At 30.1% G+C, this 60,258-nt stretch overlaps 4 protein-coding genes and 1 pseudogene across 5 annotated transcripts; 2 read left to right on the top strand and 3 right to left on the bottom strand.

The window, feature by feature from the left end:
• Window positions 1–6,538: 6,538 nt before the first annotated feature.
• Window positions 6,539–7,389, bottom strand: LOC100813111 (aquaporin NIP6-1-like; annotated as a pseudogene).
• A 10,179-nt stretch (window positions 7,390–17,568) lies between these two features.
• On the top strand, window positions 17,569–19,318 carry LOC100499723 (uncharacterized). The gene is made up of 5 exons (NM_001248189.2): window positions 17,569–17,589; window positions 17,734–17,781; window positions 18,520–18,811; window positions 18,973–19,038; window positions 19,115–19,318. Exons 2-5 carry the CDS (start codon window positions 17,774–17,776, stop codon window positions 19,172–19,174), a joined length of 426 nt encoding a protein of 141 aa, NP_001235118.1. The 5' UTR covers window positions 17,569–17,589; window positions 17,734–17,773; the 3' UTR covers window positions 19,175–19,318.
• A 3,209-nt stretch (window positions 19,319–22,527) lies between these two features.
• On the top strand, window positions 22,528–25,113 carry CCR (cinnamoyl-CoA reductase). Its single transcript, NM_001367057.1, has 5 exons — window positions 22,528–22,756; window positions 22,837–22,991; window positions 23,087–23,272; window positions 23,357–23,709; window positions 24,687–25,113. The coding sequence occupies exons 1-5, from the start codon at window positions 22,621–22,623 to the stop codon at window positions 24,871–24,873; spliced, it is 1,017 nt and encodes a 338-aa protein (NP_001353986.1). The 5' UTR covers window positions 22,528–22,620; the 3' UTR covers window positions 24,874–25,113.
• Window positions 25,114–25,968: 855 nt separating this feature from the next.
• Window positions 25,969–32,616, bottom strand: NRAMP6A (metal transporter Nramp6a). 2 transcript variants are annotated; one of them, XM_003543653.5, is made up of 14 exons: window positions 32,483–32,616; window positions 32,277–32,406; window positions 30,892–30,970; window positions 30,761–30,801; window positions 30,607–30,685; window positions 30,395–30,499; window positions 29,837–29,946; window positions 29,546–29,727; window positions 29,386–29,455; window positions 28,587–28,760; window positions 28,315–28,419; window positions 27,748–27,879; window positions 27,239–27,334; window positions 25,969–26,489 (listed from the first exon to the last, which is right to left on the bottom strand). In XM_003543653.5, exons 2-14 carry the CDS (start codon window positions 32,394–32,396, stop codon window positions 26,148–26,150), a joined length of 1,635 nt encoding a protein of 544 aa, XP_003543701.1. In that variant the 5' UTR covers window positions 32,397–32,406; window positions 32,483–32,616; the 3' UTR covers window positions 25,969–26,147. The 2 variants fall into 2 exon arrangements, with proteins under 2 accessions (XP_003543701.1, XP_014621632.1); XM_014766146.3 differs by having other exon boundaries at window positions 32,510–32,541.
• Window positions 32,617–38,541: 5,925 nt separating this feature from the next.
• LOC100797846 (CBL-interacting serine/threonine-protein kinase 5) lies at window positions 38,542–41,188 on the bottom strand. Its single transcript, XM_041008577.1, has one exon. The coding sequence runs from the start codon at window positions 40,299–40,301 to the stop codon at window positions 38,928–38,930; it is 1,374 nt and encodes a 457-aa protein (XP_040864511.1). The 5' UTR covers window positions 40,302–41,188; the 3' UTR covers window positions 38,542–38,927.
• Window positions 41,189–60,258: the final 19,070 nt, after the last annotated feature.

Below are 60,258 nucleotides of genomic sequence, written 5' to 3' on the forward strand. Positions count from 1 at the left end.
GGAGAGTTCTTTTTTCCGAAGCTTATGTCTAATAAGCTTGTATGTGCATGGGCTTCGTTTAAGATTTTGATATGTATTTTAATTTCTTAAATTGTAGGATTTGATTCCTCTCTCCTATTTAACTATATAGCTAGCTTGTTGTAAGAAGAAAAAAACGTTGGGTTTCACTGGAATGTGTATACAGTCAAGTATTCAAATCAGAAAAAAAAATGTATTTCGTTTATTAGATTGCTATTGAATTGATCACTCAAAATATTGTTTTTGGACAGTTCTTACTTTGCAAATTTTCCTTATTCAGTTGCACTATCATTATATCTCATTATATATCTAAACTACGTACGGAATCACAAATACATATGAGGACTTTTAAATTAATTATTACTTACGTGCTTTCTAAATGCAATGTCATTCACTAATAATATATCCACCGAGCTGCATTGGACATAGGTTAATTAAGAGAATTGAGTCTTATAATAATAATAATAGTAATAATAAAAGGATCGAATAAAGGGGACGACGAAACTCCCAACAGAAGAAAGAAAGCGAAACTGCAATGCAGGGATGAGTTCACAGTAAGTAAAAAGCAAGTGATGAGGAAGAGTCAAGTGTGACGCTATATTTACGACAGATATTCACATCCCAGGCTTGTGTCACCGGCCTCTTTGATTATGTTCTTATTTTTGCTTTATAACAAGCTAATAAATAAAAAGAATACTCCATGTCTGGATTTAAAAGTCACCTATACATGTAATTGGATTTAATTTATTTTAAAAATTATAACGGTTGTTAGAAGTTAAAATAAAATTTTATAATAATTTATAATAATTGATGATAAAATCAATGTTCAAGATAACACAAAATAAAATTATTTCATTTATAATAGTTATTGATCATAAAAACATATTTTTGAAAAAAAAATGCTTTTTAGAATAAAATAGAAATTTTGTTTCATCGATAAGTATTAGTTTAAAAATAGCTTTAAAGTTGAGAAAATAAAATGTTTGATAGGCTTATTTTGAGAATATGTTCTCTTATTTCTTTATCTATACATTTCTTTGTTTTCAAGATTAAAAAAATGGAAACATAAATAATTTAGTTATTTTTGTTTTTCAATATTAATAACTTTTTTAATAAATGGTCAATAACGTTTTTTATCTTTTTATCATGATATTAATATGAAATAGTCTTTATGAAAATAATAACTAATATTTATTGAGAATTATTAGTGCATACAAAATAAATATTTCTACACAAACATAATTTATTTCATAAAAAAAATCAATGAGATTGAATGACCACTTGCTTCATTCTTCTTATTCTTAAACAAAGCACTAAACCCCAACTACTTGATTCTAGTAATGACCCCTGCATCGATCACTATTAGTTAACCGCAAATGTGACTGAAATTATTGTTGACATTTCAATTGCGGGATGTGATTTAGACGATGAGTGCTATATACCTATCCGTCAAAGATGTTGTCCTAAGCTTATTATTATAAGTATTTGAATTTAGATCTCACTAATCACTATCGGCTCTGTTTTAAAGAAAACGAAACTGGTTGTATATGTTTAGGCCCCCACCACATAATCATATTACCCAAACCTAAACCTAATTACCAAGCAAGCAAGCAATCTAAATATTGAACGTAAACATCCCCACGTAGTTTGTGTAGGACGTGAGTCTGTCACTCCAACCATATTTTAATCTCTGCTTGTCGGCGGAAGAAGTATTTTTGTCGTGTTCCACTTAGGATTGTGACATGTCGCCTATTTGCAGATGCAGAGTTTGGTGTGAACTAAATATAACCAAAGAAATTGCAACTGCGATGCTGTGCTGTTTTTCTAACCTCTATGCTTAAAAGTATCACGTGTTCCTAATCCATTAAATTATACACTTTTTTATTTTAAACGGTAGGGTATAGACCATACAAATCCATGAAATACATTTTTAAATCAGCTACTCTTGTATCCTTGTGCATCGAGTCACTCTACTTTCTCGTTGTTTTTCGCCCTCTAGATTGGATTATAACAAGTACAGATTAACAAATTAATGGGTACACGTTTCTAGAAGTAAATATAGCAATCGGCAACTTCAATTCCTGACTGAAGATAATGCCAACTATAGTTTGAATATAATCGTTGGAAGACAACAATCACAAGATAATGCATCAATAGATCAGCAGAGCTTTTCCTCTCTCCAATTCCAATCCAAAGCAATTACAAGTTACAGGCCAACTTGAGGTTTCGAGTTTTTTTCTCTCTTTCTTTTCTTAAGGTCAGTAAGAATAAATTATTCTATATTATCAATTAAGGATATGTTTAAGGTAATCAACTCAATTAAATTTTACTGGGAAAGTTACTAAAAGTATGTAATAAACAAAAAAGAATTAAATTTCACAGCAGAACTTATTAAATTAAGTTTAAAAAGTATCTAGAAAAATTGTAAATTGTTTTTATAAAACACTTTGAATTATCCCCAAAGTCACTAAAAGGATTATCCCATTCAGGCTGATCTTCCGTGGTAAAGGATAAGCATGTCCAAAAGGGGATCCAAGCAAGGATTTTGAAAAGGAATAACCAGATTGTCCAAAATTCTTAATATTTAATAATAATTAAATTGAAAATATAAGTTTATAATCAATTCAAAATCCAATATACTAAAAATTAATTTAATTAGTATGTTCATTAATTTAAAAATTATAAAAGTTTAATGCAAAGAAGTTTTTAAGGTTTTTATTATTAATGTTTTTTAAATTAACCAAATTGAATCAACATAATTAATTATTTATTTTTATTATTTTTTATTAGCAAAAGATAACAACCTCTTTCCCTTGCTCCAACCTCAAAAAATACTTATTGAAAACTTATATTAGTAGCACATTAACTTAATTGATCACAACTACCTTTTTCTCGTCACATACTTTGCACGTCTGCCTTTTTCATAGTAAACCTCTTTCGTAATTGAGAACGAAAGGAGAAGAGAAAATAAAAGAAAAAGGAGAGATTGAGAAGAGGGGTTGAAATGATTTGAACATGAATAGTAAAAATTGAGGATCTATAGGATTCAAAGAATCTAATTTGCAAGTGTGAGATTTGAGGGCATAAATTTTGATAGTAAATAATTTACAAGATAGAGAGGAAGAGAGACATGAATTTGAGGTAAATTTTGAAACTCACATAAATTGAGTTTTTATTCATTTGACGCGAGAGAGAACTTGGAAAGTAAGTAGACATTGCTACACTGTCTAACTGTATAAAAATAAAAAAGATGTTTACTCCTTATTCAATATCTACGTACTAATCAAACAAAAATTGTGCAAATCAAATGCCATTAAATAAGGCTAATTGGGTTGTCATAAATTACCAATAAAAAAACCGTTTAATTAAGGTTGAAAGAGAAAGGGGAATAAAAAGAAAATTTTAACTAAGTTTTTGAAACATTTAATTAAATTATGGCTAAAAACGCTAGTAAATCATGGTTAATTATGAATAATTTAATTAAAATAAATAAATTTCATGTCTACTCATCGAGAATGAGTTCTTTATGAATTTCAAAAGACACTTAAGATGTGATTTCATTCGTTGAACAAATTTTTCAACAATTAAAATTCTTTAATTTTTTTTTTCTTCACTCAGTGATTCTTACTGGCTAGTTGAATTTCTCCTCATGATCATTGGACGAGTTTTCCTGATGATTTGGTCTTTCTTTTTCACTCTCGAGCTACCACATGACCTTGGTCGCACAAATACTCTCATTAGGCGATCATAGTTCAATGGGCAAAACATTGTAAATGACAACTTAGTACTCCAAAAACCTTGACAAAAGAGTAAAAATTAGGAGAAAAAGAATAAAACTTATTTACAACCTAAAATTTTGTAAACCTCTATTTCCTAATTAAATTAAAGCAAAGATTCAGGAAAAATAGATAATTGATGTGTTATTTGTAATTCAAATAACTTATGCGCAACAATATTATTAAAGAAGCACCCAACGAATATCCAAACTCACCTTCCTCGGCATGATTGTGTCCCTGGAAGATTAAAAGCAACGACTCACATCATCAATTTTGAATGTGCATGCCTTAGCAATGGTAACGCGGGAATCATATGGTGAAATAAGTTTTACCTCATGCAATAATTCATCCAGTGCAAGAGCAAATAAGCAAATACGGTTGTTTGATGCTTATTCTATAAACTTTTATATTATCATTTTTTTCATTTGTCAAGATACAAACTGTATCTTTTAAAATTGGGAAGGACACATGATCATTACCACACACTAATAAATTTGAAGATTATCTCTTGATAGGAAAAAAAATGACAAATAATACAATAATGAAAGAGCAAAACCTCTTCTATATGGGTCATTTAAATTAACAACTCCAACTTCTAGGTAAATCGGTAGGAAATATTATTTGTTTCTAATTGCATAAAATTTGGAAAAAAAATAATTAAAATGAGTAAAAGAATATAAATAGAAAAAAATCACATAAAAATATAATATGAAAAAAATTGTGTAGAAGAATAAACATTACAAACACAAAAAATACATATAAATATAAAATCAACAAAAATTCAGAATGAAAGAAATATATAAAATTTAATAATAACACATTTAACCTAATTTGGATTGAATTTGTCATCAAAGCTCCTAAAGTAGTATGTGAATTCAACATGTTGGATGATATCCATTTGACAATTTTTCTTTTTAAAAAAATGGAAGAAATTAATATTGCAGTTTGTGATGCTACTTTAGCATCAAAAGCCTAACTTTTTTTTTTCTAATCGCTCTTAGGATTAAACCGCACAAACCTCTTATATATAGTGCGGGGTTGAACTTTTAAAACCATGTCAAATATTTGAAAGACATTATTAGTTATTGTAATTATTAACTTTATATGTTTGAATGACTTTTTTTTAATCCTCTTTATATATTTTCTCGAAGATTGATTAAAGAATCTAAGGATAAATATATTGTGGAGATGAGGATGCTATAATTATTGCAAGACAATGATTTAATTAAATAATTTATTTTAATTATGATGAATCATTATTTTTCAATTCTTAAACGTCTCCTTGATAATTATTTTACAATGTAGGAAACTTTAAATAATAATTGAGCAAATATGATTTTAATGACAATCAAGACTATTCTAAAAAAAACAAGGAAGGAAATTTGGATTGAGATTGAGAAGAAGTAAAATGACATATATTATATAGATAGATATAGATTGTCCCAGTATTAATGGGTACTCAACTCAGGTTGAACAAAATTCTATTATTTTATTTTATTTTTGTTGTACATTTATATATCATGTATTTTGTATCTTTAAATATATTTTTAAGGGGTTAATATATCAGGACATTTATTTTTTTTACTATTTCTAGTTATAATAGTTAACAATTACAAATGTTTTTTAATTATGTTATTGATGAGAAGTGTTTATAAAAAAAAATTAGAAGCACTTTAAAATGTATTTTTTAAACATATTAATTAGTAACATATGTTTAAAAAAAAGGTTTTGAAGGGAAAGACATTCAATTGGTGGAGTTGTGGTGGAGCATGGGGAGGGGAAGGGCACGAATGATGGGGGAAATGGAGTCAGATCCAGACCCATGGTTGTATCACGTCCTCATGTGTCTGTTCCTCACATTTGTGTTTTACGCCCTTGCTTTCTCTCGCCCCTTAGCCAGACCCATGGTTTAATGCACATGGAATTCGTATTATACACAAAACAATACGTGCAGATCCTTCTATTATTTTCCACCGAAACTTGTACGTGTATTTCACAGGATAATTCTAACCTCACACAATATTTTTACATTGGTTCATGTATCTCATGTTTAAGATTTTGCAATTCAAAAAGGAATGTGTCTTCTGTCAATTTTAAAAGACGAAATTCATCATAATTTCCTGTTATATAAATTGTTAAACAATAACAGAGGGAAGGAGGAACGAGATGAGTGCCAGCTCCTACCTCCTACCTCCTCAATTATAAATATATTAACACAAGTTTACAAAAAAAAAATATATTAACACAATTATTAAATTTATTTATTGTCGGTAATTGTTTCTAGATCTGTCAATATTGATTGTTAAATAAAGATGTTGCTTTTTTTTTTAAGGCTGTTGTCTTGATGAAACTAACTAAGATAACATTATCGTCTGGTGCAAGCAGCAAGATTCCAAATCCTTAAAACGCGGACAAAGCATAATCTCGCTGCAAAACATAATCCTTGACAGTGGTCGCATATGAACATGTTTCATTTCATGTGGCACAAAAAAACGGACATATCTTTTCCTTTTGATTCTCACGTCACTGATGTTTTCCTTTTAATTCTTCTATTAATTTTTGTTTATTGATGACAAGGGTATCATTTACTTGTATTTTGAAATTCAAGTAAATTTAAAAATAATAAAATCATAAAAAATACATGTACAGGTAATAATTAATATAAATAGAAGATACGGAACGTAAACTTAAAATGTAAAAAATATTTAAACTTATAAATATGTATAATTAAAAAAAATGTGACATAGGATTCTCCAAAAGGTTATATGAATGCCTGAAAAGTATCACTGTTTTTTGTATCTCCTCCAAAAACCCAAGTCCTGAAATAGACATAAAATGATGTATAGGAGAAAATACTGACAGCTCTGGTGTCGGTGGCAACGAACATGAGGTTGAAGGCAATAATGAACTCCAAAGCAAAAGCTTGGCCATATCCTCCGGAAGGAACGGTGACTCCACCACGCATGAAAGGGTGATAAACCCCCTTGAGAGCAAATCCGGCGCATATATATTTAGATGCCAAAACTTGTGCACCAATATACATGGGCACATGCTTCCAAGGGAAGTGCTTTAATGCAGCTAAGGGAATGGTGATAGCAGGGTTGAGATGAGCAGCGGAGATGTGGCCGGTGGCGAAAGATGACAATCATGACGGCGAGGCCAGTGGTGGCAGCACATCCAATAAGGGTCTCAGAGCCATTTGTCTTTTGGTTGACAATGGCAGCGGCAGTGCCTGTGAACATGAGAATGAAGGTCCCTATGAACTCAGCTCCAACCTTTCTTGCAAGAGGGACCCCTGGTGGAGGAGGTGGCAGTGCCAATGAGCATGACACCGCCGGTAAACCTCCATCTTCTAAGCTCCATTCCTCCACACTGAAACACCTACAACTCTTCAGGAGGGACTTCTTGCAATTCCTATTATTATTATTAATGAAGCCACCAAAAAGTAGGTGTTGAGGGTATTTCCTCGTTGTTGTCCATATATATCCCTAGTTCTCCCTCAAAGAAATTAATATTATCAGAGGGACTCTATCTAGCTATTGTTTGCGTTTTTGTGAATAGTGATGAGAGGTAGTACCAAGTGGTATATATGCATAGTAGATCAGGTGTAGTGGTTGGTTGACTTGTTACAGAATCACAGAGGAAGCAAACTAGTGGATGCAATGAAACTACAAGGCATCACATTAATTAACGGATCGGTGGTGGGACATTGCGGGCGGGGGAGACTTCAATTCAATATGGAACTTGGAAAAGACCCTTTAAACTTTACCCGTCAATCAATAATGGGTCACAGTTCGTGGCCTTTTATAATACATAAGTTTGCCTTTCAAAACAAATAAATTTCCCCATCTAATTCATTGTTTTCCAATTTTTCCCTTTCTTTCTTGCCCGGCCCATCTTTCTCTTTTGAGAGAATTTTTTTTGGAGAAATTTTAATTTGATGCCGGACCATCATGGCCCCCTCATATCTTACATAATCAAGTTATATTAATTCTTTTTTAATCAACTAAAAAACTCGGTTGTGTTACTAAGATTAATTTGTACTATGATCACATGATAATTTCGAATTATGTAATTTTTTTTATGATTTTGGAAATCAATGTTTATGTTATTGTCGAGTTATGGGTAACCTGAGTTCTCCCTTTTCCTATCCTGGGTGTATTCTTCATGATTGGTGTGATCTCCAAGCTTTGGCAAGATGCGAGGTACCCGTAAAAGAGAGACTTTGATGTTCAATAAAGATCTTAGGTGTTGATCTAATATTGAATGATAACTTATATCTTTCTTCTGATGTTCCGCTGTTTATAGTCATAGCAGTTACTGACTTGGTAACTATCGAACTATCGCCCACTGTAGTTGTGATCGGTCATGTGTAAGAATTAAGTCGGTCAATCCGAGTAACTGATGGATCTCCTACGATACAGTTTATATATAGTTTTTTTCCTGATATATATATATATATATATATATATATATATATATATATATATATATATATATATATATATATATATATATATATATATATATATATATATATATTCATGTGATATATATTGTCAAATTTATTACTATTAATTTTTTCTTTCCCAAATTAAAAAGTGTGATTGTATCATTTTCATGTCAAATTGACTAAAATCATAAATATGAATTGATTATTGATATATATATATATATATTCATGTGACATATATTGTCAAATTTATTACTATTAATTTTTTCTTTCGCAAATTAAAAAGTATGACTTTGTATTATTTTCATGTCAAATGGACTAAAATCATAAATATCAATAGTTGTGAACAATTTAATTTTTTTTCTTAATTTTCCATATCCTTCACCTATCTAGCTTTGTAGTAATTACCAAATTATTCCTAAAAAATTAACATGCATCTTAATTTTTCGGCAACCAATGAAGGTGATCAAAGTATAACATTGTTTTTATCAGTTGATCAAATTATAACATTTAGGTGTATTAGGATGAGTGTTTTGTGTTGTTATCTAATTAAAATTAGAGTCTCCTTTTTTTCCTCGTGTTTTTTGGTTAAGTTTTCAAGACACAGTTGAACTCAATTCAATTTGGTATTATTAGAGTGTCCTCTAACTTGTATATCAAACGTTGGCATTAAATTTTAGGTGAAACTTTAATTATAATTGAAAAATAACACAAATTTGTCTCGGAAGAAACTGTATATGATACAAAAAATAATATTTTACTTTAAAACATTTACGTTGTGGTGTAAAATAATAATAAATTTTAATGAGCTAATTTCTTTAAAAAATGGAATTTGTATATAATATAATATTTTACGTTGTTGTATATAATATATAAAATAATATAATATAATTTGTCTTAATTAAGAAAATGTATAATTTGTAAAGGATAAATTTAGTATTTAAAGAAAATGGTTCCACTTCTCTCACAAATCTTATACTAACAATTGTTTTTTTAGCGTATGTGTAAAGGATATATCTTATATGTCCATATCAGACATTTGATAAATGTTACACATTTTCATGAAAACTTTATACTTTTAATTTGAATTACATTCGGTGAGAATTCTCCTTAAGATAAAAGCAAAGTAATAGAGGGTTCTAGTAGCAATTATGAAATGCTATCAGCAAAACAGAGAAGAATACGACCCAAAACAAACGAGCTTTGTGGGCAGCATGCTATCTTAGCATTACATTACATGGAGATCATTGTTGTGTTACTGCTCAAGAATCAGCATAATGATTAATGAAATTTATGTCTCAAGTCTGAAACTAAATGTTGTCAAAGTGAAACATCAAATCATATAGGGATAGAAAGAAGACCCTATAATAAGCTTGAGTAGGGTAGGGGACACCAATTCTTTCAGTGATTTCATTCCAATATTTGTGGTTCTCTTCCGTCTTCATTTCGAATCTCAGAATGAGTTATCTGTTGTTATCATCACGAAATGCCTCTCAGGCTCACATTACAGTAATTTGTCATTTCATAAGTTGAAATTTCACTCTGGAATTTACTTATCAAAATGATGGTTGAGAGACTTTAACTGCAACTTATTTGGCTAACATTGATAACAGAATTAACTAATAAAGTAAGAATAGAATAGGAAGGAAAGAGATATGGACTATTATTAATTATTTAATGGACTAAATTTAGGTTCACTGTCTGCATTTTAGTATTGCTCTCCATCAGAATTAGAGTTACCTTAAAAACTTATATTGACTTTTAATGCAAACTTTATTAAGTATATTATTTAGATAAAACTCTAATTCTGATAGAAGAACAACGTTAAAATCACTTCAGAAAAATTTTATTCTTATTTAATTAAATCGGTACCTTCTCAGTATCTTCCACAACACAACCATAAGAATTTGGACACCACTACTAGAGAATATCGTATAATATGTGTTTGGGACAACTAAACTGTAGTAAAGTACTCACTTTATACTTGAACAAAAACATTTTGGCCGGGATTGCTTTAAAAGTAGGTGAATGGAATGGAAGGGCCCCTCTCAAAAATGAAGGGGACTTCAACTTCAAAGAGAATGCATGCATTACAATGTTGAAAGGTGGGACTCCAAACAAAAATTAAATTGAAAGGGTCAAAAATGAGTTGCCATTTTGTATCATTTTGTCCTCCATTTTATCCACTCTACATCAATCGGTCAACTTAATTACTTCAAATATAGAATTCTGCCTGCACACGTTATGTACCATGTTGTTTTAATGTGCACCTTTCCTTTTCTTCTTTTCCTTCTGTCGCTGGCTTCAATAATGCATTCCCTTTAATTTTAGCTAATTATGCTATGAATCAAAAAGCAGATTTGACGCCTATACGTAGGAAAAAAAATTGTAGATTCTGCAGGCGCAATTGATAAGTAAACAAGAGATAGTTTGATGACACAACATAATGCATGCTCATTATTCTAAACCACAATTTCTTAAAATGATATTTCAATGATCATGTTTGCAGTGCTAATAAAGTTAAGCCGGAAAGAAACCCTTCACATTTCATTACACCATATATGTCAAAATGGCCCGCATAGAGCACTTAATTATAATCTCAGTTTTTTGGTCTTCAAGGAAATCTCAATGCCATTCCCTACTAATTATGAGTTTTACAGTGTGCCAAAAAAGTACTGACATTTGATTGGTTGGAGCCAGGTGTTAGGAAGATTGAAAGTTTAACCCCACACCATTGGCAACCATATGAATCAATAACTAGCATTAGTGGTTCAAGAGCCTGAAACTGAATGATATACGAATTCTAATTTAGGCTAACTAGCCATGTAAATCTTCTATAGCAGGAAATCTGCTCCTTAATTTCTAGTAACAACTTATTTATTGTTCCTCTGGCCAGGAACTCCAATAACTATTACAAAGTGTAAATAGTTCGAATTATTCAGCTCTGACAGGTTAGTCTCTAACTCAATTCTCGGCGGGCAGTGGCAGATACTCCAAGCACAAAAAAATAGGAAAGAGTTCATGAGTCCCAAGAGAATGAAAGAATAATTGATTAAACATTCTTAGTCAAAGTCTTTCTAAAATTTACAATAAGCAGGGATCATTGGTCAAGTCCATTCATTATCTTGTGTTTATTTTTTATTGTCACTCAAATTCAAAGGGAAGTTTTTCCTCCTTCTCAATCCTCTATTTTTTTTTTATCAGTAAGTTTTAGTTGTTAGTGGGAGTATTCGAACATGTGACTTCTCTCCTTCCCTTCTCTCTTCAATCATCTGTATTTGGGGAAAGAAATTGAAGATTCCTATTAAAGCAGAAGATCACCGCATCTGTATTGGGGAAAATTAATGGTTAGGAAAAGGCAGCGAAAGAGAAGGGTTAGCAAATGAATGGCGATGCAGAAGTGGAGAATTGGTTTTGTTGGTAGGCCATCTTACTTGATTTATAATGGCAAGAAAAGACAAAAAGATTAGAGCTAATGGGTTGTTGGATATAAGCCTTCCCTGGGTGTGTACTAATACAAGGTTTCTCCACTAATCACAAAAAAGAGAATGGCGATCGAATAAAGCTGCTATTAATTGGTTGTTTGATTTCTGGTCTTTAGAGAAAGATTCTACTAAAATAATGCACTCTTTCGTATTCAAATTGAAATAATTTAAATATGCACATATTCGAACTACGCATGGCAATGGGCGGGTCAGGGTTAGGTTTTGCTTACCCCCACTCCCAACTTTCCATATCCCCGCCCCTGTCCCTGTTCTCGAAACCCAACAGTGTAAATCTACTCTCCATCCTCGCCCTAGACAGGATCAGATTTTCCTGCTATCGACATGCTTGTAAAATTCTATAAAAAAATATAATTGGTTAGGAATTTATTTCTGCACGACTTTACCGTTGAGATTTGCAAAATAATATCTTTGGAGGGAGAAAGATGCATCGCACGGAAACAGTACAAAATGAAGACTTCAATCTCTTCTCTTTCTTTCTAACGTTTGGGAACTCTATCAGAGCAATTAGAGAAAAAAATTGAGGAATCTCAAGAAATTGTTAAAGATACCGCTATCGCTTTTGAAAGACACGTGAGTTCGTTTAGATATAAGGGATGAGTTATTCACAATTAGATATTAGTGAGAATATGTGTAAGGATTCTTAGAGTATAAATTGAAATGAGTTTTGGAGTGTTTATGCATTTTTTATTTTATCCTTATAATTATAACTGCGAATTATATATGAATTATATATGTTTGTTGAACCAATTGACGTCTCAATGAGAAATTATTGTAAAATTAATGTGTCCTTGTGTTGAGTGTGAACCCTTAAAAAAATTGAGTTTTTTTTATTAACGTGTATTATATTCTAAATAATATTATTTTTAATGAATTATTATCTTATTCTATATTTTTGCACGACGACGATCAACATATTGTGTGTATATATTTATTGTAATACTAAAATAATAAATTAAATAAAGTTGTAAGGTTAATGCCTAGTGTTAATTTCTTTTAATGTAACATTAAATTAATTGTTATAAAAACTCTTTTTATTAAAAATAATGTAGCTTGATTTACTATATATATATATATATATATATATATATGTTTTGTGTCATGCAAATATAATTATTGTGTGATGTGTATATGAGTTATGAGATGTTAAATTGTGGGAATGATATTTGGTTGCAAATAAGTGTGTATTTAGCACTTATGTGACAATAATTATGTTATGAACGGTAAATTATACAATAACCCAACTAGTGTTGATACTGAGAAAAGTGTTGATGATCAGTGTTAAAGAGGAAGTGTAAGTTTCCTATTTAGAAACCAGTGTTAAATTGTAGAGCAATGTGTTAAACGTGTTTAAAACACGAGTGTAAGGTCATGAGTATTATATAATTCATGAGCAGTGTTTATAAATGGAATATGTGATGAATTGTGGAATAACATATTGCTTTGAGATTATAGTATTGTTATTGAGATCGAGTATAAGTGCAAAGTTGAACATGTGTTAATTTGTGAGATACATGTAAACATGTGATGGTGAATTGTGACACTATGAGATGTGAAATTGTGAATGAGTTTTGGTTGTGTGAATAAGCGTGTGGTTAACACTTAATGTGACATTACTTGTGTTGTAAGCTGTGAATTATACAATAACCCGACCAGTGTTAAAGAAAAAGTGTAAGTTTCTTATTTAGGAACCAATGTTAAAGAGAAATGTAGGTTTCCTATTTAGGAACTGGTGTTAAAGAGAAAATGTAGGTTTTCTATTCAGGAACCAGTGTTAAATTGTAGCGCAATTGTGTTAAACGTGTGTAAAACACGAGTGTGAGGTCGTGGGTATTGTATAATTCATTAGCAGTGTTTGCATGCAAAAAAAATTTAGGGGTTGGACCTGAATCAGGAGGGAGAGACCCTGACAGACTCTTCAGAGTATAGGCCTTGGGGGTCGCCCGATTTGAGTGCTCCTCTAAGCCTGTGCCAATTCCACATGGTTGAAGCATTCTCGCAAAACAGCGTGACCCTGACTGGTCTCCCTATGATTTTACTTAGTGAGAGTGACCTGATATACCCATTGTGTGGTGTTTCTTGTTATGTATTTCTAAGCGTCATAGGGTGGTTTTTCACTGATATGGTACCACATTGCATATAGGTTTAAGTCTTAGCATAACTGTCGCATAACGCTTGCTAATTGTTTATTATGAAATTGATGTGTTATTATGTCTTGATCGAAGTATGTGATTCTTGTGTAATGTGATGGATGATTGAAAAGTGTAATTGATGATTGAAAAAGTGAATTTTGAATGACAAAGTGGTAGAATTACGTGAGTTATATTTAAGCGAGTTGTATCTCATTTATATGATGTGTGTATTGTTTCTATATTAGTTAGGAATGTGATAATTCACTCCCTGTGTGTTGTTTGTCTTTGGATCTTGTGATGATCTTGAACTTTGTGTTCGGGGAAGCACATGACTAGGTGAATTACTTTAAGGAATCTTGGGACGTCGGGACACAATGCTCTGGTAAGATGTGACATTGGGGCATAAGTTCTATATTAATTGCATTTTATTTTACCTCATTTATTTAACAAAATATATTTTTATAAATTTTGACGACCTTGTTTTGAGCCCAATATATTTTTAATAAGTTTTATTTGGTAATAGTGAAGTGAATGTAAACATTTTACCCATGTAAATTTGTTTACCAATATTTTCATATATTTTATTTATTTATATATATGTCGGAGTAGAGAGTGTCATACCCGACTTTTCAAAGATGAGAAAAAGTGATGTATTTTGGATATTAATATACAAATAGATGTATTTTGGGCAAATAGGAGAGAGAGAAAGTATATTGCCGGAAAAAGAACCATCATATTGTTTAGATTGTACATGACAACATAAAATTCAATCAAATAATTTTATGTTTAATGTGTTATATATAAGTAATGATATTTTTTTAAACTAATGATTAACGAGACAGATTCAAGTCGGATATTAATAATTTTATTCTTGATCTTAAATCCAATTTTAATTATCGAGAAAAATATGAACCCGACTCTAACCCCGTTAACTCAAGTTTTTCCCATCAAAATCGGATTGGGGGACCGTGCGGACTCGGACTCCATTGTAATACCTAATTCGAACTTGATAGCCAACGCTTTATCTAAATAAATATGCATCACACATTATTATCTCCTATGTTTTGTTTAATGTAGCTCTAGTCTAGTAGTCTTTGCCATGCCTGAAAGTGTAACGACGTGGAATTGGACACTACCTTAAGTTGCTCCGAACATATCATTATTTTTATTTTATCTCATTACTTTCATCATATTTTATGAATCAGATTTTTAGGATATATATTATAAAATTTTCTTTAGATAGTTAGACTGATTTAAGAAACTCTATCATTGAAGAGAGATGAATTAACACTCAATAAGAAAGCAATAAAAGACAATATTTAAGGGATATTTTTTCATATTTATTAGAAGATAATAAAAAAATATTCTCAAACATAACCAATACATACATATTATTAGTGTTTCTTCATCTTAATATTTTCATGTAAAGGGATGGAAATCTTACATTCTCATATGAATGTTTAAAAAAAATTAATCACTTTTTTTTATTGAACCTTATTTATTTATTTATTTATTTGAGATTTTTATTTTTAAATTATTTTAAATTTAAAAACATTCCCATAAATTAAAAGTACGTGCCAAACATTTTTTATGAAAATAACATTTCCAATAATCACATTCACAAAAATATTATTTCCTAAAATATAATGAAATCCTTAAAACATACTCTCCTTAGATTAAAACACAACTCCATATCCCAAAGGTTCACATAGAAAATCTTGGTACATGGTAATTGTCATATATCCAACCGTTCAAAATTCAAATAAATAAAAGTTTTGGTGACTTCCTGTCGGTCTGTTTTTTTTTTAATTTAATTATATTTTCTGATTTATTTTTTCAATGCATAATATTTTTCTATTTTTTATTTCACTGTCATTAGATTTTAAAAAATCATTCATTAAGCCATACAAAACCTTCCTAAAAAAAGACAAAGTCATATAGAACCTTAATATATATTTCTCCTTTAATTTCTTCAAGATATAAGGTGAGACATAATAGGAACTACCTTTTAGGTAAATTTTAACCCTCTCCACTTACATTAACTTGACAAGCTTGTTAAATTATGTCCTTTAATAAAAAAGACATTCGTGCAAGTTTGGATAGAGTATGATACTTATATATATATATATATATATATATATATATATATATATATATATATATATATATATATATATTTCTTATTAAAAAGAACTCTCTTATATCCAAAGTTACATAAATAATAACATAAATCATTTTAGAGACTAAATTGGTGGATATTTAATTTCAATGATTACTTAAACAATTTTATTAACTTAAGAATTATTCAAGAGTGCGTAATTGTTTGAAGACCATATGAGTAGTTTAATCTAAAATGAGATTAACCCACGAACTCAGGAACCAACCTATTTAGTCGCGTAAAACTTTTAAAGAAAAATTAAACCCAGTGCAACTCCTGCAGCAAAATATACATCTAATGACAGTTGACTGAGTTGAGATGAAAGCTGGGACAGATCGATAGAGGGACGAGTAGGGACTTGATTATTTCTATTCTTAGAATTTTTATCTATATACATATATTTTAAAATTAATTAGTATAAAATTAATTTTGTATGTTATTATTATAATAATAATTAGTATAAAATTATGTAAAATTAATTATATTTGTTATTTTATTATAATAATTAAAGTGAAAAGTAATATAAAATTCTGTAAAATTAATTGTGTGTTTATTTTTATTATAATAACAATCAAGGTTATCATTATTTAATATAAAAAATCATTTTCTATTTTATGTGTAAAAATAGTAATTTTTAAAATTAAACATTTAAACAATTATAAAAAAATTTCAACCCCTTTATAAAGTTTATGAATCCGTCATTGGATCCAAGTGAGTTACAGTATTTTTTTATTTTTTAGAAAATGATAGCTTAACTAACTTATAAGTTACAGTATAATGCTCGACTTATTATGCTTTTTTCTTTAAAAAATGAGAAAGTTCCTATTTACACCCCTTTTCATTGTTCACACTTCTAGATTTTCTTAGACTTATTGGAACACATAAACTACTCTCACGTTCATCCTTAGCCTCCTCTCCCTATACCCTCCCCCTTCTTTCTGTGACCTTCATATAAAAAAAAACTTGATGAAGGCCAATTATAAAGGCCCAATTGTTCTTTTTTATATATAAAACACTATATAAATGAGGTGCAAAACTGCTGCAATGGGAGACGATAATAGTGTCTACCAAAATTAAAATTACTATTGATCCCTACAAAACTTTTTCCATATTTTGTTAAAAAAAAGACTCATCCATATTTAACTATGATTAAAAAATATTTAAAATTATATATATGATTAGTGTATTTTTTTTTTTGAGAGTGTAAACATTTATTTTATTCACGTTAAATAATAGGATTTCATTACTTCTATAAAATTGTTTGAAAAACTAAAGTGAGATTTAAACATATTTATAAACATTAAAATCATATTTTGTCCAAAAATCAATTTACGAATAAATTAGGAAAACTAAAATTCATATAAAAAAACCCAAGTTTTTATTTTTATTTATTTTAAAAAAGAAAAACCAAAACGAAGAGGGACATTTCGGACTTTTCAATTTTAATTGTTAGGGTTTATGTTTTGTCATATAAATTTCCAATTTTTTTCTGCGTTTTTCATATCAGAAGCTCAGACCTAGGGATTTCGGCCGTTTGCTCCCCAAAAAGGTCTTCCCTTTCTCTCTCATTCACTCACTCTGTCACGTATGCTTGCGAAGATAAAGATGAAAACTTTTCTTTTAAGTTTGAAAATGCCACATCTCTTTGTGTTGGCACAATGTCTGATTTGTTTTGTTATTTTTGTTTTTGCAGGAAAGAAGCAGATTCTGTCCTTTGAAATCAACAAGAAAAGATGTCAGGGTATGCCACACGACCTATTCAAAATCATGTTACTGTTACCTGAGAATGGTTCCTTCAGGACGAAAATTGTGATATATATATATATATATATACACACACACACACACACACACACTAATTGTAATGCCTGTTTGTGGGTATGCGCTGCCTCTAGGTTAGATTTTGGTGGGTTCAAGTTTCGATTTTAACATATTGATGGCTCAAAGTTGAAATGGTTTTATTGAATTACCGGCATCTTGTTGTTTCAATGCATTATAATTGGTTTTAAAGTTGAGCCCTGATGGAGTCTTTGTTCCTATTTTCCTCTTCGTGATTTATTCCGCCCATGTTTCTTTGTGTTGAAGATGTATGAAGTATCTTCTGTAATCTATTATAATTCCTGGCAGTGTTGGCATTTTTGTTGCTCTATTTATAATAGGAATTGTTTTTTAAAATTTTCAAATGGATTAGATATACATGTAAGGACTGCTTATGAAAGCACTGCTAATCAATTTAAATTGATTAATCAGAGAATTGAATATGATAGCATTGGTTATAGTTAGAAGAGATTAAGAAAAGCAACATAAACTAATAATTTGTATTAGTGTGGAAATCATGTAGAAGCTGCTGGTAAGAATTGTCAACATTATCCTACGTGTGTGTATTGGGCCACTCCTGTTTTCGAGTAGCTTTTCCTTGACGAGTTTAGGATTTTTGTAGAAGTTACTCCTGACTGTTCCGAATGCTTTAATTATGCAGTGAAGAGGTAGCTGTTGCAGTTGAGGTACCTGCTACTTCAATTCCAGGTGAGCCAATGGACATCATGACTGCTCTACAGCTTGTGCTGAGAAAATCTCTGGCCTATGGTGGTCTTGCACGAGGTCTTCATGAAGGTGCCAAGGTGATCGAGAAGCATGCTGCACAGCTCTGTGTTCTAGCAGAAGATTGTGACCAACCTGATTATGTGAAACTGGTGAAGGCTCTTTGTGCAGAGCACAATGTTAGTCTTTTGACAGTTCCAAGTGCAAAGACCCTTGGAGAATGGGCTGGTGTAAGTACCTTGGGGACTCTTAAGCCATGTTACTTAAATTCTTTGTTCCATCAATTTACTCACAATTCCCAAATGATTGTGTGTTTGAATACGGATGAACAAATGGGATCTTGTTGCTTGATTTTGTTGTATTAAAATATATTAAATATTTTTTCTTGCAGTTGTGTAAGATTGATTCAGAGGGAAAGGCTCGGAAGGTAACTGGTTGCTCATGTGTGGTTGTCAAGGTATGACTTGATTGACTTGGTATTTTAAATGGAAATATTGGAGTGTTTTGGCATGCTAAGTATTTGCATTTTGCAGGATTTCGGGGAGGAACATGAAGCATATAATGTTGTTCTGCAGCATGTGAAAGCCAACTGAGGAGTTGCTGCAGCATGCCTAGATTTGTGGGTTTTAGTTTGAAGTTATTGTATGAGTCTATTTTTGCCTCTATCATAGGGATATTGATGGTTTAGTACAATTATACCCGTTCTCATTGTTGCTGAGTGAATGCTTTTTTAATTACTATTGGTTTTCTGTGTTTTTAAGACTGACCTGTTGAGTTATTAATTGCTTACACTTCATGATAGTACTGAATGTGTTAATACGTAATGCGACTACTAATTACTATGTACTTGGCTGTTATATTCAAGATCGTGATAGACCACTCCCAATGGAGCATTTTATCTAAACTTCTGCTGCTTCATTCGTCTCACCATCTATTGCCATTCAATTTCCATTGTAAAAGGGACGTGATAGATTTGGAGTTTAGTCCAATTGGACCTTTTTAGAAGCTTAAGACCCTTCCAAACTCCCAAATACTGCTTCGCTCGAACCATCTGTCTCTTGGTTTGTTTATCAAGTACTATGTTTTTTGAGCCTATCAACGAACTTGTAGTTCAATCGGTTTTAAAATCTTGACACGGGCTCAATCCTTCACAATAACACATTTTACCCGTACGGTGTTTCTGGCGAGTCAACTTTTACCTTAGTCTCTAAAATTTATTCATTTTACATAAAAAAAAAAGATGCAACTCCTGCTAATCCTATTGGTCAACCCTTTATCCATGGTAGGAATGTATCGTATTTCATCACCGCAAGTAGCCAATATTCATTTAATAATTTTTTTATTTTTAAGTTGAAGTATAAGAGAAAAACTAATGAGATCATGTACTTCCTTGACCTTATCTTCAATACCCTATTGTTAAAATATTTTCACATATTATAATAATGTTTAAAACTATTTACCGAAGAAGGGTTTAATCCATAGTTCATACCCGGTTTGTTGGAAAATCGGGTATTTCTTGAATTACAAAGAGGTGTAATGAGTTTCATGTGCATAGGAATTCCTTTGTGCAGCATCATGGACGGGGGTTGACTTCATTTGGGTAGATTGGTGGAAGTTTATATGGTCGTGATAAATGTTTAGTCTTTCAATAAAGACTAATTGATTATAGAATCAAATTATAAAGCAGTTTTATATTATTATATAATTATAAATTATTATTTAAATTATTTTAAGATAATTAGTTTAAAAGTGAATTGTAATTTGATGATGATGTAAAATCTTTTATAGTGGTAGTATATCTCTTTTTCTCTTCAACAAAATAATGTTTTGGTGAAATAAATAAGTTTGTTTCAAAATATAAAAATGACTTCATTTGGGAGTAAATGACTTTGTTTATAGCATTTTTTTTTTTTTGAAATATTGCTGTTTCATGTAAGGTTTGAATCAAGCTCATTGTTACGAATAATTTAATCTTCTCTTAATTCGGAGGACTTTTGAGTATTTTAAACATCTAAACAAGTAAAAAAATAACATTTAGCGCCGAGTTTCATTCTTCTCTTTCCATTCGTTATATTTTCTTAATGATTCCTTTAATTCCCTAATTATTAATTAGCAAGCCCAATAAACGTGTTACACTGTTAAGTGTCAATGCCAGCCAGTCCATTGCATCTTGCATATGAATATTGTACAATTATAGTGCGTCTTTGAAACTACCTACTAATTTACGTTCAACCAAACACGTTAATAAATACTACTAGCGTCTTGAACGTCGCGGATGCAAATTTTGTTATAAAATATAAATATTTATATAGCTATTTTATTGTTAATCCATCTTTTTATTTTCAAAATAAAGTAACTTATTATAAATTTTTATATTTAGAAAAAAATGCATTGACCAATAAAAGGTAATATTTACCATTTCATAAATAGAATTTTTTTTTATAAAATAAAAAGAAAGGAGTATATTTTTGCTATGTTGTTGCAACTAAAATTTGAGCACATTGTATACTTATTAAATTAACACAAATTAAAATTTTATTTTCACAACATTGGAACTTTAATATTTTATAAAATGATGATGAAACAATAATAGTCCATTTTAAATTAGTATTATATTTGTTCAACTTGTTTATTTTTAATAAACTTTGATGTATTTATTTTTTACTAAAATTGAATTTTTTATTTAAAGAATGAAAATTAGAAAATACAAATGAGCACAGCAGTTATATAAGACCGGCATTTAGGGATGGTTGTTGATTACTTATGAGAGTCAAAACTCTAATGGCCTAAGAAAAATAAGAAATCACTCACCAACTTTTCTTGTCCTGAAAAATCAAAGTGGGCTTTCCATTCGCGTGAGGATTGTAATTGAATCTCTTCCCTCACCAACCCAAGACAACACTGTAGTTTGTAGGTCTTTCCCAATTCCCACCACACCGAAATATAAGAGAATAAATAAATGAAATGTTCAAATAAAATATGTCTCCAATCTTCGAAGACATGATTTCGAAGTATACATGTTCGTCCTCTTGTCCAAAAGTGTAGTAAACAAATGTGAAACATATTTAAAGGCAAATGTGAGAGATCATGTGATAAGGTGGTGTAAAAGTTAGTTATCTTTTCTCTTATAAATACTATTTTCTCCGTCCCATTTATTTAGTCGTTTAAAATTAATGCATATAGAATAAAAAATATTTAATGAAAACAAAAAATATTATATTTAGTGAATGCTAAATAAAATTATATTTAAAAAAATATAAGTTAAGTTTAAAAATTCAAAAACAACAATTATTTTTAAAAAAAATACAAGATTAAAACACCAAACAACTAAAGATTTGGGATAGAGGGAATAAATAAATAAAGTTTTATTAAATTGTAGGTATACTCATGAAGATAAAAATAAACACAATTTCACTCTTTTTTTTATACCAAATTAAGCTTAATTATATTTAGGCTTAAATATTTTTTTTAAAATTTGATGTCTTTTTTTTAATTTTCGTTCTTGTATTTTTTTTTTAATTCTTGTAAAATATATTTTTTTATTTTTCATCCTTAAAGTGTTTTAGATAATATATATTTTTATTATTCAAAAAATGTTTTTTACTATTTAAAGTGTTATCTAAAATAATTTAATAATAAAAAACAAAATAAATACATGTTATTAGGAATAAAACAAAAATGAAAAAAAGTTAAACTATAGTCCTTATATTTATCTTAGCCTATCAAAAACTAATTTATACGGGGTCAAGTAGGCATGGAAAACAAAAATAAAAATGTTAATTAATTTAAAAACAAAATTTATGAGCATGTAAAAGCGAATAAAAAAAACATATGGGAAGAAGTAAAAGAAATAATTAGAGTATTTGCATGTGTTAAGTGATATGTTGTGGGTTAGGTTAGGTGAGTGGGGTTGGCTATAAAAGGTACTCCCACACAGCATATTTCCGTCAGCATTAGCATCCATCTCTGATCTCACTCACCATTCACCAACCTGCTTCTCTGTTCTCTTCTTTCCCTTCCCAAGAAGAAGAAGAAGAAGATGCCTTCTTCAGAATCATCAACAGGCTTCTCCGAAACCATTTGTGTGACCGGCGCTGGTGGCTTCATCGCCTCTTGGATGGTCAAACTCCTCTTGGAGAAAGGCTACACTGTCCGAGGAACCCTCAGAAACCCAGGCATGCCTATCTATTTAAGTTATATGACGTGTAGCGGGGACATGCATGCATGAATTTTATTATTTTGGTTTGGTTTTCAGATGATCCCAAGAACGGGCACTTAAAAGAGTTTGAAGGAGCTTCCCAGAGACTAACTCTGCATAAGGTTGACCTCCTTCATCTTGACTCCGTTAGATCTGTTATTAACGGCTGTCATGGTGTCTTTCACACTGCTTCTCCCGTCACCGATAACCCCGTGAGTCTCTCTTTATTTTCTATGAAAAAAGCATATATAGTAGAATATAGTTTGCAAATTTGATTTAGTTAAATGGATTTGTTTTAATGACGCAGGAAGAAATGGTGGAGCCTGCGGTGAATGGAGCTAAGAATGTGATCATAGCAGCTGCAGAGGCTAAAGTTAGACGCGTGGTGTTCACCTCATCCATTGGTGCCGTTTACATGGACCCCAAAAGGAGCATCGATTTGGTGGTTGACGAGTCCTGTTGGAGTGATTTAGAATTTTGCAAGAACACCAAGGTTCCATTTTAATATATAATAATTTTCTAACATAAAGTTTGAGTAAGTTATTATAAGTGCGTGTATGTTTGATATTGATTGCAGAATTGGTATTGCTATGGGAAGGCTGTGGCTGAAGAAGCGGCATGGGACACAGCAAAAGAGAAAGGGGTGGACATGGTTGTAGTGAACCCAGTTTTGGTACTTGGACCATTACTGCAACCCAGCATAAATGCTAGTACAATTCACATCCTCAAGTACCTCACTGGCTCTGCTAAGACCTATGCAAATGCCACACAGGCGTATGTTCATGTTAGGGACGTGGCATTGGCCCACATACTTGTTTATGAGAAGCCTTCTGCCTCTGGTAGATACATATGTGCCGAAAGCTCTCTCCACCGTGGAGAATTAGTTGAAATTCTCGCCAAGTATTTCCCCGACTACCCAGTTCCCACCAAGTAAGTCTTTTTTCTTCTCTCAATGCCCATAGGACATGATTTTAATTTCTTTTATTGTCAACTATTCTGTTTTTCGGCACATCTTGACCAGATTGTGTAAGAATTTTCTCTTTAAATGGATTTTGTGTTATTTCCTAATCTATAGATACACCAGCAGTCAGTGATGTTATGTACAACCTACAACTTTTATATTTTGCCATTCTCGCTCGAAAATGATATATTAATTATTTATTTGTTTGCCCCCAAAATTGCGGTTTGGGTCTGTATGACTATGATCTCAGGCTCTCGTTTGGCCCGTTAGGTAAAAGGTTAAATCCCATGCCAAATTGCCAATGCCACCATACCTTTCTACCAAACTTCTAGCTATTGGAAAATCCGTCTCTCTTTTTTTTTAACATTTTAATGAATAGTAAATGACAATTTTGATTATTAAAAAATGTTATGATTTTTATTGAACTTCAAAATCCAATGATATCAGATATGTGTTAACACCAGGAATGCCCGGGTGGTCACACCCTCGTTATTTTCTTCTGGCAAGTGATAAAAACAATTGATGAAAGCGTACATTTTCTTGATTTGAGATGTATAGTAAAGTAAAAATATGAGAATATTAAACATCATTTTGGAGAAGGAGTAGGTATACCAACTTTTCTCGTAAAAAAAAAATAATAATAATTGTTTATGTGGTCGCCCACTTATACATGACTAAAAAAATTTCAATGATTTTAGTTATAAAAACGAGTGGAGCTTAGGAGTCCTTACCAACCCCAATGTCCTTGTCACTTGTCAGAGTGTAACCCCTGATAGATCTCATCTTTAATCTTTTACCTACCTCTTCCATTTACATTTACATATGGCCTGCTAAATAATTATTACTACATCAAGATGTGTAGTTATAGAATTTATTGAAGAATAGCTAACGTAAACTGCTTAATTTGGTCATTTGTATAGTGACATAAGTATTTCAACACGTGCAGGTGTTCAGATGAAAAGAATCCGAGAGCAAAACCCTACACTTTTTCAAATCAAAAACTGAAAGATTTGGGATTGGAATTCACCCCAGTGAGTCAGTGTTTATATGAAGCCGTCAAGAACCTGCAGGAGAAAGGGCACCTTCCTGTTCCTGCAAGGCAGCAGGAAGATTCAACTACTGTGAAACCTTAAACGAGCTATCCCTTTTTATCTAATTTGTCAACAAACAAGAAGCTGCAGCTTTTGGCAATCTGGGCTCATCTTATATTATTATAGAGAATCCTACATTAGAAGATTTCTGTATTTGGATTTCGTAAAAAAAAAAAAGACATCGACCAAATTGTTGCCATGTATGAACTTGATAATATTAGTGGAATTTATTCCTCTTGTTGAGTTGAATTATTCTGCTCCTCAAGCTCTTTTATCTATCTTAAAAGAAATTGTATTCTTTAATATTTTTTTAAATAATATTATGCCATGCAATCCCAAGATGGGAGAGAAGAGTAGTTGCTGGGACAAAATTTAACCTCCAAAAACTCGAAAGAAAGACTGAAAGAAAGTAGACAGTTTAGGCTAATAACGAATGTGGAATGTGATAAATTAGCTGACTTTTCAACATGAGTGACCTTTACTCAAATCAATTGACCAATATACAAAGATACAGATTATTCAATTTCACATTTGGGGGTGATGTTGAGTCTATTGACTGCTTTGATGTGAGAGTAATGTTCAACTTTGAGATTTGCTTATTCAGGCTTCAGTAAATGCCGGCGCATCTAGTTCTAATGCAAGAACTCAAGAATAGTGGGTAGTAAAACAGAGCTCCACCCCTAACAAAATCTCAAAAATTTACTCATTTAACCTCCCACTAAATACATTTCTTATATAGTATAAGATTTTTTATTTATTTATCAGTGTATAACATTTTTATTTAAATCAAATTACTATTATTCTAGTGAATAAAATTTTCAGGAAATTAAAGACTATGTATGAATAACATGATGATGATACCCATAAACCAATATAAATATTTTCCTTTGAATTATTTATAGCTCCCACCCAATACTTTATCATCACTTACATGTTTTAACCTTCTTTAGCTAACAACCCCCACCACCTTTATTTTAGTTTAGTTTTATCTGCCCATCCCCGGTCCATGTTTGGAGTACATTGTGAAGCACTATTGTGGGAGATGAGATGTTTCATGAAATCTACAAAAAGATGGTCCTTTTTCTTCTTATCTTTTAAGATATTAAAAATTTGGCCTGAATGTCAAGGAGAAGAATGTGGAGAAAGGATAGAAGCTCTTTCCACTAGTTTCGAACCACAAGAAATAGCCATCACATGATCATCAAAAGCTCTTAGCTATTCCAATCAAGTGATACCAGAAGTCATATTACTGATTCTAGAAATTAACAGAATGATATTTATTTATCTGAGTCTATCTTGCTATTCTACCCTATTTGTCAGTCAACATCTGCAGGAGTACTTCTTTGAGGCAATTGCATGCTTACTATGTCTTCTCTTGGAAGAGAATAGATTGAACCATTGCCTTGTTCATTTGTCATCTGCTGATTTTCTGTTGCTGTTAGAGCCAAAAGGTGTGTAGCCTCTTTATTTTTGCGAAGTACTAGATATGTTATACCAGCCAAATACATTGCCATGCCCGAAAATCCTAATATCCCAAGAAACACCTTAGCCGCAATTTTTAAGTGACTATGAAGCAGCAGCTTGATGAAGCCAGTTATTAAGTAGTATATATTAATGGCCATGAGGAGGGTACCGATTATCCAAGTAACAGCCGAAATCTGCAATTAAGAATGTAAGGTAATTATTAAGTCAGACAAGATAAGTAACTTTGGTGCATGAAGCAACAACGAGTTAGTTCTCCTATTCATAAACTACCTAGAATTATAGCCAATGGAAGTGCAGGGAAAACAAAAAAATAAAAAACTTAAAGGGGGCGTTTACTTGTGTTTTTATTTCTTGTTTTCTTTTCTTATTTTCACTTTTTAATCTGTCACCTTGTTTTCAATTTGTTTCCTGTTTTCAAATATTTGTACAGGACATAAAAACAACTTTTTCCCCCTCTATTATTATCTGTACAAATTTTTGAAAACAGACCAGACCTATTGTGAAGATACATAAACAATTAAGGTAACTGGGCATGGATATGGGTACATCTGAATTTTGGAACCTGGATGTACCCATATCTATGCAATATAGGGAGCCAGATACGATGCATTCATGCATTCACACAGTCATGACTCAGTACCACTGGATAAAGATTGAACAGTTCAAATTATTTATGCATATTTTAAATTTGATTTGAGATGAAATATGATCATGCGATCATTGTCTGACGATTGCAATTAGCTGACTGTGTGGATGTGTTAAATTCCTAATTGCAGGGAATCCAGGTTCTCAATATAGACACATTTTTTTATGTTTACAGTTTCTAACAGCACCTCTCTACTGATTTTTGTCAAACATGTAATCAATTTACTATTTGGTTGCAATGCAGAACTATAAGTTTCATGTTACCAAAAAAATTTACCATTGTAGAGTTGACATGTGTCCCCATTTTGGTTTTGCTGCTTGTAAACTTGAGGAGTGGAACCAAAGCAAAAGGAAGCTCAAATGATAAGATCATCTGATGAATAGACAAAGAAGGGCTTCAGCACAAGGTATGGCAGAGAGGAGCCAGAGACCAACTCTGTTGTGAACAAAAAATTATGCATACCATACACAAACAACAGGAATTATAAAATAATGCCATGCAGGCATTTTTTTTCGTACAGAACAAGTGGTGCATATGTAACTGTATGTAACTGTATATAACCATGAGTTGCGCTGCTTAATCTCTTTTCATCTCAGCTGAAACTAACAGTGCAGTTATGCATAGTAGTGACAACAATGCAATCAAGTTAAAATTATATGAGAAACTTCCATGATATTCTAGCATAACAATGTAAAACAAATATTGACTTTTTTTTGTTTACTCCAAACACAAGCATATTCCCAGGTGACAAAATTAGAGAAAATTTGAAGGCAGAGATTTCTTACAGATGCAACTATTATGAGCTTCCCAGCCCCAGCAGAACCACCAATGACTGCAACAATCAAACTAGGGACTATGGCTAAACAACGAGTTAACATATTCCGAATCCATGGCTCCAGTCGTAAATCCAGAAATCCCTGAAAGAAGAAAGAATTCATGGGGAATACAAAATATAGAAACAGACAAAGATTATTAATTCTTCAAAATAGCCATTATGTAAGTGAACCACCACAGAATTAAGATAACTTTCAACCCCAAAGCCCATTAGGGACGCATGTTACTACAATTAAAGCTCTTAAAGTATATGACAGGTTTATTGAACATAAAATACTAAACACAATGGTACATGGCTGCATCCATACTTTAATATAAGAAGTAATGAATTATGATTGATGTTCCTTACTTTTTTTTTAATAGAGAACTCAAATTACAAAAGGATATGTTTATAAAACTATTACTAGGAGTGACTATTATTGTCAAGATCAACAGTGGTTCTTTCTAGTGAAGATGTAAACATAATGTATTATTTTTTATGCAGAAAAATATGTAAAAAAATCCATAAAACAAACTACCTGCATGACATACTGTCCTGCATAGGTTCCTGTAATAGTAGAACTTTGACCCGATGCAAACAAAGCAATTCCAAACAGCTTTGAACTCCATTTCCCCAAGACATTCTGAGTATGGTACATGTCAGATATATCAGCTATGATTTTATGAGCACCATACCAATAACAACTGTATATGAAGCTTAAGGATTGGGGTAAATTGTGAAAGAATCAGCAACTAAACTTAGCATTATAATATACCCAAAGTAAGAAAGACATCTCCAGTTTTCACATACTCTAAGTAGGAAGGAGGCTTTGTTCAGATCCAAATCCTGACAGCTCATCTGATCTTCAGCATTCAAATTTGAAGAATTGCAAACAGCACCACTTACAGAAATAACACAAACATTTATGAGGAAGGCCACCATGAGAGCAAAAGCACTTTCTATCATGTAAAATCTGCAAGCCTCCTGTCAAAGAAAGTTGTTAAATGAGACATATGATACTGCTTTATCATAATTCACACACTTATGGCTAGGTTTTAACTTGGACCATTTTGCCTGAACGTTTACAAGCTTAAAAACTTAGCAGGACCTTCCAGGAATAATTCAAATTCAAATAAGCTTTACTGTTTTAGAATATTCTGATCAGTATTAATAAAGAAATAAATTTTGAGATGGATAAAGAAGAGAATGGCTTTCACATTTATGATCAAATTACTATGTGCAGACTTGTGCAACACTAAGAGAAGGTGGGCCATTGGCAGACAAAGATTAACCCCAGGAAGATGACCAAAAGACATAAATCATAACAGTTTATCAACCAATTGAGATATTCACAAATGCATGAAGACATTAATATCTAAACAGTCACATGGCAAAACACACTGAGAAGTATAATAGGGTAATAAGGGGCAGAAAATTAAGAAGAAACATTATTGTTGACAAATTTACTACATCTTGAACAACAACCACATTGATGAAGAAGCTGGTGGAAAAGGAAGTATCCAAAGGCAAACAACATTAAGAGACATTACGTGAATCAGAAATAAATCTTGAAAGGGAAAAGCATGCATGCAAATAGTTAAATGTTTACTCTGATTCCCTGAACTGATCGTGGTATTTTCCTAGAAAGCACCAGTGCTGAATGCAGGAAGAGATTGTGCCTGAGGCAAATCCATAAAGAAGCATGGCATGAAAATAAATTTTAAAAGAAAACAAAAATTAAATGGCTGAAGAAGACATGAAGAACCCACGGCATAACCATAGCTCCAAGAAGAGAAATTGCAAGACCAGTAGCACCACTCCCTTTTAGTTCTGGCTCAAAAAGACCCTTCAGAACTTCTTTAGCATCAGGCTTTGCATATCCAAGCTCAACCATAAAACATGCAGCAATTGTAAATACTAAAAATGCAATCAAGAATTCGAGTTTCCTAACCTGTCCAAAAACAATACAAAAAAGGCTCAATGTTTTTATATAGATAGTACCAAATATAACATTCAATGATAACCATTTTTTTTCATGATACAGATATATGATAAACTACCCCATATTGCTGCAATGCTAAGAGCATCAATGTGCTGAGTCCTGTCAGAAGAACACCAATCCAAACAGGTATGTTGAAGAGCATGTTCAATGCAAAGGCTGTCCCAATTACTGTATGTGTACAATGAAAAAAATTCAAGATTAAGATAAATAAAAGTTAAAGAGAATGCAGAAAAAAGAAATGGAAAGTTATGTTTGTTTTAAAACCTAGATAATTTGCCCATTTGACATTCAGAGTTGTCCTCTAGTAGGATTTCTAGTAGCCCTGACCAGCATTTTCTTTTTGAGTGTAATTGTGTACTATTTGTAGCTCCAATGAGAGGAGGAAACAAAACGAAGGCGAAATTTCATCACTTAAACTATAAAACTTAACTGATCTTGATTTAGTGAGTTAGTTAACAATGAACTGATTGAATATTTGAATCTATTCACAGTCTTGGTTATTAGATGTTTTAAACACTAAGCATACAAATAAATCCAAAAAAAAAAGTCATATACTATTTACATGTATAAGTAAAATAATTTGAAATAATTGAAAATGCATAAGTCACCTCAATACCTTCAGGAATGTCACAGGCCACTATGGCAATTTCAGCAATAATCCAAAGGATGAAGTTGGGCACCCGGGGATATTCAGCTCTACAGTGCTCTGCTAAGTGTTTTCCTGTAAGCAGCAAAATAAATTGAAGGAATCCATATGAAAAAATTAAATTTACCACTACATAATACCAAATTTATTCAGTAAAAAAAATTGATTGTCAAATCAAGTACCAGTGACCACCCCGAGATTAGCTGCCATTGATTGAATTACAAGAGCTGCACATGAAGCCAACAATATGATCCAAAGTAACTGGAAAAAAACAAAAAACAAATGTTAAAAAGAGATGAGGGAAGGATTGAGTATCATAAGAATATGTCATGGCACCTCATATTTATATTGTGCCCCAGACTGAAGATCCGTCTCGACTGCCAGTTATCATAAGAATACCATAAGTATACCGTGTCAAATAGATTTCCTTTCATTACAGAAGAAAATCATGAATAGTGTGTTCTTACAGTTTCCTGGATCTATATATGCAATGGAAACAAGAAACCCAGGCCCCATGTATGCAAATAAATTTTTCCAGCTTTTCCTCTGCAAAATAGAAGCATAAATAAACGGTGGTTATCAAGTAAGCAATACTCATCATGAGAGGAAGTATATGTATTACTGCAGTGTACTCTACAATAGAAGGTCCATTAATTTAACACTTTAAATTAAACAAAATGATAAAAAAATATTGCTTAAAATCATCACCAAGGACTGATGTCAACAAAATTGCAAAAAATATGGCAGATGCAAACTTAAAAGGAGAGTCATTGGTTATAATCAATAATCCTAATATTCTTTTCATTTCATAAAGTCCCAAATGGAAAATGACGTTGTCCCAAGGCAGGTGGTTGGATGGTGGTGTTCTTCAATTCATATCAGTCACTCATCTCATCTCATCTCTTCTGCTTTCCATTTCATCCATGAGCCAATTCAATTTAATTTGAGGTTTGCAAACACACAAAGTAAATGCCAAATAAGCTGACTACAAATTAACTATTATTAGCACAGAGTCATGAACTAGTAATAGATTTGTCTACTGATAGACCCAAACGCATCAGCAGAAAGCCCAGGGGTTGGGAGGAGTATGTTCACTAGGCTGTTATCCTTTGTATTGGTGAAACAAAGCATTCTGTTATAGTGGAATTGCATTGTTCACTAGGCTGTTTTTAGTGGAATAGCTAGTGGTACAGGTGTCAGGCAATGATAGGGTCTGTTAGAACTTTCTGTTTTATGTCTGATGCAGTAGTAACTATATATATGAATGAATGTAACAGTAAGAGGCACTGAAGAATTTTCCAAATTCCTGGCTCTCTTTCTTCTCTTATTTTCTGGAGGTACCCTTCCTGGCCTCAAATACAGGAAGTTTCCTTGCCAATATTCAGCACCCTATCAACTACCCAAAGAAAATAATAGGTTTTTATCACTAGTTGAAAACTGTAACACACATTCTACCATACACTCTAGCGGTCTAGCCGGTTCACTTGGGTGCTCAATAGCCAATGCTAATGTAACTAATACGTGACATGAGAATACAACAAACAAACACGCCTGGAATATTCCTAAAAGTCAATTCAAACACCTGTCTACAAACTGAAAAAATATATTTACGTCCCTTGTTATCTCTTCCTACTTTCCACGACAACATATTCCAATTTCAGTCACGGCATCTTGATTTAGCACACGAACAAAGAAGAACTTATCGCTATAATTAATCTATAATCTTAAACATAGGTGGCAAGATAAAGCAATGTTCGTCTAGTCATTTTTACCATAGCAAAGCTAGCAGAAAACTCAAATAGACAATTAAAAAAAGGGAAGAGGGGGGGATTGAGTGAGAGCTGAAACTCACATCAGGCACAACAATTTGATTAGTATCTGAGTTCTCAATGAGTGGCGCATTGGAAAAGCTTCGGTTGCCAGTGCTCGAAATGAATTGCGGCTGCCCGGAACCAGAACCTGTGACAGCCATGTTCTCTTTTCTGCACACAAAAAAGGAAGGCAAATAATGAATTGAGACGAAGAGGGTGCAGAACTGAACTGTGTTAGCTGCATTACCAATTTGAAACGAACGATAAACCGCACCACTCCTTCCCTTGTCTTGTTCGGTTCGGAACAACTTTTGACTATATATGTCCCTTTATTTATACTATCATTATCATGTTCTTTCTCTTCTTCCACTTCCAGCCCCATCTATGATCTATGTTATTCTTACTCCTTACGTCCCATCACAACAAAAACTAATAAATATTATATTAAAAAGTTATAGTCATATTTATTTTGAGAATTTTTTTTAGAACAAAAAATTATGTGCGTGATTCCTTTATGATTAAAGTGAAATAATAATTACTAATCCTTAGTAATTCAAGGTGAGATTTGTGATAAGAGCAAGTATATATATATATATATATATATATATATAAAATATCTTTTCTTAATATATATAAAAAATATTAAACATTAATTAATTTGGAACATATGAAGTATTATTTATATTGGAAAGAGAGATACTTTATGAAATAAAAAATAAAGAAGAAGAAAAGTGTGAAGATTAAACAAAAATAATTGATGTGAAAGGTTGAAAAATAGTTTGGGATAATTTGCAAAATAATTATCCCAAAATTATTTGAGGGACAAAAACATCTAAATAAATGTAGAGATTAATCCAAAATATCACTTGTCTATAAAAATAACGCGTGTAGTCTTTTAAAAATAAAGAATGTTAAAATATGAGAATAATATATAGAATAAGAAATGAAAGTGAAATTTTAAATTAAATAAAATTTGTGTATAGCTATTATTTTAATACGTGCATTTCATAAAATAAATGTTTAATCTATAAAATTAAAATACTATAATTTATAATAAATAAATATTTCTAACTATATAATTTATATTACAACTAAATGTGATAAAAAAATATTGCGAATATATAAATATAATTTATATTTATGATAAATAATTTATATCATGATTCTTTTGTTATTTTTAAAATAAAGATATTGAAAGTGATAATGAATGTGAGGGAGATGGAGAGGGTAAAGGCCCGAGAGAACATATAGTTTTAGATGTTTATATATGAGTAGATTAATTTCTGAAATGAAGAAAAGTGATGGTAGTTATGTCTAATTTATATTTATATTAAAAATATTTTGGTGATTTTGGAGTTTATCCATAGATGGAGATGGAGAAGGAGGGGAGGAGAAATGTGGAGCGTGTAGAGTGTGGTGAGGAAAAGGCACAAGAACAGGCTTCTTGTACAAAGAGAAAAAAAGCACGCGAAGGCATGTTGCCACGTAAGACAAAAAGTTCAAAGTTGGGACCCACCATAACTCATTCAATGGCCCCTATTCTTGCTACAGATTCTTTTCCACTTTTGAAGTGGGCCCATAATGCATAGTCCATGGCTGTGGCCTAAAGACTGATCCATTTCCAGAACATTCTTTCTTTTCTTTTCAACCCAATCCCCAAAAGACATCTTTCTGAACAAAATCTACAGTGCAGCCCAAAAACTAAAGTGTGGCTGGCACAAGAGTTTTTTAATTCCACCAAAAACAGAATATCTTTTATTCTTCTAAAATATTTTAAAAAATAAGCAGTGAATTCTTTATATTAAATTAAATAAAAGTATTTTGTGCGAAACTTTTTCGTTACGCTTATTTAGAGAGTTGTTCTATGGACATTGCTTGACACAGTTAGTTTTAGTTTTATTATTATTACTTAACACGGTTAGTTTTAAATATTCTCATTAGTATGTGAAATAATTAGATGAATATCTATACTTCAACATGTGGGGGGATAATATGCAGTTGAAATAACTGTATATCTTTAATTTTAATTTTTTTTAATCCAAATAAGCTGAAGGATAAAAAAAAAAATCGGTCATTATTAGAAGAAAAATCAACAATAACAGCTATAAATTTGAAATTTTTACTAGTTCTAGTAGGATTTAAGCTGGTAAAAAAACTAACAAAGTAGTGGGGTCTTTGAGATAAGCCTGTAATTATGAATTTTTTCAAATTTCACACACCAAAAGACGTTCATAATAAATATTCAAAAAATGTTGAGACAGAAAACGATCCAAACCATTGTCAAGTCAATAGAACAAAAAGGGAGAATCGAATATTGAACTCCAAGAGAAATTTGAGGACAACCAAAATTAAGATAGAACTGAATACATATATTCCCTAATTCCATACTTAGTTTCTGGCGCTATGGGATTAAGCTTGAAAACAAATTGAGCTTTATTTAAGGCCATCTACAATAAGGAGAATTTTTTTCAATCACATTGATGAATTCATACTCAGCTAAACCCAGTCAAACGCAACTAGCAGGTTCCTCTCGCCAGCACTCACCAGAATTTTTTTCTAGTCATTGTGAACTAAGTATGAAGTGTCAACAAATATGTACTGTAGAGTGGCACTTCATAATTAATAAAAACATTCATTTAAAAGTAGAAAGTGAGCATACTTCATTCAATAGGAATCCTTTGTCCATCCCAATCCCATATCCTAATCCTAATTATTTGCAAACTGGTTCCTGCTCTAACAACAACCAATATCCGCTTTGCCCACTCTCACTCTCGCATTTTGAGTTTTATCAAACATGACAAGGATACCCTTTTTCTACAACATTTCATTTTGACCTAATTTTATTAACTAGTTCAAAAATTTTATATCGTCGTCTTATTATATCTGATTAATTTGTTTAATAAATATTATTACAATCATTATTTAGAAAACTTAATTTTTGTATAATAACATAAAAAAAGTATAGACTATGCAGGAAACTTCTTGCTTTTTGTATAACCCCGAGTTTTACAATAAACGTATATTTTATTTATTTGAAACTAGTTTCTCAACCTTAAATTTGGGCAGTCTGTAAATTATTATAAAATGAAGCAAAACCCATAGGTATTTTGATAAAACTCCCTAACTTTTTCAAATAACTTAGTTACATTTGATAAAAAAAAATTACGATCAATTGATATTAAAAATCAATGCAAATAGTGACTTTGTAAAGAATTTTAGGATCAACAGATGAAGATTATATCATTTCTTTTTCCAATATATAGCTAACAAACTGACATATCATCTTAGTTAACTTGAGTATATTTTTTTAACTAAAAATATCATCTATAATAGATAATTTTGATTTTTTTGTCTTAATTTAATCTGCCAATTTATTAGGATAAGAGGATGCTAATTAATTCAAGGTTTGACCGAAAATAAATAATATCTGATAATAAAAAAGTCGTTAGTGATCGAACTGAGATAATCCATCAATAATCTTGTTTGAATGGCCTTTATTTAAAAAAATATATATTGTTTGAATATGATAAAATCATTCTAAATAGACCTAAGTCCTAACTGAAAAGGAAAGATTTTTAATGCCTAAACAATGGTCCGTTTTACATGGGTTTTGATTTCTTTAATCATCAAAGAGATTAAAATTAATTTGAAAGGACTTGACAAGCCCACAATTAGCCACGGAAAAACATGGGCCATTGTGGACTATAACATTAACAAATATATGGCACCCGATAGTACTAGTCCTAAATATTTGTTTGTTGTTGGAAGTACATCTTCAACTTAATGCCAAGTTCAAGCCTTCTGTCACTTTATGCTAGGTTAGGTGTCTCTTCAGACCATCTTCAATACCAATACTTACATGAGTTATTATATTTGTAAATTAAACGGTTGTTTATACATTATTATTAATCACAAATTTATTAATGTAAACAATTGTAAAAAAAATTATGAATATGAGAGAAAATAATATTGCTCTATATGCTAATTTAAAGATATTTTGCACGGTAAATTGTAAAAGGTTAGTATTCTGCAGGTGTGCATATACGATATCTGAAGTAACTAAATAGATATTTTAAATGTATGATTTTGGAAAAAAAATATTTTTATTGAGAATAATACAATTTAATGAAGGAAACTAACCTTCTTAATAAGTATAAAATAAGATTTTTTTTCTTATAAAAAAAACCAAGTGAGTATTTATTTATTTGATAGACAAGATTTAGACTTAAAATAATTTTAAAATTTGTGAGATTGATCAGTATATCATTTCTAACTTATATTTACTCATCTTTATCTCTCTCCTCATTTTTTATGTATTTTTTTTTTTCAATCAAACATCTTCCATTTTTATTTTATTTCTCACTTGTTGTCAAGGTTTAGGGTTTAGAGTTTCTCATCAATTTTATTTTCATGAACCTTATTTCTTTTTTCTATAATCAACAGAACAAAAAGGTGAAAGTTTTTGCTCCACCAGAATTTATGACTTAGTCTTTATTAGTTTCAGGTTAAGTTGGGTTATATTAGATTTTTTTTATTAAATAAATTCAAGTTAAAGCTTTTATAAAAAAAAAACAATTGATTTTTAAAAAAATTAAAATTTCCAGTTATTCGGCAAATTTCTTCTTCGCCGGCCTAATAAATCAACATATTTAGTAAATGATTTTTTTTCGATATTCTTATATTAATTTTTATGATATATTAAAATCATCTATTTATTAAAGTTTGTAAAATACAAGACACAAAGAAATAATATATATAAATAAAAAAATCACTAAACTACCCTTAGTTAATATATATGTATATAATATTATCTAACAATTCATTTATTTATTTTACTATTAAACATATTGAGCCGTAAGGAAAATTAAATCTATAAGTTTATTGAAGAATAAATTTCTATCCTTTTTAAACGTCTTATTATAAATTAATTAATTATAGTATTTATTTTTTATAACATAAAAAAATATGAAACTTCTCTGAAATCAGACTGAAAGTAAGAGGAAGAGCTCTTGCTTTTCTCTTCTCTCTTATTGTTTTCAACAAATAACAAATTCAAAAAACACCAAGAAAATTAAGCTGCTCTCTGTCTAGCTAACTTGGCTTTTGATGTTTTAGATAGAGGAGGTGGCTAGTCAACTGGATCCAATAATCTGTAATGATTGTTCCTCTTGGATTTCATCTTAATAAATCAGCATCCACGCTTAAAAACAAATGCTAAACTAATCAACCTATTTGGGGCAGCACCCTAGCAAGTGTTGGAGTCATCACTCATCAGTGTTCTCAACAATTGACGCATCCAAGTGGGCAAGAAATACTGATCACAAATAATTTGAAAGGACTTGGCAAACCCACATACATACATATATGGGCTAGTTTGTCCTTTTTATTTATTTTTTCCACAATGACTTAAATTTGTATCCAACATCGCAACATAAGGATATATCATACATTAATGTGTGTTTAGGTTTGATAGAAACATCAGAATATGACTTTTGTTCGGTCCACGTGTCAAATATACAGTTAATGATCGAAAACATATGTAATAAATTTTATAAAGTTATAATTATAATGATAAGTCCATATATGAATGAGCAGAATTAGGCTGCAATCCATAATAAAGTGATTTAAATAAATGTTGTGGTGAGTGGATTTCAGACTTTACTTAAAATGATAAAGGGTCATGAATTGTTGATAATCTTGATTAGGTGAGGCAGGAGGTGATGAAAGAGGAGTTATATCATAAGTATCACATGCGTATGACTGGGACTCTAGGAGGGCAACTTGACAAAATGAGATTTAGCGATTCGAAAATATTATTGGATAAGTCCTCCCCAATTGAGTATGATCCGAGTCAGCTTCTGTGGCTACCTTCACAACTCATGACTCAAGAGACCCCACATGATTCACAAATACGGTTCGGAATAGGCCAAACTCGAATTAGGTTAATTTTTTTATAAAAGTTTATTTGATAAAAAAAAAGGTGATATTTTAGGTCACTTAAAAAGTCTTCAAAACCTAATAAATCTACTTATTTAAGCAAATTTAAATTATAAAAAAATGTTAACAATCCAATCTTTTTTGAACATTTTTTATTATCAGTTAAAATTAAACTTTTAAAATAGATCAGATCACCTATACCTAAAAGTAAAATTTAGGTCAAATGATAAGTCAAACTTATACCTTATATTTTTTTTTTTTTTTTAAATGTAGACCTATTAACCAAAACTTTATGAAATCTAAAATTATACGGATCAAAATAAGTAATTTAAACTTTTAGGGCATATGTTTACAATCTCCAAACAAAACTTGATAACGTAATATGTAATATGACTAATCTCTCTGTCTTTAAAAGGACAATCATGTTTTAGTTAGAAATGAGTATACCAAACTCTTTTGAATACTAATTGGCTTGGACTTGTAATTACCAATTTTGCAATCTCTGTCGCTGTTTTGCAGGAACATGCTAAAATACCAGTACTAGCTAGTATTATAACAAATTCTGACATCATACAGATTAGCAGGATGCCCTCTGGCTTAAGGAATACAAAAGAAAGTCATAAATAAATAAGCTTGGAGGAGGAAATAAGAACTAAGAATATTACATTACATGGGTAATAAATCTAAACCCAAACGGATTGTGATAATGGAAACAAGCAAAAGATTAAGACATAACGGAAAGTAACTCCATTGCGTTACTGGTGGCAATTAGCGTCCCCTTGCCAACTCCACACAATGTCTTTGAGAGAAGGTCTGACTTGGTCCTCACAGAATTTAATGTATTCAAGCGTGTCTCCAGCAGACTTGGCGAACTCAACCACCGCAACCTCCGGCGCCACCTCGAATACCTCGACCGTCATGGCCAGCTTCCCCTTCCTCCCTTCCGTCGCCCCCTGCATCCTCACCACGAACTCCTTCTTCCCCGTCACCCTAAAGTTCAGCTTCTTCGCCACCCCCTCCAGCTTCGCCATCACCGCCGAAGCCGAAAACTTGGAAATGAACATGGACGGCGACCGCTTCCTCGTCTCAAACAAATTCCTCAGATCGAACCCATTCGACAAGGACGAGATTATCTCAAAAGCGTTGTAAGACGGACGAGCAGGCTTAGCCCCAGTCAATTCCCCATCATCGTTGTTGCTGCTGCTGCTATTGCCATCATCACTACCATTGGAAACATCATCCCCGCTGAAATCAATGTTATCTTCAACCGCAGACTCCTTCATGGAAAAAGCAATGGGCCTCATGAACCCAATTTGAAACCAAGGGTCCTTCATGATGTCGGGAATGGAATACCTCTTTTGCGGGTCCACAACGAGTAAATTGGAGATCAAGTTTTTAGCCCCAGGGGAAATCCATTCGGGGAACGCATAATCGGCTCTGAAAGACTTGCTGTAAATTCTCATCACATTCTCACCTTGAAAGGGCAAATAGCCAGAAAGAAGAGCAAAGAGGATGACCCCGCAGGACCATATATCAGCCTTCGACCCATCGTACCCCTTCTTCTTCAGAACCTCCGGCGCCACGTAGGCCGGCGTCCCGCACGGCGTCAGGAGCATCCCGTCGGATCTGCGCTGGTCCGGCAGCGCCGACAGGCCAAAGTCGGAGACTTTAAGGTCTTCGTTCTCGTCGAGGAGCAGATTCTCCGGCTTCAAATCGCGGTGGGTGACGCCGCGGCTGTGGCAGAAATCGACGGCGCTGATGAGTTGCTGAAAGTACTTTCTGGCGACGTCTTCCTTCATCTTCCCCTTTGCAACCTTGGCGAAGAGTTCACCTCCTTTGACGTATTCGACAACCAGGAAGATTTTGGCCTTGTTGGCCATCACCTCTTTTAATTCGACGATGTGGGGGTGACGCACCAGGCTCATGACGGAGACCTCGCGTTTGATCTGTTTGACGAGCCTCTCTTTCTGCTGAAGCCTCTCTTTTTTTATGACTTTGATGGCCACGCTCTCATTTGTGCTGAGGTTTCTGCCGTGGTACACCTTGGCGAAGTTGCCCTGTCCCAGCAATTTCCCTATCTCGTACTTGTTGAAGAGGATGTTACGGGTGCTGCCCGTGCGCCGGTCCATGTCGGGGCTGGGGTGTGGTAGTGAAGGAAGCGGTGTGGGTGCTAACGTGGTCTAGGGATTGTTGTATTCTTTTTCAATTGTAGGATCTGAATTGGAATTGGTGGAGGTGGGAGAGACCCAGATCGAAGGGCTTCATCCTTTTAATGATGAGGAGGGTGTCGGAAGGACACACCACGTTCTGGAGAAAGCATTTGGAGGGATTGAAAATCTTCATGGTTGCATGCAGGGGGAGACAAGGAAAAGAAAGGGTCTCCCTTTGATCTTATGCTTGACTCGGAAGGGTGCCAGTGAATGAAGAAAGGAAGGAAGGATGAAGCAGGCAGAGGAGACTGAGTTTTCAATCAGAGGGGAACGCTGTGGGCTGCAGCTGCTCAATTACGCATGGGATAAGAAACAACACCAGCAAATATCTGGATAACCTAAATTAAGATTAATCGGCTCAAGGCCCCAACACCCCCTCTTTATTCGTTGCTTTCTTCTAAATTAATTGCTTTTTTGTTCTAGTAGAACTAACTTTTCCTCCTAAACCAATCTATATCTAATTATAATATCTACAACTATTATTTTCTTTTATACACCACATGTATAAATTAACAAACAAAAACTTAATATAATTATTCAATAATAGATTTCTTGGGGTTTGAGATCTCTCTCAAGAACATGAGTGTGTAATTTAACTTGGCTTCAACATTTAATATGAATTATATAATAATATCGTATTTAGATTGGATCATTTTGGCATGTGAGTCAAAGAGTGTTAGGTATGTCAATCCAATAAGAACAGAAAGATACATAATCTGTCAATCTTTGACATTGTGGCAAAAAAAAGTTAAATATGTATGAATCTCAACTAAAAGACGACAAGAGGATATCAAAGGATATATAGTTGGTTAGCTTCAAGCATTGTGGTATAAAGAGATTAAATATGTCTAGACCTCAGCTCAAAGACAACTGAAGAATAATAAATTTACTTTATACTATTAATATAAATATAAAAAAAATCTATATAAAAATATGTTAAATATTCCCTTCATTTCTATTTAAAAGACTTAAGTTTGAAATGATATTTGTTTCTTTTTAAAATATCTACAATGCATAATTATTTATATTGATGGTTTATCATAATTTTATGGGTCTTATAATTCCATATAGATTTAAATATTTTACATAAAATTCACACTAATGTTAAAGTTGTTGAAGTGAGTGATTAATTTAATTTTGTGTGTCCTACATTGGTTGGTTGAAAAATATTTCATTTCTAATATAAATTTGTTAAACAACGATGCTTATATAAGCAATACCATGTCATATACTTCTTTGGAAAAAAAATTTAATAACATTACTCAAAGTTTAATAACTCATATAAATAATTGAAGATGTTCTTATAAGACTTTTAATCTATAATGTTTTTGTATTAATTATTTTTATACTAAAAATATATTTTATTTAAATAAAAAATAAAATGTATTTACAATCTATTAGAAGAAAAATGAATATTAATAATAATAACAATTTTTAAAAAATATTATAAATTTAAGATAAATTTATTTTCATTAATTAAATTAATCATTTTATCTTATCTTGATAGATTATGCATTTAAGTCTTACATACCGGAAAGGAGAGAGCATTAAGTAATTATTTTTCAAAACATAAATCTCTTTTTAATTAATGTATTTGAATATTGATACATGTGGTAAAGATACAATCTTTAGATTTGTAAGAATAATTAATGCAATTTGTGTAAGAAAAGGTAGGGAGAGATAGGATTAATGATTGGAGGTGGTGACGTGGATGTGAGTCGAGTACAGCTAGCCACCCAATCAGACTGCCACCAAACGTTAACCTATACGGCCAAGCTTTCAATATTCAAAGGATTTGCAAAACACAACAGATCTACCCTTTCACACGCTTACGTTTTTTTATTATCATGATATTGTTCATTCAATTTAATATCATTGTTATTAAAACCAAAGTTTAATGTAGTACTTTTAAATTGCAAATTTGAATTTGCTTACATTTATTTGACACCTACTTCGTCTGTAATTAATTCATTCAATATATTTATCATTGTTACCCAAAGTTTAGTATTTTTAACTTTTAATATATCAAAATAATTAACATATATTTGACAGCCATTATCAACCAAAAAAGTTTTCATTATATATATATATATATATATGATAAATGATAAATAAAACAAAATCTTAATAGTCTCGTAATTTTAATTAAGCTAAATGTTATTTTGATCTTTTTATTTTTTTATTCAGTTTGATTTTTTATTTTGATCATTTATTTTATTTTAAAAAAATTCAATTTGATATTTTTTTATTTAAAAGATTCAAAATAATTCTTTAAGTATTCAAATACATAATGATAATTTTATTTTGGTAGTAGGGCTCGTTCTTTTTGGTATGGATTTATCTATGTCAATCCATTGGATTTATTGCAATGATATTGATTGGTCTGATTTGTGGATGGCGTCTTATTATTACATTGGGTTTTGGCGTAACAAATGTGAGCATGATCCTTTAGACCCTTCAAACCTTGGGAAAGTATTAAGCCTAATTGTTGGATGTACTATTTTGTAGTTTGTAGTGTTTGCTTGGAGCCTTAAAATTCAAACTCATTAGTTGGAAAGCTCCTCTGGAATCTTGGGTCTGCCTTAATACCGATGGGGCTACTAATTAAAGGGCATTTGGGCTGTGTTGGTTGTGGTGGTTTATTTAGGGATCACACGGGTAAATGGTTGGGTGGTTTTGCGATGAATATTTGGTAACGCCTTTGCCTATATTGCTGAACTTTTGGGTGTGTACCAATGCTTACTAGCCATGCTATGTTTATCCAGAAGTTGATTCCAAGGTTGTTGTGTACAGTCTCATGACTGGCAAGTGAGGATTATCCACATATACAATATGTGATGATGGTCTTGCTAACATGGCGATCTCCCTTGATTCTGCTTTGCTTCGGTTTGACCTAGTAGTACCTTCTAAGTTCTAACCTTGGTCCTTTTCTTATTTTTTTATGCTTTGGGAGTTAGTCTCCCTCGTTCTGTTCCGGTGTAGTCTTTTTTGGGCTTAGGTCCCGTCTTTATAAAAAAATTAAAGGATTATTTTAACTTTTTAAATAAAATACAGTATGAAAGTGAATTTTAAAAAAAAAGAATCAAAGTGAATTTATTAAAAGACAAATGATCATTTTAAGCAAAATAAAAAGATAAACAATCAAAATGGTCATCTACCCTTTTAATTAAAAGAAGAAATTTGATTACAAAATAAAATTCATATTAGGTAACTTAACTTTTATTAAGTCAAAAGATTCATACTTATTTTGATTAGATGCAAATAAATACAAATGATAAAAGGTGTATATGATATGTTATTAGATCATGATTTGTCTTTGTGCATCTCAAAATTTAGACGATGCACTCATAAGATGATCCGATATAGCATTTAAGTAATACATTTAAGACCTGCATTTAACACTTTATGTCCAAGATTCTTTAATGCACAAAACATTCTTATAAGATCTACCAAAGTCCTATGAAGAATAAATGGAGTACACAATCTAAAAGACATTGATCCTTAACAAAAGTCACGCTCTGCAGTTGCATACTTGTTATGATGAAAGAAGTAATTTTCCTACTAAAGTACAAAGCACACTATCATATTCATATGGACTTGATATGAAGAAGAAGCATGCATTTAATGCTTACATTAAATACTCTAACGGACTCAAGACTTTAGACAAATACGTTACTAGAGTGAAGAATCGAGTCATTATGAAATAACAAATACTTGGAGAAGAAAACTATATATAGAAGAAGTTTTGAAGATACAAGATATGAACAATTTACGCGAATTATTCTTTCATTATTTATTGTAAAGTTTTCTGTAAATTATTGTAAAGATACAAAGCTCTCAAAACATTTTTTATACCTTAAGAGAAAAAACAAAAGTGTTGAGTGATGCGATCATATTTTTTTAGTTAGTGTGCAATCTTCCAACAAATTTTATTAATTTTTTTAGAGCCAATATTAGTTTGGTAGGACAAAGAATAATGAGTTTAAGTCAAGTCTGGGGTAGAGCTTGCAAGTGTAAAAAATATAAGTATAAGTGACAGTGAACAATATTTGTAATTTTGATAAGTTAATAGAACTTTGATAGTTGCCAAGAATTAGACATAGTCTCAAGTTTAAGAAGTATTAGTATAATTCTACGTGTGTTTCTCTCTTTTGTTGTAACTGAACAAAGAGTTTGACTATGTTTTTAATTTTATATCCAGTTTTATTTTATAAAAAAAATTATTTTTATCATTATTTGACTTAGTCTGATCTAAAGTTTTAAGTCTTTTTACATTGGACGATAAACATGTTATTTGTTTTAGAAAAAAAATTTAAATTTCTAAAAATATAATTCAATCCTCATTCTTGTGATATTTACTCATACAATTTTAAAGTTAGATAAAAATTATTTACTCATAAGATAAATAAGCACACTCAATAAATAAAATTAAGATATAATTATGTTTATTTTTTATTTCGTCCTATAGCACTTTGAATTAAAAAGATACTATCTAAAACAAAATAAATATAATTTGCAAGAATTAAAAATAGAAAAATAATTTTACAAGGACAAAAAAAAAATTAAATTACAATAATTAAACATATATTTAAGCCTTCATTAAATTAATACAACATTTATAATTATTTAAAACAATATTTTCTAATATATGAAATTGAATTGAATCAAGACAATCTAAAATATAACCCCACTTTTTTTAGGGAACCCAACTTTATTTTTAAAATACACTAAATCTAATTTCTTAAATAAAAATTTTGGAAAAGTAATTTCAGATTTAGTCTATGTAATGGAACGAAATAAGTTATGAACGTGCTTCTCTAAAAAAAACGTTATGAACGTGCTAGGCTCTTAATTGTTAAGTGATTTCTTTAATTAATATTGCCAGAAACGACGTGATTTCTATATCAACTAGTCTAAGATACATATCACAATTTAATCATTTGAAGCACGTAAAGCGTGGGAATATTAAATTAATGTGTGAACTGTACATTAGTATTTTTTTTATAGATAACTGTACAGTATTAACATTAGTAATATTTATTCTGCTATTGTTTAGATCTGAAAAAAGAGAACACAAATACCTCTGAATATGCTTTGACAACTGATTTAAAAAATGAGCCAATTATTTTACTAAAGAAACTTAGAGCATTTGAATATGCTTAATTTTTAACAACTTGTGGATGATAAAAAGCAGGGGCATCACTGGAGGAATGATGCCATGGATGCCTTGAAATTTTTTAACATCATTTAAAGTTTTATATAGAAATATTTTGTGGCAGCTTCGTGACTCGTGAGAAGGAAAAAAAATGATAGGTCAAACTTTTAATTTTGTGTCTAATGAGAAGCTCACGCGCACGGGGAAAGGAAAATCAAAATCATCTCTACTGACTATTATGAATCAAAATCACATGGACACTCACTCTCTAACCAAATCTTCCATTCCCAGAGATGCTTCCTGGAAATTAAACTAGCTTCTTATGATATTCATTTTGATATCTATTGAACACTATTTGTTATTTAGCATTATTGTTTCCTAAGGTCGCATGAAGAAAATAACAACAATGTGATATGCTATATGTACACGCAGACAAGTCATGGCAGCCTTAGATGATCAGTGTTATGACCAAACCCATATTTGTAGTTTGCATCCAATTTAGAACCTTTTGATTGGAATAATTACTTGTGCCGGATGGACTACTTCAAAATCATACTAATTAGAATATGTATTGCTTAATGCTTACTAGTCAGTAGTACCACTTTAAATTTTGGCTATAGAAATATACTGATTAGAATTTAGAAACGATTTATCAAGCTAGGTTGAAACTAAAAAAAAGAAAACATCCGAGAAAATAACAGAAAATATATAGTGACTAGATAACCAAGGTTGAATATTAGCTCCAAAGTTAATTAAGTTCAGGCCAGGTATAGAGAAATCAGCCGATAGCTTTATATAGATAGATAGATACTTTAAGTTTCCTCGTTTAGAAGCTTGTTTGTTGCGTCACAACCAAGCTCAATTATTTCTGATGTTAAAGTTGCCTTCCAAACTTACTAATTTATTAGCATGCGCCACGAAGTGGCAAATGGCAATGATGCGGGAGGAATGCACAGATTCGAAATATATAGCTTCAAGTTGAAGCCCAAATTGCCTCCCAATTAAAGTCAAGTTTTAAGTACTTCCTTTCCAACCAAAGCTTCAAAAGATATGTCATACTAGAACAACCCTGCCTACTCGGTTTGTGTATAATTTTATAGTATTTTCATTTAGAAGAAATTATAGTAACACCCATTGACTATAATGACATTTTAAATTGTGTTCAAAAAAACCGGTGCCCCCTATCATGTCTTCTTGGCCCAACTGATGCTTTTTGCCCATAATTTTCTGGGAGAGTTACTATCGGTCCCAATGAGATTTATTATTGGTCCTATCATTCCTCAAAATTCCAAAATTATTCATTTGTGAAATACACTACGTAGTCGTGTTTCCTTTGCATAATGAGGGATATAAAAATTGTATACAACCAAATCACAATTTCAATTATGCAAATGTATAATGGAATCGTGATTCCGTCATACATGATTTTTGCACTTGTTATGCATGTTGGTCTGCGGAAAAAATACACAATGAAGGAGGGTCAATAACAGGTTGTATAATGGAAGTGTGATTTCATTTTATTATGTACAAGGAAATCACACATCATACAATGAAAAAAAATATACAGCGGAAGTGTGATTTCGTTACACATTATACATAACAAAATCATATTATCGTTGTATATCTTTTTCAGAATCAAGATTTTGTTGGGCAATACCTTGTGCAACACAACAAAATTGTGCTTGTGTCGTGTTACATAATGTATTGCTTAACAAAATTGTGATTTCATTGTGTAACCAAAATCCTGATAAAAAATGAAATCGTGATTATGTTGTACAAAAATGTACAACAAAATCATGATTTCCTTTTTACAACAAAAATGGTAAAAAAAAATTACTTGGGAAGCATGAGTAGAGAGGGAAGAGAGGAAAAGAATAAAGAGGGGGAATGAATGAAGAGGGAGAAGAGAATGAAGAAAGGAGAAGTGGGGAAGGGTAATTTGATAATTACTCTTGACTAGTAGGAGTAAGAACAATTTAGTTGGGGCCAATAGTACTTTCCATTTTCTGGCCATAGTTAGCTGAATTGTTCTTTGTTGGGCCTGGGAGGACTACAATTTAATTAAAAAGAAATCCCATTTTGCAAGAGCTAACTTAGATTAAAAAAGGGATCCGTTTAATCATAGGTTAATTTGCAAAAAACATACGAATTAACACATGCTTGGCTGGTGAATTCGTTGACTAACCTATTTTATTTACATATGAATATATATTTTAAATATTTAGTAAATTTTTAAGTTAAAAATCATGTTGAAATGGCCAAAAGTGCAACCAGTATTCTATACAAGAAACTTTGCAAAACTAAAAATAATGAAAATAAAAGAAATAGGTAGATGGTTGGATCATCAAACCACGGATTAAGTAGTCATATTAAATTCCAGCCCATTTAAACGTGGTGGTGTGGTACTATACAAATTGGCTTAATTTGACTGCGGGATGAAGCTAATCGATGTGGATCGAAATCGTCCAGTCAACATGCTCACCTCTCTCTAATTTTGATTTTATACATATTGTATTTCTGATATTTTATCTATGTTTTTAAAGCAATATAATATTATTGATTAAAAATGATTCAAATATTTTAATTTCATTTTTAACATTTTATAATTTATTTTTCAATTTTCTCATATTACATGTCATGTCACTGATATATCAACATTTTATTTTTATTATCTACCACATTAGTTAAATCATTTGTTAAATTTTTAACCAAAGATTCACAATACTTGATAAACTAAAAGCACATTTAAATCAATATTATACATATAAGTAACGATATAAAAGGAGAGATATATAAGTGTTTTATTACGAGGAGTGAGATGATTAAGTAATAGTACATAAATTAAAATATAAGATACAGATTTAATTATTAATTAAAATACTAGATGCACGTGTATTTTTCTCTTACCTCATTTAATTAGCAATTAAAATTGAATCTTCTATTTTAATCTAAAACCACTATTTAATCCTTCTCTCACCTTATATGCCTCCTGCATATACATACATATATAATAATTTTTTTTTATCTAATCTACATTATTAAACAAAAAAAAGTATTTCATATCATGTGTCATTTTCCTAAACATTTTTTCTCCTAAAAAATTCAACATATATAATATTAACTACATTAAAAATATTAATTGTACATGATTTTAAGCACAATTTTTTTATTTATACATAACAACGAACGAGCCACACGATTTGAACAGATATTTAATAAACTGAAATATAAAAAATCCATTATTATACGACTATTAGCTAGATTTTTCTCTTCATTAAAAAAAATAATTGTATTGAATAATATGTATATGAATCTTAGGCTCTTAAGTTACACACTAAAATATTCCCATAAGTATTTTCTTAGGTGACACACTTAAAGTTTTTTTTCTCTCCTAAAAATTGTATTTTTATGAGAATCAAATTCAACTTTTCCCCCATAAATTCAATGTTTTTTTAACTGAGTTACACTCATGGGATAAATTACACTATTTTAATTACATAGATAGCTTTAATTTCACCATTTAAACCCTGTTATATTATTCAATGAAAATTTGCTAAATGTTTCCGATAAAAGATTATTGAAAAAGCTTAATTATCATATCCCTTGTAGTATAATTAATGTATTATTTTAATATTTTAATGAAAATTTAACCAATTTTTAAAAAAGTAATTTTTAATTGAACGTGATCCATAAATCGAAGCAAGATATTTAAGTTAAGAAAAATGAAAAGAAATGTTAAAGTTTCCCTAACGTATGTGCTGATTGGACCGACAAAAGAAAGTGACAGAAGTACTTTGGTGAGTGATTTAGAAGTCAATGCTCGTGCGCATTCCTTGTTTGTTTGTTTGTGCTACTATTGTTTTCTTTAATTACTTTTTGATTTTGGTTGTTAAAATTAAACAGAAGAAGAAACTTCCGATTAGGAGTTCTGACAAACTGGGCCCCATCCCACGACAAGTTGCACCAAACCAAAATCAAGGATTCGTGATCCCAAATAAGGATTTTGAATTCTAATTCCCACATAGATCAATTGAATGTGAATGCCCTAGACACCAATTTTTCACACTTCAGTCAAACAAAACCTACCTTCTAGCCCTCATTCCGCTTTTATAAATTTACTTCATGATAAATTAAAAATGAATTCTAGAAAAATTATACTTTATTTTCATCAAGTTAGATGGAATATCTTTTTAAACTTTGATCACAATATTATTCATTCACTTGTTTATCGATGATAAGGTTTGATGCATATATGCAACTTTGAATGCTCGAACACAACAGTTTTTAATTTGACCGAGTTGGCTGGCAGGGTATTTATCAAATGATCTTAAACATCATCTGAAATGGATGGGTACATTGCTGGTGATGATATGATATTGGCGTTACAGTGTTGAAAGATGAGGGGTGGGTATTTGTATTTGTAAAAATTTTGGTATTAAATTCGAAATTTATAAATCTATAACTAAGAATTTGATTTTTGTGATTAATTAATACTAAACTAAAAACACTTTATATTTTCAAACTAGCAATATCATTTAAGTTTTCAAGTTAACAAATAATGTATTTGTCATAAACTTAAACAATTTTTGTAAACATTATAGTAAGTATAAAATGAGTGTTTGAATTATAATAATTAAATCTCACAAATGTAAATAATTTTTGTAGACATATATAAAATAATATTTGGATCCACAACACTCTTATTTATCCTTCAATCGATTTCACATTTTAGATATTAATAAAAACAGATCTCTATTAATATTGCATTATCATTCTTAATCGAAAGAAAATCAATCGAACATTTAACTGAAACTTTTATTCCAACGTCCCCACCAACTGTACTATTGTGTTCCTGGATTATTTAATTTGCATTTATGTGCCTTTTTTTTTAAAGGACATTTACATGCCTGTTTACATTCAAATTCATTATAACTTATGGCTAATATACCGGGATGTATATGGCTTCGGATACCCTTATACCTGGAATTTAATGTCTACTTTTTTTGCTGACATAAAAAATGTGTGGTACATGTAAGTAACTTATTAAATTTTATATTTTTGTCTATAAAAGAAATTGGTTAGAAAAACTAACCTTACTATAATATATACCCGAATATTCTTAACTCTTATAACTTATAAATAATATACGTAGTCTCCACCAAATAAACTATCGAAAAGTATATATATTTTATTGGTATATATAATACTAATTAATTTTTTAAGGCATACTCAATTATATAATATCATATTTATACAACTTTTAGATCCTATTCATTATATAAATTAATTTTCACTTAGTTCGTGCTGAAATGACATCATATTAAGAGAGATGTTTGCTCTAATATCATGTGTAATGTCCTTAAATCCTTCACAAATAGTCATTTTTTAAACATTGACAACCTAGTTCATATACCACTTACAAGGTTCAATTGCTTTTAAGATTATTAATTATCCCATCAAATTAACACAAATTTTTTTTAGCGTGATTTAGTTACATTCATAAGCTTCCTAAAAAACTTCACAAGACTCATCCATCTGTAATTGCTTCAAGTTAAGTGTTTAATTATGAATTTCTTAAATAATAAATTATTAAAAAACAAATACATTTTATTAATATTAATAAGTAGTATTAATTAATTTCTTTAATTCATTTTAACTCAATGTAGTTGCACAACTCTTAAATCTCTCTCATTCATTCCGGTGTGTACTTCGTCAGGTGTTACAAAAACAGTTCATGATAACATATATTTATCTGTAAAAGTTTTGTAAGTTATGTAATGCAACTCATATATAGAATATACTCCATATAGTGCAGTTGAAAAGCGGTTATACGTGATCCCGATACATTAAATAATCTTTTAGGGAGAAAAAAAAATGGTTTATGATTGGTAGAAGATCAGATTTTTGACATCATGGTAAATTTCAAGAACTTATGCCACCAAGTCAATTGCAACAGATTAAATAGTTCTATTATATAAATAAATTATTAAATAATTGAGAAACCTCTACGATTTAATATTATAAATTAAGATATTGACCTCCATAGCCAATTCATCATTCAAATAAATAGTTTTCCCGCAAAATAATTTCTCATACCAAATAGACTAAAAAATGCATTGATGTAAGCAATAAATTTAATGGTAGTTATGTTTGTCAGTATATCGATAAAGCTATCTAACTTACGGTAAGCAGATTCAAGGTATTCATTAGTTGGCAAAAGCATCAACCATTTAGATTAGCCTCTAAGCTAGCTAGGATTATGATATTAATATTGAATTTGACAATGTGGCTCGTGGTGTGAAATACATCAAAAGATTCTTATTAGATGATTGTACCTTTGTTTTTACTAGACAAATATTCATAATATAAATTATTTGTTTTTTCATGCTGAAACTAAAATTATCTTATAGTTAGGTACAAGGTCACCAGGAGAAACACAACACAAGTTAATAATGAATTAAATATTGGTAGTCATGTTGAGCCCCCTTAGACATAGAACATGAGACACGCAAGTGAATAATGTACACGTGAGTCTAGGTCCTTTTCTCGGGTACTTTGACTAATTGCTCGATAAAAAAAACTTAATTAATTTTATAATAAATTCTTATTGTATAAGAACTTATATTATAAATATTTAAAATTTAATAAGGTATTTGCGTTTAAATATACATGTTGATAAGCGCTTACATAGTTTTAAAGTGTTTAAATGCATTATTACATAAACACTTATAAGATGTTGCTTCATTTTTAAAATTTTTAAAAATGAAACCATGATTAAAAATTTAAAACTAAATTAAAAATAAAAAACTAAATTAAAAATAAAAAACTAAATAAATAAATAATAGAGAAACATCATATATATCACAAAATATTAAAAATAAAAACCACCGGTCACTATTTATCAATTTCTAGTTTTTAAAAACAAAAAAAAAAGTTTTGTACTTTGTACAAAAATTACTTGATACAAAAAACAAATTACCATACACCTACCAACATTTTAAAAACTAAAAAAAATTAACAGTAAAAACATGTTAAAAATATAAAGAACAAATTACATAAATATCCCTTTAAATTTGGACATATTATACATATATTTTCTTTCTTAGAATGCATTCCTTTTGCACCTTCTCACCAAATTCATTAATTATTCTTCATAGTTCTAAAATTTCTCATTGTTTTCTCGCATATTCTCAAACGTCCAAAATGAGTTATGCTATGTTTGAATTTTCTCTTAAGTTCGATGGCCATCATCTTTGTTGGAATTATATTACATACGTGTTTTACTCATTCTTATTAAACAATAATTTTTATGTATGCAGACATTAATATGATCTAAAATAAGTATTAGACTTTCTATTGAGATTTCTTCATAAATGAAGAACCAAAATTATATTTTATTTTGTTGTTGGGATATTGACATTCATAAGTATGATTTTAAGTATGGTAAATGAATTAATATTTAAACTCTGTCCAAATAAACAATTGCTTCAACTATTTTGAAGTTGTTATAGAGGGGAATTGAATAACTTACCGAGTACATAATACTTATTTGATGAAATATTAATAATTTCACTGCAAATTCTAGATAGAAATTCCATTTTACTTAATAAACTATTAATAAACTGTTGTTATGCTTATTGATTTTATGGATAGACTAATGGTAGTCATCTTTGTTTGCATCTGTAATAAAAAATATTGTATTACATGCAACAAATGACTGTTATCACTCTTTATGAAAAAATCGATTTGGTCAATAAAAATTAAACAAAAACCAATAAAGGTATGAAGAACTCCTAAAATGTTTGATTTAAATTGTAGGTAAGGAGAAGACATGAATATTTTTGCCATAAAAATTCTCTTAAAAGACCATATGATTAACATGTGACTATTCTAAGTAAACAAAATTAATATCGGAGAAGAGATATAGTGTAATTGAAAATCTCAAAATAATGAATTTTTGTATAGAATCAAATATGAAAAAATATACGTGTAATATGTATAAACTTAAAGGATTGTTTATGTATCGTGCTCAAATATAAATTAAGGTGTGAAAATTAAAATCATATACATCATAAAATGTTGTTATCAATTTAATCATTCAAATGTATAAAATGAATATAAATATATAAAAATAATACATCAATATAAATATTCCTCCACTGCATATCATTTCAGAAGGAAATATATAAAACATTAAATAAAAAAAATTTACTAGCAACGAATAACTATAATTTGTTTTGTGAATAGGTTAAATTTATCTTAATTTGAAAGAAAAAAAATATTTAATTTGAGGAAAATAAATAAAATTACGTACATTTTATATCTTTAGCTCCAATAGGATTCAAAGGTGGCCTTTTTTTTTCATAAACCCGCATAAGCTATCTTAAAGTGCTTATGAAAATAAGCTAAAAATAACCTATGGACTAACTGTTTGTTTAAAATTAAAAAGAGTATTTCGAAAAAATGTTATTAAAAAGTGATTTTTTAAAAAGAAATAGATAAGATTTATTTTTAAAATTAATAAAAAACTATTCTCTTGAGAAAAAATATTTTTAAAAAACACACAGAAAATGATTATTTTATTAAGAAAATATTTTTAACAAATAAGTTTAAACGTACTCAAATTTTATAAGCTCTTGCAAACACTAATAACACAAAACAAGTTCAAATAAATTGTTTATAAACTCTTCTAACAAAAACCTAAGACGTACAATTTCCCACGAACTTGATCCAATCGAATTGTTCCTTCCACATCTGATATAATATAATAAATTCGATTAGAGTAACGCTATTTACGTGTTAAAATTTTGTAATCAATTATGTATAAGAGAAAAAAGAAGAAGGAATTAATAATTATAAATAACATAATAGATATATTATCTTAATGTTACTTCAATGAAACTTGATCTCTAGAATAAGTGGTTGGCTAAACTGCTAAAGGATAAAGAAATAGAAATCGTGAATAATAGGGAGGCATCACTATATGACGTTTGCGTTGCTTACATCATGCATGGCATCACTTTGCAGTTTTCAATGACCCGTTTGTTTTTCCAACTTTGAAGTGATTCTCGCGTCTAGATTCGGCCATCAATAGGGTTTTTCTGTTTCATGGATTCATTAGTTGGACCGGAAAATTGGCCTTTTCTGTCTATCAATATTTAATCATTTATACTTAAATGCAACAACCCAATATGAGCTCTAACAATCTAAACATAATAAAAATTAAAAAGCCATCATTTTAAAAAATTATTAATTAGCAAGTTATTCACGTTTTCTCAAAAGTTATGACTACTTATGTTTCACCTCCATACATTAAACTACACGTGACCTTTAAGTTGCAACTTTGTACCTATAAATACTGTACTACCTCATTGCAGTATTAATGTAAACAGGAACTTTACCTTCTCTCTTATTACGTGGTATTTTTTTAATGATTGGTGTAGCAGAATTATAAGTTGTATAAATTTACTAAGTCATATTTCATCAAAACTAAAATGAAATTATGGATAAATAATTTTTTTTATTCTTAAAAGTATGTAGTGTTGATAAATTTGTTTGAGAAAAATGAATATATAAAATTTAGTATTCGCATATCTCACTTATGTCTATTAACGTTAAAAAATTTATTTACATGATATGCAGAGATAAAAAATTCTCTATTTTTGTTTAACAACATATAGAGAAAATGAAATAAAAAATGAGGAAAATAAGAAGATAATATCAATTTCCATTATTAATTTGTGAGAAAAAAACATAATTTTTGTTTTGTTTTGTGAATCTCAGATGTAAAAATATTTTTCCACCAAGTTGCCATGAAAGTGGATGAAATATTTGTTACATTTTTTTATTTTTTTTTTGAAAAATTAAAGATTTTTGTAGCATAAAAATGATAAATATTTTGTCAAAAAATAATAAAGTAATTTTAAATATGTTGGACCAAGGTTAATTTTTTAATTATTATATAATTTACTAACTTTCGTTCATTGAAATAATTAGATAGAAATTTGTTTACTTTTTCGTATTCATTTCAATAACATTTTTTCATTATATGTCATTTTTAATGTAAAAGTTAAGTTTTTCTGATTCGTGTGTTGAGCACTCGGCACTGAGACCACGGAATTTGAATTCGAAGAAGTAATTGTCCATAATAAGGTGCCGTAATTAACTGGATGTAGACATGGGAGAAAAAATAATCCGGTTCATGAATGTGAATGTGAAGAAGAAAAATATCTGCTTTTTCGTCTTCTAGTTTTGGGTTCAATTCAATGGATTGACTACTTTGCATTAATTTGGTCACGGTCAATCAGTGGGTCCCACTTGTTGTACTTTCTTCCATTAGGTTCCTGACTTTTCACCTTTAAATAATTCGAGAGCCATTGCATTTACAAGGTCAATATCTAGTCTATTAAGTATCAACCACTTTTTAGTATTCTAATGATTTATTAAGAATTAAGGAAAGGAAATAAAGAAAAATATGAATAATGATAAGCTTTTTTTTATCAAAGAAAAACAAAATATATTTAGAAGTACTTTTTTAGTTTTTTTCTTATTTTACTTTTCCTTTAAAAAAAATAGAAGGCGAGTCTACGTATTGTTAATATATGTCATTTTTTTACAGAATTAAAATTTTCTTTTAGTCCTATTATTTGAATGAATTAAAATAAAGACAGAACATGGATTCTCCTTTTATCGCCATCATCTTGAATATCACTTTAGAAAAATAACACATGGCACGAGACATTTGCACCGAAATAATCGACGTGGAACTCTGATTTGTCTTCTTGCAAGTTGTAACACTCACCATTGTACCCAACTTACTTCTTTCTGGCCGGTGTTCCAGTTCCACTACAAACATTTTTCATATCAACACTATCTTCGTATATAAGAAAAACAAAAATGAGATAGAGCATTGAATATGATTTTAAACTCTTCTATGGTGCGGTTGTATAATTTTATTTTTTTATAAAATATTATAAATTAGAATTGCAGTAATTTTCAAGAGAAAACCACACAAGAATAAAGACTAATTTTTTTTCAAGACAAACATATTTTTATCTCTCTAAAATTTTTAAATTTTGATTTTAGTCCACCAAAACAAAATCCGTACTATTTTAGTCCATCAGCATTTAAAATACGATATTTTTTATTCAAACCTTTACCTCTATTAACGTAGTGTTCACATAATTAATAAAGTTTCACGTACAAACATTTTAATTGATGAGGTTGCCACATGGTAAGTCGGGGCTTTTTTTGTCACTAAATATATATATATATATATATATATATATATATATATATATATATATATATATATATTGATTTTAATCATAATAAAATTAATAAGCTAGTTTGATTTTATTTCTCATAAAATATTATTCTCTTTTGTCTCTGATTATAATTTTTTTATAAATTTATTTGTTTTTTTTATAAGATGATTTTCTAATCATCAGATGCATTAATTATTTTTTTTATATCTTTATTTAACTATTTTATCTTCAAACGTTAATAAGAAACAATTAATTGAATATAAAGATAAAAAAATAGCAATTTTGAAATGATACAAATTGATAAACTTAATTTGATTAATTAAATTAACTATTTTTTCTTAAAAGATATTAATTAGTTGAAATAATTTTATAATTAAAAATAAAAAAAATATTTTAGTTGTTAATATAATATATTTAACAATATTAAACAAAGATAACATAATATTCACAACTACAAATATTATTGGTAGGAGTGAACATGAGGCAGGGAGTGTGGACAAATTTATCATTGTTGCTATCTAACCTAGAGCTGTAGTCTTTTCTATTTCCACACCTTCAATTTAAAAGTTCACCATCACCTTGTAAAAAAATTAAATTCCCTACACTACACTATCCTTTCCCTTCCCCCACTCACTCCATGTTAATCACACTCTTTAACGGGTTTCTTTCCCTACCATTCACTCCCTTGTCACTTAGCTCCTTTTGCTCACTCCATGAGATGGGTGACAAACAAATTTATCTTTGTTCCCATATTTAAATCAAAATCTAGTTAGAGTCGTGACCCTTGCTATTCCGACACCCTTAATTCTAATTCACCCTCATCTTGTGTTAAAAAAAAAAATGAAATTTCCTAAACTACCCTATCCCTTTCCCCCCCTCCTCCACCCTTACTCACACTCTTTATGATTATAGCTTTCAATAAATTCCAGTGAATTACAAAAGGTATATAAATATTTTTGTCTGTTTTTGGTTTCTCTAATTTTAAAATGTATCACTTTTGATCATTTAAGTAATTTAGATAACGCTTTAGAGGGAAAACATGATTTTGATAACACTTTTTTGAGGATAAAAAATGTTATATTTTAAAAATAAAAATATTATAAATAGACAAAGGAATCAAAGAGGTCAAAATCAAACTTATTAGTTTTTGCAAGTAGGATGAATTGAACCCGTGATTTTTATCTCATTCTCTTATTTTCTTAACCATCCAACTAACCATATATTTTCCACACATTTTTCATTTGCCTCAAAATAGATTTTAGTCCTATCAGTTCAATAAAAAAGAGAGAGGAAATGAGTGAAAAAATTGATACATTAATTGCGACTTCATTTAAACTGGAAATTGAATCCCAAAATTTGATTAAGAGAGTCAAATGACGAACCACTTATGTCAATAACACAATAGTTTTTTTTTAAAAGACATGATTAGTAAGTCTAAAATTACAATTAACATCAATAATATAAGGGTGAGAATGTTTAGTGATATAAAAAATATAGGAGATTAAGTGTCATAAAAAAAAATATCAGCGTAAGTTGATAAAGTATAAAATTAGGAGCAAGTAAAGTATAATTTATCTTTTTAAAAAGATTTAACATTATTTATTTTTCGAATATACTGGGTATTCAAAAATATTTTTTAAAGTTAATTTTTTTTATAATACATGAATAAAAATTATATTTAATTTAACATATATAATCATTTTAATCTATTTAAAATAAAAAAATACATTCTCACATACTTTTTATTTTATTTTAAATATGATATAATACTCGTATTTAAACAACAGTCAACTCTCATAATTTAAATGATACATGATGCAACGTGGAAAATGTTTGAAATGGTAAGCGTGACAAGAAATAAACAAAGAGGACCCCACTAAGAAACAAAGTATGAGCAGGACAAATTTAGACGACCTCGGGTCAATATAAAACTTATATCCACTGCTTTTTATAATATGTAGTGAAAATGAAAGGGAGTTAAAGCTTAACTTTGTGGCAAGAGAAGAAGGGGTGGAAAAAAATGGTGGATTAGATTTTTCTATTAACAAAAAACATTAACCATTAACAAATTAACATAAAAAAGAGTTACTTTTTGACATAAAAAAATTGTGAAATGAAAGTTCATTTTACACAAATTTTCACGGCAGATAAATTACTTTTCGACAAGGCATGTACTCGGTAAGTTCGTTTAAAATTAAAAGTTCATCACATTTTCTTCTCAATTAATATGAATGAAACAATCACGTTTTAGTAACGTTTTTTAGGTACTTTTAGTAAAGTTTTAAAGTTAATATATAGAGAAAAAGAGTATGCAATATAATTTTTTTAATAATTATCTTGAAGTAATTTAAATATTAATGTGTGATTGAATGTCTCTTTTAATCTCTAAAATATAACACATTTTAATTAGTTTTAATTTTGTTTGTTAGTATTATTATCAGTAGTATTTCATTGAAACAATCTTATATTTCCATTTTCATCGATAAATTATTAAGTACATTTCATATTATTTGTTTGTAAATCATCGGTAAATATTGAACAATTAATAAACTTATTTAAATTATAATGTGTGATTGAATGCACACGGTTAATGTGTCTATATAAACACTAATAACGTGCAAATATGGTAGAATAAAATATAATGGAATTGAAAGGAAAGAGACACGTGGTGGACGTAACTGAATCCACAAGTTTAAAAACTTGTATTGTAGTATAATCCATCAATAATTCAGTGGAGAATTTTCAAGGCGGGCTTGACTTTGAAATTTGAATTCCATTCCGTTCCACGTTCCTAGAATTCACCGACATATTTCACATCAAGTATATTCTTTTAAACAATCCCACCCACACCAAATACAATCATATTCATCCCTTCCTTTTTCAAAGAAAAATTAAATTAATAATAAAAATATTTTATTATGAATAAAATGGTTATACACCCATAATATAAAATTTTTTATACAATCATTTAATAACAATACACAATGTATAGTAAGTTTTTAAATTTTTAAAATAAATATTTTAAAATAAAATTATTTTATATCCTCAAAATATATGCATTAAACTCTTTTACGATTGGCTATATATATTATAATTATAAACAATTTTTTCACTATTTTTAACTGATTTTCTTGCTTGCTCGTATTTATATAATTTTGATCACCCATACAAACTACTTTTTATTACTAATTTGAATACACCCCGGTTCATTTTGTGCACTTGATGATTCATATAACATTTATATTTTAATAATGATTTTATATGCACATGAAATAAGGTTGTTAGACTGAGGATACATGTGTTTTTAGTTAATTTACACACAACAAATGTCTATTCAGTTAATGTCATTTGCGATCTTTTATAAATATGATTTATATTATCTGTTAAAAAATTTTTTGGTATGTAAAATAATTGCTAAACTATGTTTGTGTTCTTCTAAAAAAAACTATGTGTG

This window comes from Glycine max, chromosome 13 (assembly GCF_000004515.6).
Source record: "Glycine max cultivar Williams 82 chromosome 13, Glycine_max_v4.0, whole genome shotgun sequence".
Classification (NCBI taxonomy): Eukaryota; Viridiplantae; Streptophyta; class Magnoliopsida; order Fabales; family Fabaceae; genus Glycine; species Glycine max.

What these genes read in the sequence shown, in the direction of transcription:
- LOC100499723 (NM_001248189.2), top strand. An exon ending in CCCTTGGAGAATGGGCTGGT is followed by an intron (nt 18,812 to 18,972) that starts GTAAGTACCTTG and finishes TTTTTCTTGCAG; the next exon opens with TTGTGTAAGATTGATTCAGA. An exon ending in GCTCATGTGTGGTTGTCAAG is followed by an intron (nt 19,039 to 19,114) that starts GTATGACTTGAT and finishes TGCATTTTGCAG; the next exon opens with GATTTCGGGGAGGAACATGA.
- CCR (NM_001367057.1), top strand. Translation starts at nt 22,621, where the DNA reads ATGCCTTCTTCAGAATCATCAACAGGCTTCTCCGAAACCATTTGTGTG. An exon ending in AGGAACCCTCAGAAACCCAG is followed by an intron (nt 22,757 to 22,836) that starts GCATGCCTATCT and finishes TTTGGTTTTCAG; the next exon opens with ATGATCCCAAGAACGGGCAC. An exon ending in CTCCCGTCACCGATAACCCC is followed by an intron (nt 22,992 to 23,086) that starts GTGAGTCTCTCT and finishes TTAATGACGCAG; the next exon opens with GAAGAAATGGTGGAGCCTGC.
- NRAMP6A (XM_003543653.5), bottom strand. Translation starts at nt 32,396, where the DNA reads ATGGCTGTCACAGGTTCTGGTTCCGGGCAGCCGCAATTCATTTCGAGC. An exon ending in ATATATAGATCCAGGAAACT is followed by an intron (nt 30,802 to 30,891) that starts GTAAGAACACAC and finishes GATAACTGGCAG; the next exon opens with TCGAGACGGATCTTCAGTCT. An exon ending in GGCCTGTGACATTCCTGAAG is followed by an intron (nt 29,947 to 30,394) that starts GTATTGAGGTGA and finishes GTACACATACAG; the next exon opens with TAATTGGGACAGCCTTTGCA.
- LOC100797846 (XM_041008577.1), bottom strand. Translation starts at nt 40,301, where the DNA reads ATGGACCGGCGCACGGGCAGCACCCGTAACATCCTCTTCAACAAGTAC.